Source organism: Sorex fumeus, unplaced genomic scaffold, assembly GCF_029834395.1.
Source record: "Sorex fumeus unplaced genomic scaffold, SorFum_2.1 ptg000073l, whole genome shotgun sequence".
Taxonomy (NCBI): Eukaryota; Metazoa; Chordata; class Mammalia; order Eulipotyphla; family Soricidae; genus Sorex; species Sorex fumeus.
The window spans coordinates 2,165,876-2,237,964 of record NW_026606130.1 but is presented as its reverse complement, the minus strand read 5'-3'; the positions used below and the strand labels follow the sequence as shown (position 1 = coordinate 2,237,964).

The 72,089-nt window shown below is 40.4% G+C and overlaps 1 protein-coding gene across 3 annotated transcripts; it reads right to left on the bottom strand.

Annotated features, from left to right (window-relative positions):
- Nucleotides 1–15,937: 15,937 nt before the first annotated feature.
- Nucleotides 15,938–42,599, bottom strand: RLIM (ring finger protein, LIM domain interacting). Of its 3 annotated transcripts, XM_056130001.1 has the most exons (6): nucleotides 42,447–42,599; nucleotides 40,529–40,592; nucleotides 36,583–36,650; nucleotides 25,338–25,527; nucleotides 23,999–24,082; nucleotides 15,938–22,723 (listed from the first exon to the last, which is right to left on the bottom strand). In XM_056130001.1, exons 4-6 carry the CDS (start codon nucleotides 25,501–25,503, stop codon nucleotides 21,114–21,116), a joined length of 1,860 nt encoding a protein of 619 aa, XP_055985976.1. In that variant the 5' UTR covers nucleotides 25,504–25,527; nucleotides 36,583–36,650; nucleotides 40,529–40,592; nucleotides 42,447–42,599; the 3' UTR covers nucleotides 15,938–21,113. The 3 variants fall into 3 exon arrangements, with proteins under 3 accessions (XP_055985976.1, XP_055985977.1, XP_055985978.1); XM_056130002.1 differs by lacking the exon at nucleotides 36,583–36,650; XM_056130003.1 differs by lacking the exons at nucleotides 36,583–36,650; nucleotides 40,529–40,592; nucleotides 42,447–42,599 and adding an exon at nucleotides 30,506–30,575.
- Nucleotides 42,600–72,089: the final 29,490 nt, after the last annotated feature.

Genomic DNA, 72,089 nt, shown 5'->3' with positions numbered 1-72,089 from the left:
ACACAAACTTGGCCAAGAGCATTGATTCATTCGAATGCCTAACAACCCGAATCGGACGTTTACATTTGAATAGATGTGACTCACTGCCTGCAGTTTCTATCTTCATTGTCTACGCACCAACATCTCATTATGATGGAAGAGAAATTGAGAAGTTCTACATGGAGCTAGAGAAGTTCTATAAAGAAGACCACACCTTCTACAAGATCATTGTGGGTGATTTTAATGCCAAGATAGAACCGAGAAGATCAGCTGAAGAACTTCACATCGGGACCCATGGCCTAGAATGGAACGAACAGGGTGAGAGACTGTCTGAGTTCATCATGTCGACCAAGACCATTCATGGTAACTCACAGTTCCAGAAGGCAGAATCTAAACGATGGACATGGGAGTCTCCCAGTAGACGATTCCACAACGAAATAGACCACATCATATTCAATCGACGGTTTTGCCTGACTGATGTCGCTGTTGTCCCAAAATTTCGAATGGGATCGGACCACCGTCTCCTTCGTGCAAAATTCTACTTCACAGAGCGGGGAGAAAGGTCTGCAAAGTTCAAAAAGAGAACTCCCAGAATGACCACCAACTGGGAACTCTTTGGTACTATTGCGGCAACATGGGAAGATGCCATTGTTGACAACATTGACGAGGAATACGATCGACTGGTTCAGCACCTCCATGAATGTGCGAGGAACGCCAAGAGAGAGATAGCCACAAAAAATCGCCTATCTTCGAAACTCTTGCGGTTTCAATTATACAATGATCAAATACCCATCCCTCCACCAGTGCCCATTTCCACCACCACGGATCTCAGTATTCCTCCCACCCCCCATCCCCCCATCCCACCCTGCCTCTGTGGCAGTGCTGTTCGTTTCTTAACCGACGAAATGGCGTGTCAGATTTTGGAAGGGAGAACATTGGGTGGAATTTGGTGTATGGGCAGGTGGACGTGGCTATCAAAGAGATCTGAGTAGAAGTCATGAATAATCTTCTCCATTGTCCTTCTGAAAGATGTAATAGATCCATCAGGACGTCAGAGGGCAGTCATCTTGGTCTTGTAGTTGGCGAAAGACAGGCGGGCATTACGAATGCTTTTCCTGGCTTCTGCTGCATCTACCAGCACTTCTGCTCTTCTCTCTTTAAGGTCTTCCTTTAACGCATCTCTGCACTGCTTTGCAAGCTTGGATATTCGCTTGTGGTTGCCTGAGGCATGCGCCAAACCACATTGGCGAATAAGCTCAAGAGTTTTCAAAGACAGGCTTTTTTTGTGGCTATCTCTCTCTTGGCGTTTCTTGCACAATCATGGAGGTGCTGAACCAGTCAATCTTATTCCTCATCAATGTTGTCAATGATGGCATCTTCCCATATTGCAGCAATAGTGCCAAGGAGCTCCCAGTTGGTGGTCGTATTGCTGAAAATAGGTAAAGAAACAAACACGATAACCTCTCAGTACCTGTGCTGCAAACCACAATGCTCCAAAAGGGGGGGGGGAGAGAAAGAGGGGAAGAGAGGAAAAGTGGAAAAAAGAGGAAAAGCCAAAACGAAGAAAGACAAAAATGACTGTACTTTCCATAAACGTACGCTGGCATTGGATGCATCCATCGAGGACCTGATGGTACAAGCACGAAAAATCAAGTACGACATCATTGGTCTGACCGAGACGAGAAGACATCAATCACATCATGCTGTTTTGAGGTGTCGGTGGTGTCGGTGTTCTTGTCAACACAAACTTGGCCATGAGCATTGATTCATTCGAATGCCTAACAACCCAAATCGGACGATTAAACCTGAATAGATGTGACTCACTGCCGGCATTTTCTATCTTTATTGTCTACGCACCAACATCAAATTATGATGAAGTAGAAATTGAGAAGTTCTACATGGAGCTGGAGAAATTCTATAAAGAAGACCATATCTTCTACAAGATGATTGTCTGTGATTTTAATGCCAAGATAGGACTGAGAAGATCAGCCGAGGAGCTCCACATCGGGACCCATGGCCTAGAATGGAAAGAACAGTGTGAGAAACTAAGTTCATCATGTCGACCAAGACCATCCATGGAAACTCACAATTCCAGAAGGCTGAATCTAAACATTGGACTTGGGAGTCTCCCGGTGGACGGTTCCACAATGAAATTGACCACATCATATTCAATCAATGGTTTTTGCCTGACCGATGTCACTGTTCTCCCAAAATTCCAAATGGGATCGGACCACCGTCTCCTTCATGCAAAATTCTACTTCACAGACCAGGGAGAAAGAATTGCAAAGTTTAAGAAGAGAATTCCTAGAACTACCACCAACTGGGAGCTCTTTCGCACTATTGCTGCAACATGGGAAGATGCCATCCTTGACAACATTGATGAGTAATATGATCGACTGGTTCAGCACCTCCATGATTGTGCGAGGAATGCCAAGAGAGAGATAGCCACAAAAAAAGCCTGTCTTCGAAAACTCTTGAGCTTATTCGCCAATGTACCTTGGCGCATGCCTTGGGCAACTGCAAGCGAACGTCCAAGCTTGCAAAGCAGTGCAGAGATGCGATAAAGGCAGGCCTCAAAGAGAGAAGAGCAGCAGTGCTGGTAGATGCAGCATAAGCCGGGAAAAACATTTGCAACGCCCGCCTGTCCTTCGCCAACTACAAGATCAAGATGACTGCCCTCCGACATCCTGATGGATCTATTACATTTTCCAGAAGGGCAATGGAGAAGATTATCCATGGCTTCTACTCGGATCTCTTTGACAGCACGTCCACCTACCCACATACCAAATTCCAAGGATGGATATGTCGTTCCCAACGTTCTCCCTTCCAAAATCTGACACGCCATTTCGTCGGTAAAGAAACGAACAGCACCTGGCCCAGACAAGGTTAAACCTGAACACCTGAAGAACCTGCCGTCAGTACTCATCAGTACACCGACTCGGCTCTTCACAGGCTACCTGTCTGAATGCAAGGTTCTGTCCCAATGGAAAACCAGCAGGACTGTACTACTGTACAAGAAGGGAGACATCCACGACATTGGCAACTATCGCCCAATTTGCCTGTTGTCTGTCGTCTACAAGCTGTTCACTTGAGTCATGCTGAATAGGATTGGCGGAACACTAGATGACAACCATGCGAGCAAGCCAATTTCCGCAAAGATTCAGCACAATCGACCATATCCATACAGTAACCAATTTCATTGAAGTTTCTCGGAAGTTCAAGATGCCGCTCTGTCGAACATTCATTGATTTAAACAAGGGCTTTGATTCTGTTGAGACGGAAGCGGTCATTGAAGCCCTAGCCAAACAAGGCGTTCAAACTCATTACATCAGGATCCTCCGTGAGCTGTATTGTGGATTCTCTACCATGATCTCACCATTCTACAGGGAGGTGATCATTGATGTCGAAAGGGGTTCAGCAGGGTGATACCATTTCACCGAAACTCTTCAGTGCCACCCTCGAGAACGTCTTGCAACGACTGGAACGGGAAGGAATGGGAGTGAAGATAGACGGTCGGCAACTACACCACCTCTGTTTCACTGATGACATTGTTCTAATAACACCAAACATCAGCCAAGCGGCACAAATGTTGGCCAACTTTGACCATGAGTGTGGAAAGGTCGGACTCCAGCTGAATCTCACGAAGACAATGTTTATGAGAAACAGTCTCTCTCCTGACGTTCCATATGCTTTCAATGGAACGACCATCTCTGAATGCAACAGTTATGTGTACCTAGGTCGAGAAGTCAACATGATGAATTACCTGGCACCTGAGTTGCACAGGAGGGAGAGAGCGACTTGGAATGCTTTCAAGAGCATCGAAGAAATAGCTAAGAGGACGAAGAACCTCTGGCTCCAGGCACATCTCTTTGATTCCACTGTTCTTCCTGCATTAATATATGCCTCAGAGACCTGGGCCCTACGCGAACAGGATGAGGACTCTATTTGGGTCTCCCAAAGAGGAACTGAAAGAGCTATGCTTGTAGTATCACGTTCCACTCAAATGAGAGAAAGAATCCAGAGTCCCAACCTCCATCAACATCAAGAATCAGGGACACTGTCTCGTTTGCCAAGGCGTCAAAAATCAGATGGGTTGGTCACGTAATGAGATTTAGAGACAACCGCTGGACGAAAGCCGTTACTGACTGGATTCCATGGGATGTCAAAAGACTGCGTGGCCGCCCACCTAACAAATGGTCAGACTTATTCATCAAGATCATGAATCATCGGTTTGAGGCTCTTTGTGTTCCTGGAACGAGCAGACCCCATTGGGCTACACTAGCACGCGACTTGGACGAATGGAGACGTTACTGGCACCCACTCAAGCAAATCAATGAGTAACAGGATGTTAAGTGATCAAGTGAAAAATTCCAGGAGTGTGTGGCCGCTATCATGGCCACACAAACTCTCATGATATTCATACTAATCAACAGAAAATAAATGATCCAGGATCTGCCTGTGGCAGGTTCGCTTGAACAGTGGTGGGAAAAGTTGAAATAATGATGGTGGGAAGGTTTAACGGTGGTGGAGTTGGTATTAATATATTGAATGTAATCAACTAATGTGAACAACTTTATGAAAATAAAATTTAATGGTATAAGATCTACTTTTCACATTTCTTTTTCTTCTCAATCTTTTACAACTGTATGAAAATTATTTTTAATAGTTTTACAAACCGAAAAAATCAAAAGAGGAAAAAATTAAAAATTATTTTAGCATGTATGGAATCATCACTGAACCACACACATTTTAAAAGAACCATTGTAAGATGCTTCTTTTGGCAATTATTTTACCAGCACGTTTTTTGGGAATGGTTTTCATGTTGATTTTTTTCTTTTCCTGTTTTTGTACCTGCATCTCTATTTGCCTATATCCAGCTCCAGTTGTAATCTTTAAATGTAGCAAGATACTGAACATAGCAACATCAAAAATGTTGCCATGACAACATATCTTCAGGCATTTTTGTTGTTTCTTAGGCAATTAGGTGTAACCATGGTAAAGCAGAGACCTAGTATATGAACTCCGCCCCCACCACTGTCTCACAATGTACAAGTTCTGTGTTGCAAAGGATTGTTTTTCTCTTTCATACAAACCTGCTAAAATTCCTTGGTTATCCAAGGAGCATTAGCCATATGCATTAATTTTCTTAAGGTTGGTACTCTAGACCACACACTCTTCTCTAAATGTCTCAGAATCAGATCCATAGATTTCATAGTCATTGGATGTTAACTCAACCACCTTTCCCATACAGGACAACACTGCTTTCTAGCATAATAATATATCAACAGATTATTTCTACAATTAGTGTTACAAAATCTACCTATATAATCTCTAAGTTTCCCAACAAAGTAGGCATAATTTCCTTTGTAGAAAAAAATTGAGGCTAAGAGATGTGTTGTCAACTTGTATGACCCTTATGAATGTAAATCTCTTCTCAAAGCTATGTTATTTTCTACTCTTTTAAGCTATTTATTTTTACCACACTTTTAGGTACCCATTCATCTCTTCTAAGAGCCATTTGATCCTGTCTTAAGGTTCTGCACCTTTATATTGCATCTGAAAATTCCTGGGTGTCAGCCGTAGAAAGCAAATCACTTCACAATGCTTTTTCAGCATGTCTGATGGGGGGGGGGGTAAACTCTAAATAATAGTGGTGAATCTTTTATTGAAACAATGAATCTAATCAAAGCAGATAGAGTGTTAACTAGAATTCATCTGCTTCACAGGGACGGGGAGGGGTGGGGGGTGAGGTTTTATTGGGGTTCTTCATGGTAAAAAATAAGTATTGGTAAAGGGAAATGTGTTTGATATTTGCATGACTGAGACATAAACCTGAAAGCTTTGTAACCTTTCCCACAGTGATTCAATAAATAAATAAAAAAAAAAAAGGAAAAAAAAAAAAAAGAAAATTCCTGGGTGTGTGTCCTCATACAGATGCAATTATAAAATTTTTTGGCTGTCAAGATGAAGAGATTTTTTGAAAGAGAAAAGGCAGAAGGAAGTTTGAAGTGGGGGAAGCTACTGGATATTAAATTAAAATCACTTTTCCCAGGTATCATGCATATAAAAACAGGGTACATAGCAAACATACTATTTGCAAGACATACTAAGTCAGGGGAAAGGTTAAAGTTAGCAGCTCTTTGTACATACACAGAACTTGGGCAGCTTCCCAAAACATTAGGTTGTAAGACATCTACAAATGAGTCAGGTCTCAGATGCACTCACTTGCATCTCTAAAATATTCCTGGATTTTCTGAAGTATGACTATAAAGTCACCATCAGACCCATTCCAAAAGTTAGTGGTTGCATGACAGAGAGATGAAATGTAAGACTTCAGTATAAGCCTATCTACTACTAAATTAATGATGCATGCCTCTGTACCAATCAGAAAAATAGTAAATTTCCACACTGTAACTGTCTTTCCTTTGGCCTATTTCTTCTGGTGCTAGTTCATCTTCAAATGAACTAGGAACCTGGACACTGAGATTTGGGCCTCTATCCCCATGGTTAGATTAGGTTTTCTAAGTATTTAGAAACAATCTGGAGTTTCCTATTTGGGTGCTACTAATTTTCTCTCAAAATGTATACCAACCTTGATACAGGGAGCTGAATAGGAAAACTCAATAATAAAATGCTGAAGGTAATCCATAATCAATAAAATGAGATAATTCATATGTGAGCATTAAGTTTACTAACTCAGGCTTTTTTTGGGTTTTGGGCCACATGCAGTGGTTCTCAAGGCTCTGTGATCAGGGGTCACACTTGGCAAGACTCAGAGGAACATATGGAGTGCCAGTGATTGAACCCAGGTCAGCTGTGTGCAAGGCAAGTCTCTTTTCCACTGTACTATCTCTCTGGCCCCCAAATTTACTAGATTTAGATGTTTCTTGATTTTAGTTTACCCCTCAGGAAAATCGTTGACAAGAAATCAATGGAATCGTATAAAAAATTTAATCAATCAACTCTTTAAAAACTAAAAAGAACTCAAGGAACCTGGGGACAGCTCAACAATAGAGAACCTGCTGGCAAGCATGAGGTCAGTGAGGTCGAGCTTAATTCCAGGCACCACTCCATATGCTAGCTTTACCAGAGTGTGTGACCTCCAGCACAACACAGTCATGTATGGGTGAGAATTGCATCTAAGCTGTGTAATTCCTGTACACTAAATGAATGAGAGCTCCACAATTTAAGGGTGCAACCCATGGTGAGCACAACTAAAAGTGTTCCAGAACCTCAATCAAGTGTATACCCCTGTAGTGAGCACCACAAACAAGTATATGCAACTCTGGCCCATCACAGAAACACTCCCAATCACAAGGGGAGTTAAGTGGGGAGAATTAAAATCTCAACTTTGGTTTTTATATGGTTAATCCCGCCATGGACTGGAGTGATAGCACAGTGGGTAGGGCATTTGCCAACCCGGATTCGATTCCTCCATCCCTCTCAGAGAGCCCGGCAGGCTACTGAGAGTATCCCACCTGCACAGCAGAGCCTGGCAAGCCCCTCGTGATGTATTCGATATGCCAAAACCAGTAACATGTCTCACAATGGAGACGTTACTGGTGCCTGCTCAAGCAAATCGATGAACAACGGGAGGACAGTGCTACAGTGCCCCCTACAGATAATAGCCAAGAAAAACAGAGTAATTGCTGATCCAGTCTTCAGATGATTGTTCCTTTTGTTGTGGCACTGGGTACCACTAAATATGAGGGTTTTCTTAGTGATAGCAAGCATAAAATAAAATTAGAGGAAAATAACACAAATACTTATATTGATTTTTATACCAAGTCCACAATCTGGGTTTTGTTGAAAAACGAACCCAGAAGCAAAAGCCTCAGAGCACTGCAAAGCCATTACCAGGATACATGCAGTCCCAGCCTCCCCATACTTCATCTTGGTGACAAAAGCGGCAGGCAAGGGGGAGTAGTCTTTTACAGTCCATGGAACATGCAACAGCCTTAGGATCAGATCTTTTTAATACCCTTTATTCTGCCATTTAGTTGGAATTTAAGTCAGAGAACTTTACTCTCATAACTGCCTACTTTTCATTCTCATATAAGAACTTTTCATCACAGTAAAATTCTTTCGTGAGCTTTCTAAAACTATCCTGAGCTGACTCATCTCTTACTGCCTTTCTCCCATCTACTTTGCTCCTTTTCTTCCCTCCAAATTAGCTGATTCATTTCCTGGGGCTGGAATGCTCTGCTTCCTATTCATTCAGACTTCAGTTTGTGTCACTTCCTCCGGAAGGCTTTCCCCAAAATCCTTGTTTCATTTTCGTCACACCACATCATTTGAATTTGCATTTACAAGTGCATCACCTGCTTCTCTAGAATGCAAACTCTAGGTGGCAAGGGCCTTTTGTCTTTTTTTTAATTAAAAAAATTAAAGTTTTTTTAAATGAAACACTGTGAGGTAGTTACAGACTTACAAACTTTCGTGCTTACGTTTCAGTCACACAATGATCGAGTGCCCATCCCTCCACCAGTGCCCGTTTTTCACCACCAATATTCCCAGTATCCCTCTCATCCCCCAACCCCACCCTTGCCCGCCTCTGTGGCAGGTGCATTCCCTTTCACTTTCTCTCTCCTTTAGAGTATTGTAGTCTGCAATGCAAGTATTGAATGACTACGATGTTCAGTCTATAGTCTACTTTTGGCATGCATCTCCCATCCCGAGCAGGCTCTCTAAACACCCTTTACTTGGTGCTTCCTTCTCTATCTGAGCTGCTAGGGCCTTTTGTATTGTTCACTATAATGTCCCCTGCATTTGGTCCTTGGGATATGATTCCTGTAAAAATGGTTTGAATAATGAACACCAGAAATGGAATCTGGAGCGTTCCACTCAAACTGATTCTATTTGGTATAAAACGCAAATTTCCAGTTATATCAGTTATATCAAGCAAGGAGTCAAGTGTGAAAGACTTATCCATAACCATCTCTCCACTCCCCCCTCCCTTTTAGAGCCATCCTGTTATTTCACATTAACCTTTCAGTGAGATCAAAGTGTATGTTCAGTGGACGTTGAGTGCTGTAAGTCACAATATGCTTCCTATCAGGCCCCACAGTTGTAGGTAGATTTCAGTCTTTCACAATGTCAAAGAATCAGGAATCAAGCTCATTTATGTTTCTAGGTTAAGTTTTATAAACTGGCATTTAAAAAGAGGAAATTTAAGGTGTTAACAAGATTTAGTTAATACATTTTCAGTTAGAAGGCATTTAAAATCAACTGTTAACAATCACTGTGTCACTGTCATCCCATTGTTCATCGATTTACTCAAGCGGGCACCAGTACCATCTCTATTCGTCCCAGCCCTGAGATTTTAGCAGCCTCTCCTTACTCGTCTTTCCCAACACTGCCGTATTGGAGGCTCTTTCAGGGTCATGGGAATGAGACCTGTTGTTAGTTTTTGGCATATTGAATACGCCACAGGTAGCTTGTCAGGCTCTGCCATGTGAGCTGGATACTCTCGGTAGCTTGCCAGGCTCTCCGAAAGGCGCATATATATATATATATATATATATATATATATATATATATATATGTATATATGTATATATATATATATTTCCCTCTATGATTTGTTGCCTACTGTCTGAACCCCATCAAATGTGGTGTGATAATTATGGAAAATGAAGTCTTATGATGTGTGGCGTGGTCGCCTAAGGTCAACCTAAAGTCAACCTGCAGCAAACTGTTCACAACAGTGTGTGAAAAGAATGGAATATCTTGGGGAGAAAGAACAAGTTGTTCTCTAGCTTTCCCCCCCCCCCCCCCACATTACTCTAATATCAGAGTTAAAAAAATAATTGTACAGTTAGTGCCCATCTCAGTACAAAGCTTTTAAGTAAAAAGCACATTTCTATTTAGCAAATTAGGCTGAATGGATTTCCTGTTTAAAATATAGATACTATTAGTTCCTAATCGTGAAGAAAAAATTAACTCAGATCTTGGAGACAGCATTATTAGAGGAAGCTTCTTTTCATTAAAACAATAAGACAGAACTTTCATTAGAGCAAAACAGCAAAATTTGGGTTTGTTGCCAAATTGGTATCTTTTTAGGAATAAGCCCATACCGATAATTAAAGGAGCCTCAGACACTGCTTCATTTTTTTCCCTTATCCTCAGAAAGGGCAGAGAAGACAAACAACTCTTTCTGAATCTTTGTCTTTAATCTAGAGGGTCTATACCCAAGACTCTAACAAAAGCTGGGAGATGTGCTCTAGATTGTTCCAAGTAGTTTCATGTGCTACAGATAAGATCACCCAAGCTAGAACTCATCTGTCCTCTGCTAAAATAAATTTTCAGATTCAAAGAGGCCATCATGTTATATTCACACAGAAACACAAAGAAAAGTCAAAAGATCAACTTTACCCCTAAAACCTACATTCTATAGGCTCTTCATAAGAGTATTTCACTCCATGTCACCAAACTTTTAGAAAAGAGTACCGGACTTGATGTTGAAAAATATTTGCCCTCACTGGGGCCAAATTCTGATTTGGTAGCCTATATCCTCATGTGGCCAGCATCCCTTTTCACCTATGAAGTTAATTTAAATAATTTACTAACTACAAAATTACTACAAATAACTAACTACAAAAGCAGATTGTAGATCTAGCTTAGCTATTGCTAGTGTAGTGATTTTAAATGATAAAACAACTGCCTGAAAATTATCTGTATTATATTTTAGTATAAAAGCTAAGGAGACTCCACATAAAACTTTGGGTCAAATAAATCAAAGAACTTACTTATTGGCTTCTACATAAACCTACAGTTGTGATGAGTTTCCCTAACTTAGTCATGGGGAACTCCATCTGCTAAAGTATTTGTTAATTTCTAATAAGTACTTTGTAAAGAGTATATCTTTTAATTTGAAAAATAAAGGTAATTTTATTATCTGGTTGGGCGTTTGCCTTTCCCGAGTTTGATTCCTCCACCCCTCTTGGAAAGCCCGGCAAGCTACCCAGAGTATCTTGCCCGCATGGCAAAAGCCTGGCAGGCTACTAGTGACGTATTTGATATGCCAAACACAGTAACAAGTCTCACAATGTTACTGGGTCTGCTCGAGCAAATCGATGAACAACGGGAGGACAGTATTACAAAGCTTATTAACTTCGATATTACAAGTGAAAGCATTGAAACAAAATAATGATACCTATTTAGTTCTAGGACTGTGAGATTATAATGTTCGTAACTACAGGTGAGCTTAAAAAGTACATGACCATTTGCATCTAAACACTACTCATTCTCTCCTAAACTGCTGCAAACCTCACAGTAGCCACCAGATAATTGTTGCAAATGAGCATCTGGAATGTGCCTTGTCCAAAATGACATGAGAATATAGTGTAAAATAAGAGACTTAAAGTGTATATATGTATTTAAAACCTTGATATAAATACTTCAATAACTTACATTTGCTGGATATGTAGCTCATGATTTGCACATACTTTGCCCAATGAGGCCTTGGCTTCAATATGTAGCACCATAATACACACACAATGTTAAAACTGCTTACCCAATGAAACATTATATTGACTGTATATGGTTAAATCTAATTAATTTCATCTTTACCTGTTTTTTGTAATGTGGCAAAAATTAAAAATTACATGATGGTGGTGTGAGATATCTCATTGTTGTTTTGATCTGCATCTCCTTGATTAGTGATGTAGAGCATTCTCATGTGCCTTTTAGCCATTTGGATTTCTTCTTTGGAAAAGTTTCTGTTCATTTCATCACCCCATTTTTTGATGGGGTTAGATGTTTTCTTCTTGTAGAGTTCAACCAGTGCTTTGTATATCCTTGATATCAACCCCTTATCAGATGGGTATTGGGTAAATATCCTTTCCCATTCTGTAGATTGTCTTTGTTATTCTGGTCACTGTATCTTTTGAGGTAGAGACTGGCCCACATGCAAAAGAACAAAAGCAACCTGTGTTGGTGTGGATGTGGCGAAAAAGGGACTCTCCTTCACTGCTGGTGGGAATGCTGACTGGTTCAGCCCTTTTGGAAAACAGTATGGGCTACTCTCAAAAAATTAGAAATTGAGCTCCCATTTGACCCAGCTATACCACTCCTGGGAATAAATATATCCCAGAGGCAAAAAAGTACAATTGAAATGACATATGCACTTCTATGTTCATTGCTGCACTATTCACAATAGCCAAAATCTGGAAAAAAAACCCCGAGTGCCTGAGAACAGATGACTGGTTAAAGAAACTTTGGTACATCTATACAATGGAGTACTATGTAGCGAAGTCATGAAACTTACATACAAGTGGTACTACATGGAAAGTACCATGCTAAGTGAAATGAGTCAGAAAGAAAGGGACAGACATAGAATGATTGCATTCATCTGGGGAATATAAAGTAAAAAAATAGGAGACTAACACCAAAAATAGTTGAGATAAGTTCCAGGAAGTTCACTCCATGGCTTGGAGGCCAGCTGCACATGCTAGGGGAAAAGGCAGCTCAGATAGAGAAGGGAACACCAAATAAAGGGTGTTGAAAGGATCCTCCGAGGATGGGAGATGCATGCTGAAAGTAGACTATAGCCCAAACATGATTGCCACTCAATGCCTCTTTTTCAAACCACAGAAACAAAAAGGAGAGAGATAACAAAAGGGAATGCCCTGCCAAAGGGCTGGGGTGGGATTGGGGGGAGGGTGGGAGGGATACTGGGAGCACTGGAGGTGGAGAATAGGCACTGGTGGAGTGATGGGTACTCAATCATTGTATAACTGAAACCCAAGCACAAAAAATTGTAAGTCTACAACTGTACCTCATGGTGTTTCACTAATAAAAATTAAAAATAGCTTAAAAAATAAAGTTAAATTACTATAAAAATTACATGATGTCCATTATAATCCTACTAAGACATTGTTATTCTAGAACATTTGTACATAAGAGCAAATGTGGATCTGCATTCCTATGTTCATTGCAGTACTATTCACAACAACCAGAATCTGGAAACAACCTGAGTGCCCAAGAATAGACGACTGAATAAAGAAACTATGGTATATCTACACAGTAGAAGCCACCAGGAAAAATGAAGTTATGAAACTTTCTTATAAATGGACGGACAAGAAGAGTATTGTGCTGAGTGAATAGAGTTAGCGGGACAGGGAGAGGACACTGAATGGTATTTTTATTGAATCACCATGACATACCGTAAAAAAGCTTTCATGATTGAGTTTCAGTCAAACAATGATCAAACACCCATCCTTCTACCAGTGTACACTTTCCACCACCAAAGTCCCCAGTATCCCTCCCACCACCACCACCCCACTTCCTGCCTCTATGGCAGACAATTTCCTTCTTATTCTACTTTGGGGCATTATGGTTTGCAATACAGATACTGAGAGGCCATCGTATTTGATCCTTTATCTACTTTAAGCACACATCTCCCATCCTGAGCGATCCCTCCAATCATCACTGACTTAGTGATCCCTTCTCTATCTCAGCGGCCTTCTCTCCCAGCTTATGAGGCAGGCTTCCAACCATGGAGCAATCTTCCTGGATCTAGTCTCTACTGTCCTTGGGTGTTAGTCGCATGTTATGTTATTTTATATTCCACAAATGAGTACAGTCATTCTAGACATAGAATAATTTCACTCATTTGGGGGATATAAAAATCATAGTATGAGACTAATATCCAAAGGCAATAGAAATGAGGACCAAGAGGGCTGGTCGATGGCTGAATGTTTGCCACAAGTCGTGGAGGTGCAGTTTGGATAGATAAGGGACCACTATGATAATGAAAGTTGGAAATGACCACTCTGGACAAAAACTGCTGAAAGGAGGTAAAGAGATATACATGATAACCTCTCAGTACTTGTATTGCAAACCATAATGTCCAAAATGAGATGAGAGAGAGAGCCCAAAATGAGAGTGAGAGAGAAGAAAAGTGCCTGCCTCAGAAGCACTGGGGCTAGAGGGAAACTGGACATTGATGGTTGGAAATGTACACTGGTGAAGGAGTGTTGGAACATTGTATTACTGAAATCCAGACAAGAACAACTTTGTAACTGTATCTCATGTGATTAAATAAAAATAAAGTAGGTACATCAAAGTCACCACATTCAAGAAATTCAGCAATATTTCAAAGGATCCAAGTCCCTATACTACTAAAACCAAAGAGCAAACCTTAGACAAACACAGGACTGGAATATACTAAGAGCACATTATAGTTATCTCTTAGTTGAGGAAACAAATTCAGAAGTCCCTTCACCCATTACTCTTCTCTGCTTCTCTAACATTTGAATGGCAATGCGTAATTATATGTATATATTTTAAGGCTTTAGTCATACTTTTAACTATTTGCATGTCTCTCACTGAAGGAAGTGCCAGGAGCTGGAATTATTTTCCTCGTTTTAAATGTTGAATGAGCTATGCTAACACTTTCAAACTACTCATCTTGGTAATCATTCTAAACACAATTGTACCTATTATTTGAAATGCCTTGCTTGCAACTGCCTTTAGAACACACAGTGCATTCTTCTAAAAGCATAATCTCCATCAAGAAAGCTAATTTTTCAGTCATGATTTATCACAAGAGTAGAAAATAATGTGAACAAACTGAACAGGACTGATCTTTAGTGGCTCATAAAATTGTTTTTGAAAGCAATTTCAAACAAGTTCCAAACAACTCTGAGCAGGAGCTGTAACATTTTTGGAATACAACTTTAAAGATCATTTACTGGGATGCCAATTAGCTGGTTAGCATGCTAAGGAAAAATTTTCTTTTTTGCCATTTCTTAATTCTAATCAAGTCATTACTGAGGCCAAGAGTACATTTAATATGGGTCCGAGACGACTATTAACTAGGATTCTGAAATGTCTTCTCCTTCCAAACTCAAAAATAAGGTACATTTAGCAATGCCTAACGTACCAGTTTCTTTAACCAGTCATCAGTTAATTTGCAAGATAACTTAATCTCCAAAACTTGTTTTCCTTGACAAACCAATCAAAAATGTTATTAGTTTAGGAAATAACACTCCATAAATAATCTAACCTAGGATTTACAATCTAGTATATACACACGTATATAAAACCGCTAGTCAAGAATAAGTATTAAAAAACAAATTAGAGACCATAGAGAACAATTAAGAGCACAGTGGAAGCCCTAAAATCAGTTCTGAAAGGACTCTTGCTTTTCATGGCTTTGTAGCTTAGCTACATCACCTACAGAGTAATAACCATTATCCAGAACCATTGTAAAATGTTTATTGTGCTGAATATAATGTCTATGATCAGAAAAACAAAGCTATTTCTAATATAGCCATCAGTAACCAATTTGCAAGGCCTCAGACTTAAATCCTGACTGAATGCAGTGATCTCAAAGAAACTCAAGGATTCATTTTCTATTTCTTTAGAACCTCTTTTTTTAAACTAAAATAGTTTATATCCACTTACTATATCCTTTAAAAATATTTCCTTTGACAAAATGCCTGTACAGTAACTGTTATATTCACTATCAGCTAAATACTAAAAAATATCATCCAGGTACCAGAATGTGGTGATCTGCTTAGAGAAAAGAACATCTTAGTGGCTTAGGCAATGCATACGGTGTTACAGGAAGGGAAAAGAAGCATGATTACACATATACACCTAGACAAGATTTCATATTTAGAGAGAAAGTAAGGCAGTGGCCAGTGCAATGGTGAGAATAGAGCAAAGAGACACCTACACACTTAACATGCCATTTTCATAAACTTGCTCAGGATTCTTGTACTGGGATATATTTTCAAATTTTACCAAAGATTAAACCATTTAACTACACAAGTTATCTCCCATAAATCAGTACCCACCCACACTCACAGCAGTGAAGGGAATCAAAATCAGGGCTGTACTACAATCCCAATTGATTTAAAAAATTACTTGACACCAGTTTGAAGCAACAGAACCTTTATCAGGTCCCCCCTTAAAGAAAATCCCGAGTAGAGATGATCAAGCACAAATGATCACTTCATGCATTTTATTGACAGTCTATATTTTATATCTGCAGTATGACATCTTACATAAGGAAAAAAAGCTTCTTCCTAAAAGATAACTATTAATAATCAAACCAGCTTTAATATGACTGACCCTTCAAGGTCTCATTTTGCATTAAACAAGTTAATTTTAGCAGGTGTAAAGTACTGTACAAAAAAAGGAAACTGGGTACATTCTCAAAATTTAATACAGGGCTTCCAAACCAGGAGTCTGCTGAATAGGTACTGGAGAAGAGTGTTATGTTCAGGATTAAATAGGAAATTAGAAACAGATAAAAGCAAACCACCAAATTAACTTCATATTGTGCTCCTTTCTGCTTTTTTGAAAATCTCTCCCAGAGGTCAGGAAGCCCTGGTATAACAATCACTTTAGTCTTTACAGAAAATACATTTATGTGCTTCATGGTCAAAGACAAAGATAGTCTTTGTTACTGATCCCCCTCCAAATCCCTTAGGTTCTTACAGATTTCAGAAAGCTTTCCAAGCCTGCTGCCTGTTTCTCTTTATATGAATCCAAGTAAACATCTATACCAAAGCAGCTCTTTCCTGGGAGAAGATAAAACAGGCACAGATACATGACCAGGAAAATTGCGTACCTACTCAATTTGATACCTGATCACATGGCCCTACATCATTAAAAGCAGCACCAGGGACAAATGGAACTATCAAAAGATAAAATCCAAACGTTGGATAGTTAAAACATGTAAAATTCAATCAGTTAAAAGAATGTTAGCAAAGGGGCACACAAAAGAGCTAAGGCTGGGCATCTATTCAACTGTACTATAGAATTGGAATCATTTGCAAGATGAGGAAGTAGTAGAGGAACCTCAAAATAACTAGGCACTGTAGTATGATGGGGATCACTTCCACTGCATACCTTTAAGATAATTAACACTTCATCCAAGTTACTATAAAGCAGCATGTGGATCTTTAATAAGCCAATTCTAGTTAAAACTAAATATTTAATAAGCCAATTCTAGTTAAAACTAAATGCAATTTTATTTATATACTTGAGGGTGTGCCTGCTTCCTTCAAATTTGAATTAAAACACTTATCTAGATAGAAAATATAAAAATGATACAAACTGTTATCCTTTGAGAGGGCTAGAACCTCTGTGGTACCTCTAGTCTATGATGTAATTTAGATATAAAATGAAATTACATCAAGTACACTGCCCATTCATTAGGAATAGACATTGTAGAAGTGTTCCAGTTAAGAACTCTGAATTTCAGAATGCGATTTTTAAAGGGCAGATACTGAGCTCAAAGCTGTTTTAGTTGCTTATTAAAAGCCAAATTAAGAAAACAATAAAACCCAAGTTCCTCAAACCTTGCACTTCAACTTTCCAAATAAAAACACATTACAGTTACATTTTCAAGTGTTCTCCAATGTGCACAATTCAACTCAATGGATTCAAAGTTACTGAATATTAAACAAAAAGTTATACTTAAGGAAAAAAAGCCTAACACTTTAACATGTGCCTTATCAATTTCTTGTATTACTAATATACAGAATACTTTGAAAAGTAGCAATTAGAATTGTCTTTTAAGAACAAAAGTGCCCAGCAAATGTGGCTTCTATGTACTTAGCATTGGTGATATTAATATCGGTAATATGACAAGGAAGCCAGTAAGTTAAACTTAGAAAAAACAAATAAGGCAGATTACATTTTTTCATTCACAGGAAAGAATAAAGGAGAACAATGAGGGAGAGGGATAAAAATATCCTCCATCTTATAAGTTATCAAGAATCACCACAAGGTGCCACTGTATTCTAGGCAAGCTGTAAAAATGGCCTTTTAAGAGACATTCCATAATTACATTCCATCACATGGATATTTTGGGAACTAAATAAAAGTTGTGGGTGATGCTTGACCCATTTTGTCATGGACACTTGGGAAGCAAGCATTTAAACCAAATCATTTTACATGTTAACCCTTCATAATATGACACTGATACTAGAAAAGGATAGTTGGCACAGAAAGGACATGTTTTCCCAGGAAAAAAATTACTTAATACTTATAGTTAACCAGATTCCTAATCTTAAAATTTGAATCAATTCCAACAGCCATACATACACATATGCATGTATATGTAGTCCTGGTGTTTCTTTTTGTTAATTATTACTTTACACTCAGGCACTAATGGAAACTTTTCTCATTCCCACCTCCAATAATACCACCAAGGTATAATGTGTTCCTTTTAGAACCAATATTCCAAATAACATGGCTCACATTTTTACAGCTCAAATCCACCAACTTTAAACCTAAACTGTACAATTTTGGTTTCAGTAGTAATAAATTTCAATCCTGTCAGCCACCTGTAGTTAAGGAACACCTCAAAAGTTGCAGACTAGTAAGTGAATTTTAATATCTAAAATATTGAAGAAACTTAAAGATTTTATATTTTCCCCTATGCCTTGAATAATTTAACAAGGTAGATGAGTAATGAACAATGTAAACTCCCAAAATTGTTTTTTCTTGTTCCTATTACTGCAAGTTCAAACTAGGTCTTAAAAACAGAACCTGAAAAAAGTGCAAAATACATAATGAAATGTAAAGGCTTTTGCAAGAAAATGCTTCCTCAAAATAGGTGTTTGGATGTTGGTGGGGAAAAAAAGGTTTTTATTCTCCACTGTACATCTAACACCTACAAATGACCTTGTCTTCAGTGTTCACAATACTAATAAACATATATTAGTTATGAACCTTGCAAACAAAAAAATTCAAGTAGCAAATTCCACAAAAAAATCTGTATCTATTCTACACAATTCAATTAAGTCATGAGTGCTTCGGAAAATGTTTTCCACATGTGCATGTCCATTATGTGCACTATTAAAGGTTAACAACTTAAAAATTCAATTCCAGTGTGTATGAATAGCTTTAATATCTGTATTCATAACCAGCATTCTGCATGAGTTGCCTCTTCAATACTTCACAAATGAGTAATACATGTTGGGAGGATTAGGGAGGTACCTGTTGTCAAGAACTGTCTATATGCTTTGAATGTGCTACAGTTGTTTTAAGCTATTTTAAATAAAAACCCCTTTAATAATGGGACATTTTATACCAACAGAAAAATGGGTATATTTATAGCCAATGTAACTACCCTGCAGATCTGAAGACCCCTAGATTATAACCTTAGGAAAGAAGACGGAGGCTCACAAATATAAAGGTATCCTGACTTTTACATGGACATTTTTTAAAAAGATAAAATGTATTACATAAGCGCCATAAACAGTGAAATCTGCTTATATTAAAAAAAAATAAGTGAAGCTTTGTTTGGACATTATTTCCTTGCAAGAGCAGTACATATCATTAGTAAATAACTACCATATTTACAAATCAATTTCCTTGATACTTAGGTAGGATTGAAAGTCAGAGGAAACCACAAAATGATGAGCTTTGAAATAATCTTAGCAAGTCGAGATGATAAGATAGCCAGATAATTCCCGAAGTAGATTTATTTGTAGATTATCTGACTACGCCTGGGTGGTAGCTCACTTTCTTAAAGGCCAAAGATGTATTCAATTCCTCTTTGGGACCATTAGGTTTTACCAGAAAAACAAACAGTCCTCCACAGTCAGACTAATCCTAGCCCCAACCAAGAAAGAGAAATTCGGCAATAGTACTGGGGTTCTCCACAAACCTATTCTTACTACTAAGGAAACAATAAAAAGTGCATGTCCCATAAATCATGAGTCAGCAACCTCATCTACTACTATGGGTAGCACAATTAAAATTTGAATTTCAAATAACCCAACACAACTCACTTTTAACAAAGGATAAAAATCCCTTAGTTCTTCATCTGGTCTTTAAATGTGAGATGTCAGGTCTGTGTTATACAGAGTATAAAAATATTAACAAGTGTGCACTGGTACCTTAAAGGATAAAGCTTGAAAATAATGCAAATTCAAGAAGAATTTCCTATTAGTACACACATTTGTACCAACTTCAATTCTTATGTTAAAAGTGGTTATAGTCTCTTTCTTTCATCTTTTTTAAATTTTTTAAGGAGCAGGCTTGCAAAAAGAAAATCAATATATCCTGCACCTGGTAGTACTGGTTTGTTTTTCTTAAACAAAAGTTTTTATCTACTTCATCTCCTTAAGTAGAATACTGTGTTCAAGGACATCATTGAATGAAACCTGTTCACATCTGTTATGATTACTGTCTTCATAAAAAGTTAAAATTCTTTCATTTCCTGCCTAATTCCAAGTTAAAATACACAATTTTCATTGGTCTTCAACCTAATTCTGCACTCTGTTCCTTCCTTTGCATGTTACAGTAGCTATTCACAAACATTAACTACTACAGATATGTTCTGCTCTTGAACAGAGTTCTACACTTTGTACTTTGTTTGGTTTTTTTTAACTAAGTTGGCTCATAAGAAGCATTTTTTTCTTTTCTAAGCATGGTACTTTACAATTTTTAATGCATTAATACAAGAGTGCATTGGAAAAGTACTGAGCCTCTACAAAATAGCTTTACATTTTTAAACAAATGATTTTTTTCACTTACACAAGCATAGGCTTTTTTAATATTTCCACAAGATAAATATCTCAAACTATAAGGTCACTCTACAGTGTGCCACAGTGATGGGCTTAGGAGACAGTTATACACTTAGAAGATCCTAACCTTAGTGTTATTTATACTGACATGTCCAATATCACCTCATCTGAAGGTGAACAAATGATATTCAGAATGTAGCTGAATTTGTGCCAACTAATAACTGGGAATGGTACAACTTTAAGCAATCACTTATGAAACAAGTACTGTAACAATTTAAACTGGGAATTTCCTTTACCTCTCTCCGATGGCATGGGAAACTTTAAAGATCAACATGAAACAGGTAAGAGCCATTGCTAAAGCACATCTTTTAAGGTAACAAAGGAGAAAATGACAAGCATATATAATAAATCATCAGCAATATCAATTACTGGTATTGAAATCAGATTTTATGTCCTATAACATTTTGTATTTCCTTTTATTCTGGAACAGATATTGGAGAAAGGACAATGATTCATTCAAAAAGCAGTGACTTAATTCAGGTTGCTACTTTATATTTAAGCACCACTCAAAAAGTGGGGTAAGTGATTCCTGTTTGCCCATCACTACATCACTACATAGCTGAGTTCAGATTTTAGTTACACAATGCTTTCTCTGTTACCAGAAGTTAAGACTGCTCTGCGACAAATAGGACAAGTAGAATTCTCAGATAACCAGCGATCAATACAGTGAACATGGTACTCATGGGAACAAGGTAATTTACGAAGTTTGTTGCCTTCTGTGTATTCTGTAATGCAAACACTGCAGGTTTTTAATGCATCATTTTCGCCAAAACTTCTCATTGCCAAGTTGTCAATCTGTTCTTTGGTGAGTCCTCTAGGTTGATCATCATCATCCTCATTTAAGAGGAAAAACTGAGCCAGGCTAAGGAAAGGCAAAGAGCCACTTTCATCAAATGTTACTGTAGGGGGGGCCCTGTGTCGACCCTCTCGCCTGGCACCTGATGAACCTGATGAGCTTCCTTCATTACTGCCTTCGAATACCTCTGAGCTAGTCTCTGAACTTTCACCACTGGAACTTGAACTAGGACTGGAACTTGAACTCGAACTGGAGCTGGAGCTGGAGCTGGAGCTGGATCCAGAACTGCTATTACCACCAGAACCCCCTCTTCCACTCCGTGGCTCTGCCCTTTCCATATTCCGACTTGAGACTGGGCCACTAGGCTCTGAATCACTATCACTGTACATAAAGTAGCTTAGCTCTCCAAAACCTGTCATTATCTGCCTTAACATAGTCTGAATTGCAACAGACGTAGTCTCACTCAAACCGGTATTTAAGATTCTACGAATGGGAATTCTAATGGTACTGACATAGGTTCTCACTCCTGCCCTTTCAGAACGTGAAAATGTGCGCCTAAAACCTCCCCGTTCACTTTCGTATGTAACAGTGTTGTTTGGTGTCTGAGACCTTGACCGGGTTCTGCTAGCTATGCTATCTCTTTGCCGATATTCCCCAGGTCGAACTCTTCTTACTTGAAGATCAAGGACTATGGTTGGAGGTCTCTGTCCTGGCCCTATAGATTCACCAGTGCTGGTCGTGTCTGAAGATGCTGCTCCTTGAGAAGCGTTTCTTGTTCCAGGTGCTGCAAAAAGACCTCTACTTAGCAACTCAGGCCCACTTATTTGCTGTCTTAATGTCACGTGGTGCCGGGTTCTAGAACTTCCCTCAGTCTCATTTACCAAAGGATGCTCAAAAGTCTGAGAAGTGATATTATGATGAGATCGTCGTGGAATTTCACTCACTGAATGCAGAGGTGATCTACTTCTTTCAGCTCTGGCTCTTGTTCGCCGATGGTCTGGGCTCCTGCTCCTTGCCCTTCTCTGGCCTCTGGTAGGTAGAACTTCTCCCATTACTGCTTCAGATGAATTTCGTTCTGATCTGGATGGCCTTGCAGATGTTGAATCAGATCGTGGACTTTCTATCTGCCTTTGGCTATTGTCCAAATTCTCTCCACTAGAACGTCTTGCAGATGGCTCATTTTCATTCTCTGGGTTTTGGCCCCCATTATTACGATTAACATTGATCTCTAAACTGAATCTAAAATCACCACTATTTGGATTAGTTCGGCTCACTGCTCTCCAAGATTGGTTTCCTCTCTGTCCACTTCTTGTTGTATTTCCAGTTTGTCGGACGGAGTTAAGCCAGTCTATTATAGAATCACCATTAGACACATCATCCGAAGAGTCTCCTGTTTAAAAAAAGAGTTGGGAGGGAAATGAAGGAACTACTAAAAATAGGACAATCATGTAAGACTGCACTGAAAAAATAAAAGATTCTAAACACATTTCACAGTTACAGATTTTTGAAAACTTTATTGCAAGGATTTGCAAATAAAGGCAAAGAAGTTTAATTCCATATTGAACAAATAAGTTAATCCTAGAGAAACTAGGATATTTTATTTTCTGGAAAAAACAGAATCTAAAGGAAGTCTACTTATCCATACATTGTCATATTTAGAGCCACTGTTAGAGGGTAACACTTTTCACTCTGTGAACACTAATGTAACACAAATTACATTTGATAAATTAAGTTACTTAATTAAGTTTCTAGGTTTTTGTTGACTTTTAATTACTCTATAACATTACTTCTGAGCTCTTAAGTGCCTCTGATAATAAGTGATCCTTCTGTAAAATAGAAGAATGCTTATAGGCATTGAGGACAAAATAAACAAGGTTACTAAGACTTTAAAAATTAAATACTTCTTGTTATTGACATGAAATTGAAGAGCAGGCCTAATGTACAGCCTAAACTGACCTAGCACAGTACATGTAATGGTACATTCAAGAACCAACTGCTCTTAAACAGCTTCTTCAGTTAGTCAAATTTCCTACCTATTGGGAAAGAAACACCAGACCTGAGGAACCACTAGGATTTCTCAACAGTGACACTGATTACATTTTGAGTCAGCTATTTGTTGCAGGCTCTACACTATGTAGTTGAGAATGCTAGACAACATTCTTGGCATCTACTTACTTACAAATGCTGGCAGCAACTCTCTAGTCATGACCACCCAAAATGTCTCCAGATAATGCCCTTCCTCAGGAAGCAAAATTTACCCCACTGAAAATCACTAATAGGAAGTACAGCATTTTATTCTGCTGGTGAGGAAGATACATGTTTATAAGTAAGACATAAGTACACAAAATAAAAGGAGGAAGTTTCAATGAAGATAAAAAATTAAGGAAAAAAATCACCAAACTGACCTTAAACAGGTCATTTCTCTGTGTCCCAATTAGCAGAATCCAAAGGTAAAGAAGGGAGAAAAAACCCATGGCAACATTCTCACTAACTATCAAAAAATGCCACTTTTCTCCCTTGATGAGCAATTACTTAATCCCAAATTAATTTGTGTCTGGATCATCTTGCCTGACATTTTTTGTTATGAAGTTCTCTATCCATTCCAACCTCAGGCTACCATCCGCTCCTACCACCACCCCTCCCTGCCCTGCCCAGCAAACTATACCTCTATTCTCATCTGAGTTTTGTGGTGGAGGACCCTCTTTTATTTGTTGCAGTCTTCTCAGTAATTCTTCCTCTGTACTTTCACCTGAAGATAGTTTAAAAAAAATTGCGAAATTACAAATAATATCTAAGTAGAAACTGAGGAATAAATAAGAATCAAGGTAAAACTGACTTAGGAAACATGACATTAACAAATTTATATATTTCCAGCTTGCCAAACAGTGTTGCATACAGTATTTCATTAAAAAATTTCCTTTGTGGGAGGTAGGGACTGTCTGCATTTTAAAGCAAGTAAAGAGACAGATTGATGTGCCAGAAGTCATGGTTAATAAATGGCTGACACTGGGGGCAGGTAGGGTGTTTCCTCTGAACCAGGTTTGATCCCTGGCATCCCAAATCACTGCTAGGAATTATTCCTGAATGTAAAGCCAGGAATAAACCCCGAGCACCCCCCAATGTGTCCAAAACAACAAATAAAAACCAAATGGCTGATACAGAACACCAACTTAACTTGGGCATTCTGATTCAAGTCAAATGCTCTTGACTCAAAATGTATTCTCTCATAAGAATTATAGTAACACCTTACCTTTAAAACTGTAAGCAATTATCAAAGGTGTGCAGAAATACTAAAAATGAGATAATGAATTTTAACTAAGGTCAAATTTAAGTAGAACTTAACCAAGCAAAGAGAACCACCAAGCAAAGTTCTGAACAATACACATTTTACCCAAAGCTGACTTAGAAAAAATACTATTTAAGTAATAGCAGCGTACTAATACATATAAATTATTATTTATATGTCACTGCCACTCTCCTGTTGTTCACAGATTTTCTTGAGCGGGCCCAGTAACGTCTCCATTGTGAGACTTGTTGTTACTGTATTTATATGTATTAATACTAATATATATAAATCTAAATTTAAAAAACAAAACTAAGTAACAAGTATAGCAGTATATTACTGTCACTTTCCTACCCCATTGTTCATCGATTTGCTTGAACGGACACAAGTAACATCTCCATTGTGACACTTGTTACTGTGTTTGGCATATGGAATACATCACGGGTAGCTTGCCAGGCTTTACCATGTGGGTGAGATACTCTAGGTAGCTTGCTGGGCTCTCTGAGAGGGGCGGAGGAATCGAACTCCGGTCGGCCATGTTGGCTGCGTGCAAGGCAAACGCCCTACCTGCTGTGCTATCGCTCCAGCCCATAGCAGTATATAAACAATTTTATTTCTCTAGTACTAAAATGTTTCAAAAATGACTAAAAAGCGAATTTTAAAAACATTAACATATAAAAAGCCCAGCGATTTGTAAATCCTTAAAATACACGTTGCATACCTGGGGTGCCTAGCAAATTGTTATCCCTCATAAGTCTGTAATCTTCTTCACTCAGGTTATTTACAAACTGATAGAAAGCCTCTTCTCGATCCAATCGGTCCATTTGACTTCTGCGTTGTGCTGCAGACTGATCACTTCCTTTATCGTTAGAATCTGAACTTTCCATCTTGATTAACAAGTGGAAAATTATCTAAAAAGAGAAAGATAAACCTTGAAAACAGTTATAAGTACATATTGTATGAAAGTTTTGTCTATGTGAAAATATAGAAATTGGGTCAAAACATGAGTTCAAAAACCTCAAATGAACGATAATGTAAAAACTCCTGACAGCACTTATTTTTGCTTTTTGGGTCACACCTGGTGATGTGCAGGGGTTACTCCTGGCTCTGCACTCAGGAATTACCCCTACCGGTGCTCAAGGGACCATATAGGATGTTGGGAATCGAACCTGGGTCAGCCATGTGCAAGGCAAACGCCCTACCCACTGTGCTATCACTCCAGCCCAATGAAAGAACTTTCATATTAGAAAAAAACTAGGTCAGAGGTCATTAAAGAGACAATGAAATTTAAAGGTCATGAGCAGTTACTTAACCCCAAATTTATGTCATTTATTTGGGATCATCTTGACTAAAATTTACTATTATGAAGTCCTCTAGTCATTCCATCCTTAACCTACTATTCCCCCTAATAACACCCCCTTCTTACCCTGTATAGCAAACCGGCCATAACTCATATACCAAATTCTGCGCTGCTATTTATTTCTACTAGTGACCTAAGAATGGTTTTCATATTTTAAAATTGTTTTAACAGTATTTTTAATTTGTTTTTGGTCCACACCCAGAGATGCTCGGGATTACTCTTGACTCTGCTCTTTGGAAATATTCCTGGCAATGCTTGGGGGACCATAAAGTGGGATGCTGGGCATCAAATCTGGCTTGGCTGAATGCAAGGCAATTGCCCTGCCTGCTGTACTATCACTTCGGCCTCAAAGAGAATATTTTGCGATACATGTAAGTAAGTAAAGGCCCTCCTGTTGATCATCGATTTGCTCGAGCGGGCCCAGTAACGTCTCCATTGGAGACTTTGTTGTTACTGTGTCTGGCATATCGAATACTCTCGGTAGCTTGCCGGGCTCTCCGAGAGGGGCGGAGGAATCGAACTCGGGTCGGCCATGTTGGCTGCGTGCAAGGCAGACGCCCTACCCGCTGTGCTATCGCTCCAGCCCTAGGAAATACAAATTTCAGAGTTGAAAAATTTTGCTAGAAAAGTCATACATATTCATTTACATGTTTACTATGGCAACCATCATGCTCTAATGGCAAAGCTGAATAGCTGTGAGAGTCCATATGTGGCACTCTAATTACTTTGAGCCGTAGTCTGCATAGTAAGCATAGTTGCAGGGATGCAATTATACCTTGACAGCATTTCAGGTGTCATGCATTAAATTACAGCATTGTGACATAAATTGAGGGGGGGAGGAGCCAAGTGGTGAGTAGGATCCCCAATACATAATTCTCAACAAAGTTCAGTGTGAGGGCTTAGAGTATAGGGTGCTGCTCAGGCCCTAGTAGTGCTCATGGCCTCTAGAACCATACTTTGGAGTGTTCAGGGGCTTTGAGCTAGCTGCACCTGAAAGGATCAATAGGCAACATGGGGCTACAGATCTAACTGGGGTCAGCTGCACTCAAAGTATGTACTTAAGCTTATGTACTCTCAGGTTCCACTACAACATATTTTTAAAAGTCAAAATATTTTTAAAAGTAACAGTACACACATTTTCTGAGATGAAGCGGATGCTACCTTTAAAGGTATACAGCATGAAATACTTTATTATCAAATGGCAAAACTGCACTTACTAAGCAGTGCGCTAAAATGACTAATGTGTGAGAGAAAGAAGTGCCTGCCATAGAAGCAGGCACAGGGTGGGGGTCAGGAGGGAAACTGGAATGTTGGTAGTGGGAAATGTACACTGGTGAAGGGACTGGTGTTGAAACATTGTATGACTGAAACCCAACCATGAACAACTTTGTAACCATGTATCTCACTGTGATTTAATTTTTAAAAAATTTAAAAACAGTTTGTCACTCATGGTGTTCACATTTCAATGGGAAACCTAAAAGCTTACAAATTTTATCAATTTATAAAAAGTCTAATGTTCTTTTATGTTAGATGCTCATAAACAACTGAATTGGTGACCACCGTGGTTTTAAACCCAAGTTTTTCACTAAACCCAATCCAGGATTTTCCACTAAATCATAAAATTGTGATACAATTTCATGATTATATAAGATCTATAATCAAGTCTCGTGCACAAACAGCAACGAAGGTGCTTTAGAAAGTCTGCAGGTAGGGCATTTGCTTTGCACGCGGCCGCTGAGGCCAACCTGGGTGACCCGGGTTTGATTCCTCCACCCCTCTCGGAGAGCCCGGCAAGCTACTGAGAATATCCCGCCCTCACGGCAAAGCCTCGAAAGCTAACCATGATGTATTTGATATGCCAAATACAGTGACAAGTCTCACAATGAAGATGTTACTGGGCCAGCTCAAGCAAATTGATGAACAACGGGAGGACAGTGACAGTGACAGAAAGTCTACTGTCTTTGTAAATATCCAAACTCTGGCATTCTTTTCTATTGTGGTTTCATTAAAATTTTTATTACAGAATATCAAATTTAATTTTGTTATCATTTACTTTCTCTGGTGGCAGTCATAAAGAACTATGAAATCACAAGTTTTTTAAAGGATAGAAAAACCTAGTTATACTTTGTTCAGTTTTATGATCTAATTATCAATTAATGGCATTAAGGATTACTTTCTATGAAGGAAAAATGTTCTCTGTTAAATTTCTTTTTTGGTTTTTGGCCCACACCTCGTAGTGCTCAGGGTTTACTCCTGGCTCTACCCTCAGAGATTACTCCTGATTGGGCTTAGGGACCATATTGGGTGTCAGGGATTAATCCTGGGTCAGCCTCATGCAAGGCAAACTCCCTGTATACTCTTCTCTCTCTTCAGCCTCCATCCTTTGTGTATTTACTTGTCCTGTACTTAATTATGCTTTGATTTTATATCACCTGAATGATCTTTACTCTATATGACATTTCTCCTGTAGCAAGCAACAAAGTTATTTTTCTCTCTTCTTTAAAAGCTTTGAGGTACCATAGTGTATAGTAGCTTTGAATTCACTACTTTATAGATGCAGAGTACTAGAAAGCTACTTTTCCGCATTGCACAAATGCTTTAAGAAATATGTACACAAGGGGCCAGAGCAATAGTACACAGTGGGTAGGGCATTTGCTTTGCATGTGGCTGACCCAGGTTTGATCCCTGGCATCCCCTATGGTCCCCCTAAAACACCACCAGGAGTAAATTCTGAGTGGAGAGCCAGGAACATAAATCTTCTGAGCATTTCTGGGTGTGACCCAAAAAGCAAAAAAAAAAAAAAAAAAGAAAAGAAAAATTTGAATACTGTCTTGGTTCAAAAATTCATGGATCAGACAAACAATATTTTAGCAACTATTTTTAAGACAGTTTATTATCAAGGACATAATTTCAGACTCTCCAAATTTTTTGGCCATTTTTTACCCTACATACCTGAGATTCAGAAGATAACTAGTATTGAAGATTGTAGGGGAAAAAACTAGGGGATTGCTTAAAATGGCTAGGTTGTAGGTCAGAGTGATAGGATAGCGGGGAGGATGTTGCCTTGCATATGGCCAACCAGGGTTCGATCCCCGGCATCCCACAGGGTCCCCCCGAGCACCGCCAGGAGTCATTCCTGAGTGCAGGGCCAGGAATAACCCTGAGCATCACCAGGTATGACCCAAAAAGCCAGAAAAATGGCTAGGTTGGGGGCTGGATAAAACATCAGGTAAAGCTGAACCCTGATGCCAATCCCTGACTCACCATATGACTCCTGAGAACAGCCATGTGTGGCCTCCAAATCAAAATAATTGAATGGCTAGATTGGCAGCGAGAATAGCCTGTTAAATGACACTAAGTGTCATTTAAAAAGATGAAATCATGCTCTTTGGGACAAAAAGAGGGTCAATCCTAAGGTGATTAATTTAAGTGAAATAAGGATAAATGAAAGAAAGTGAAGTGGCACTAAACAAAATTTCATATGCGATAACTATGTTGGTTAAGGAGGGAGAAGAGGGGAGGGCCAAAAGAATACTGAAGAGAGAGGTCATTTTGGTGATGGGATAGCATTGACACTTTGGAGTCCAAAGTGGTGAGGACTACATACATATAGGTGTGAAGCTAAATCCCTTGAAATTCCATGTTTTTAAATCAACGGAAATCAATAAAAGAAAAATACTTAAATTTCAGAAAACCAAAAACTGAACATAAAAGATGAAGGAAATTGCCAAGATGATCATGTGGTCAATGTTTCCTTATCTGTCGGTCCTACGATAAAGCTTCTACATGTAAATCTGGGAATCTGCATAGTCCTTTCCCCAGGCTGTTTCCAGTTGACTTCCTTTTATTAATTCATTGAAACATTCAATATGCCCATTAATTTTATAGTAGGAAGCTTCGTGGATACCATTTAAACTAAGCAATAAAGCTTATGGCACTCGGTAATGGAACTCAGACCTTGTGTGTCACCTGAGAGTAGTACTCTTTCCCGAAAAGTATAAGTGAGGAATACCAAATAACACCACCTGAAGAATATGATACAAAATAACTACCCTTGCTCTTCAGAAATGTTAAGATATAAACAGGTGGAATGAATAGAAAATATCAAAATGGTTAATTTGAAGTATCTTAAAAAAATTCAAGTGTCGGGGCTGGAGCAATAGCACAGCGGGTAGGGCCTTTGCCTTGCACGCGGCCAACCCGGGTTTGATTCCCAGCATCCCTTATGGTCCCCTGAGCACCGGTAGGGGTGATTCCTGACTGCAGAGCCAGGAGTAACCCCTGTGCATCACTGGGTGTAATCCATAAAGCAAAAAAAATTAAAAATATTCAAATGTCTTCTTGCTTGCTTTATAAAAATTAAAAAATAATAAAATTTTTTTAAAAAAACATGCAAAAAAAATAAATAAAATCATTTGAAGGGCTGGAGTGATAGTACAGCAGATAAAGGTGTTTGCTTTACATGCAGCTGAAACAGGTTTGATTCCCAGCATCCCATATGGTCTCCTGAACTCTTACAGAAGTAATACCTGGGTGTTGGAGTGACAGTTCAGTGGGGAGAGTATTTGCCTTGCACGTGGTTGATCCAGGTTCAATTCCCACTATCCCGTATGGTTTCCTAAGGGCAGAGCCAGGAACAGACCCCTGAGTATCTCCAGGTGTGACTCAAAAAGCACAAAAAAAGCTCAGAAGTAATACCTGAGTACCCTGGGGGTGTTGTCAAAGAAAAAATTTTAAGTCCTGCCATATCATTAAGATCAGATGGTTCTTAAGCATCCTCTACTTGGCTAATTTATCATTTGTGGTATTTTCTGTGAAATAAACTAATGATTATAATGATATAGCTGAAACTTTTGGTTAGTCAACCTCCATAGTTTACACAAACTGTTCTGCCATCAATGTTGATAAATAAGTTCAATTACTTTGGATTTATCTGTCTTTAAATCTATTAACTTAATCACTGTGCAAATGGCAATAAAAAGGGGCACTTTTTTCCTCACTGAAATTATACTGTGTACTTTGGTTAATCCCAATCAAGTTTTTCACTAAAATAACTGCAAGTTTTCTCTAGTTTTTAAAAAAGCCTATGTAAAGATTATGTGAGTTTATCATCTTAAAAAACCAGCTTAGTTTCACTGATCTTTTGTACTTTACTTTTGGTTTCTTACATTTATTTCTACTCTAAGTTTTATTATTTCCTTCCTTCTACTAGGTTTTATCTGTCATACTTCTACTTAAAATTTTTTTAAATTTAGGTAACAGTGTTACAGTAGCGCCTAAGTTCATGTACAAATTTATTGCACACCACCACCAACGTACCATAACCCTCCTCCTCTGTCCCTGTCACTTCTGTTCTGACCTTCTTTCTCCCCTCATCCCATTATTTGTTGATTTAGTTATGATTTGGTGCATACTACTAATTCCTTTAGGCACCACTCATGTATTCCAGACTGTACTTCTAATTGTTTTTTTTTTAAATTTTCAGTTGTAAAACTGAATTTTTGATCTGTGATTTTTCTTGTTCCTTTATGATAGACCTGCATCACCATTCACTTCCCTTTTAGTATTACTTTTACTGCAACTGGTTTTATTTTTCCTGCTTTAATTTCCTCACTGACAAGATTATAAACTTAAAATCTCATCAAAAGTACTGAGACTAATCAAACTATGTTTCCAAGTAGCTTATTGACTAAGCAAGAAAAGCTATTGGTATTAAATTAAACTGCGTTTGCAGAAGTTTTAAAAAGTCAAAAGAACAAGCCTCTCTGTGAACAAATACGATGAGCATACCAAAGAGAGGAAGAGGGAGGATACAGTATTTTAATATCTCATAATCTCATACTATGACTTATTAATTTTGGTAAGGCTGAAGAGTAAAAAAAATAGGTGAAATTAACTATATTGCTTACCCAACATAACCAAAATATCTTTTAAACAAGTTATCGATATAAAAAATTAAGTCTTTAAAATCCAATGTGTACCATACACTTGTACGACATCCCAAGTTGGATCCTAAGCTGTTTTGGGGACACACCTGTCAGTGCTCAGGGCTTACTCCTGGCTCTGTGCTCAGGGAACTAACTCGGGTGCTGGGGATCGAACTTGGGTTGGTTATGTGCAAGGCAAGTATCCTACCCATGATCTTCTCTCCAGCCTCTGAATGCTACATTTTTGAATATACAAGTGAAATGTAGTCATACCAGAACAATGTTATGTTTAATAGAAAGCAATTTATATGACTTGTTTTATATAAATACTAAAAGCTAAATTTTAAAATTCAGTTTCACATAAGAATTAGCAATGTGGGGCTGGAGCGATAGCACAGTGGGCAGGGTGTTAGCCTTGCAAATGGCCGACCTGCGTTCTATTCCCAGCATCCCATATGGTCCCCCAAGCATCACCAGGAGTAATTCTTGAGTGCATGATCCAGGAGTAACCGCAGTGCATTACTGGGTGTGACCCAAAAAACAAAAAAAGAATTAGCAACGTTACTTACTACAAGTATGCAGTAGTCACATATACTTAGTTGCTACCATAATGCACAGGACAGATTTAAAATATCTGCTTATAATACACTAATATACAGTTCATGTTCTATAATGCCACTATACATTATTCTGATGTTTTCTAAAAACAGTGCTGCGCTGTACTGTCCTCCCATTGCTCATCGACTTGCTCAAACGGGCTCAGTAACGGCTCCATTGTGAGACCTGTTGTTACTGTGTTTGGCATATTGAATACATCACGGGTAGGTTGCCAGGCTTTGCCATGAGGGTGAGATACTTCTGGTAGCTTGCCGGGCTCTCCGAGAGGGAGGAATCGAACCCAACTCAGCTGGGCTGGCCGCATGCAAGGCAAACGCCCTACTCGCTGTGCTATCGCTCCAGCCCTAAAAATAGTAATGTTGAATAATTTGCATATAGACGTGGGCTAAATAGTTCTTTCCTGTGCAAATAGATCCACAAGATCTACTCTTTAACAAAATTGATTTTTTTAATTTAATTTTTTAATTGAATCACTGTGAAATACAGTTACAAAGCTTTCATAATTGACATTGCTCTACGGTTTGGAAACCTGCCTCATCTGCTGGGGGAGAAGGTAGTTGGGATAGAGAAGAGATTGCTAAGTCAATGATGGTTATAGGGATAGCTCAGGATGAGAGATGTGTGCTAACAGTAGATAACAATGATGGCCCCTCAGTATCTATATTGCAAATCACACTGCGCAAAAGTAGAGGGAGAGTAAGAAGGAAAGTGCCTGACATAGAGGGTGGGGTACAAGATAACTCTTGACCTTTCTGAATATGCCATTTCTTACATTGGGAACTAGAGGCAAAACAATTTTACTTTTCATTCAAATCCTCCCAACACCATGATTTTAGAGACAGCTGAATCCTAAACAACTGCTTGATGAGCTCAGAATTCAGTTTATTCCATGCAAGAAGGATTTTGGGGGGGTTAATTTTATTTTTTAATGAGACAATCTCACATAGTAGTATGTAAACAAACACAAAATACTTCCTCAATAGCAAGTTGCTCTCCTTTCCCCCATTCTCCAACATTAACATCAATGAAAATTAAGGAAAATAATTTTCTCAATAGGGGGCCCTGCATGTTACTCACCCTAGTTTGATCCCTTGCACCAAACAGGGTTCCTCCAGCACAGCTAGTCAGGAATAATCCCTGAGCAAAACCAGTGTGGGCCATCTCTCACCTCAAACAATCCTTCAATATACATTTTAAAAATTGCAACCAACTCACAATATTATTGTGAACTTAGAGGTTTCCATTAAAGATGCAGTTTTTAGTTTGTTATTGTAGATCGGGACAGGGAGAGAAAAATCAGATATGCATCCGTTGTGTGTGGGAGAGGCACACTGGCCACATCCAGCAGTTCTCACAGCTAATTCCTAGCTCATGCTCAGGGATCACTCCTGGCAGGGCTCTGGGATCATATGGGGTGTCAGAAATCAAAACCTAGATAGCCACTTGCAAGGCAAGTGCCCTACCTGCAGTACTATCTCACTGGCCCCTGATTCTCTAACTTTTGCCCGAAACCTCTACTCCTACCTATCTGGTAGTTAACTATCTGGTAGTTAAAAGATTTCAGCATTGGAGAAATATCTCTACCCCTTTTTAAGGGTGAGTAAGAATATTCAAGAGTTACAGGCCTAATACCTATAAAGGTGCCTTGGACTAGATTTTTGAAAGGAAAGGAAATTCTGAATATAACCAATGCCCTCAAGTATCTTGTAAAATAATCTTACCCATACCCACTGAACCTGGTCTCATTTTAAACAGTCACCTTAGTAATACAAAATTAAAAAGCATGATCTAAACCACGATTTTACTGCCCTGGTAAACATAATGCATTATTGTGAAAACAATAATTAATTTTGAAGAGCTAACCAATTTAAGAGAAAATCCCTATTTAGGGGCATGTGGCAGAGCTAGGGATGGAACCAAGGGCATCACACATGTGGGGCAACTGCTCCACTACTAGGCAATAATCCCCAATAGTTCTAAAATCATAAAAGTCTCTCCCTAGTTACAAGCAATACCTATGCTCCCATGTTAACACAGTTTTTTCACCTACATTTCATTTACTCTTCACTAGATGTCTATGAAGTAGGAATCACTTTACAGAAAACTAAATGGAAGCAGAGATAGGAAGTGATTTACCAAACCATGTTTAGTAACTGGAAAGCACCATGAAATCCAGGTTTCCTAATTCTACATCAATTTTTCACTTAGATATCTTCTTCCCAATAGTCCCAATACTATAGTTTTTGGTTTTTTATTTTTTTATTTTTTGCTTTTTGGGTCACACCCAGCCGATGCTCAGGGGTTACTCCTGGCTCTGCACTCAGGAATCACTCCTGGCGGTGCTTGAGGGACCATATGGGATGCTGGGAATCGAACCCGGGTCGGCTGCGTGCAAGGCAAACGCCCTACCCGCTGTGCTATTGCTCCAGCCCCATGAGACTATAGTTTTAAAAAATATATCACAGCGGGTAGGGCGTCTGCCTTGCATGCAGCCAACATGGCCGACCCGAGTTCGATTCCTCCGCCCCTCTCGGAGAGCCCGGCAAGCTACCGAGAGTATTCGATATGCCAGACACAGTAACAACAAAAGTCTCCAATGGAGACGTTACTGGGCCCGCTCGAGCAAATCGATGATCAACGGGAGGGCCTTTACTTACTTTACTTACTTACTATTTCTCCTTCAGTAGCATAAAACATAATTAAAGTATTCAACCTCACTATGCCATATTTGTCTCTCCTGATAAGAAAACTTTTATAAGCTGCATTAACTCACAAGAAGTTTTTAACAAAATCAACTTTTAAAGTCATTGTTTTGAATATAACTGCCTCTTGGATAAATTGTATTTTATTGGGCCAGAGGGATAGTACAGCAGGGAAGGGGCTTGCCTTACACCTGGCCAATGCAGGTTCAATCCCCCAGTACCACATTATAGTTCCATGGACTCTGCCAGGAGTGAATCCCTGAGTGCAGAGCTAGGAACAACACCGGGTGTGGCACCTCAAATTTTAAAAAGTGTATTTTATTAATTATGCTTCTTTCACAGTATTGAGCTATAATATAACTAACACCAATCCCTAGAAACAACAGCCAAATCGGAAATTCAGGCCAGAGTCTCAAAAAACTACTCATTTGGTCAATGTATAAATTACTATGTCAGATGAAGTATTAGGGAAAAATAGCAATAGCAACAAAAAAACCTGAGGTGTATTCAGAAATAAAGAAATTTAAAACATTTGATTCACCTTAGAAATTTTTTGCACTGTTTGTGATTGATTCCCACTCTTCTTATAGTCACTATCACATATTAACATAAATTCTCTGTTTCTTACTACTGCTAAAAGACTATTTCATTTAATTCTAGGTACAGCAATCCTCAAAACAGTAAGGCCAAAAATTCACTTAAAACATCAAAACTGTTTGATATTGATGGCACCAGGAGACCTGGTGCTAAGTATAAACTCTAAGCCCACAACATATGCAACAAGCATACTGCCTTATAGAACTCTATTAAGGGGGCTCGAAGCACCAAAATATAGTTAAAAAGTGGATTTCACAAAACTGAATTCTTAAATTCAAATGCTCTTGTCAATTTTAAAATAGAGAATAGTGTGGAAGAAATGTTTTGTTTTATTTAGTTATTTGCTTCAGTTGTTATTTTTGCTGCTTTTTGTTTTTACAAGCTGTGCTGGGTCCAGCTCTTTGTGCAGAGAACCATATAGTAACAGGGATAGAACCTGGGTCTCCTGCATGTAAAGCATGCACTCAGCCTGTATATCTATCTCTCTGGTTCACAAAATAAATCTTTTTAAAAACAAAAAGGGATGAGGCCAGAGATAGAACAGCGGGCAGGGCACTTGCTTTGCAAGCAGCACTTAGGTTTGATCCCTGGCACCCCATATGATTCCCTGAGCCTCGCATGGGTGATCCCTTAGTGCAGAGGCAGGAAAAAGCCCTGAGCACTGCGGAGTGTAGCCCCCAATGCCAAAACAGAAACAAAAAACAAAAAAGGGAGGGAGGGAACCTAATATCAACAACTATAAAGTATCTTGAGCATTTTTACCCCTTCCAAATACGTTCATAGAAGTTCCAAATGCAGTAGTGATCTACAGTAGAACATGTTCTTTTTATCTAAAAAAAAAAAAAAAAGAATATAAAAATCTTATGCTGATGGGTAAGCATCATTTTGTTTATAACAGAGCTTCATCAGAAACACCATATATGAGAACAAAATGTGATACTTGTCAGAGAAAATATTACTTAAGTAATTTAATTACCAAATTGGAAAACTTTTAATGCAGTTTTTTAAACTGTTGAACTTGAGGCTAAGACAAATGCACTAATACATATGTAGATACCAAAAATGTTGGGAATTCTTATAGAATATTTAATTAAAATTTTATAGATATATTTTAAACAAACGAGATTATGAACAACCAGCATGTTTTAAATTCTGAGTAGCAATTCAGCTAAATTCAGAGGAACTCAGCTCTGAAAAGTAATAAAATAGGAGATGCTGAATTCTGGTTTAGTTAAAACATTAACTAGACAGACAATTTGGTGAATTAATTTCATCTTTTATGCATCTTATCTCCATCAATGTTAGAATTCTGGATTAAACCTTCCAGTTCTGTGATTATGAATAAAACACAACGAAGATTATTTTGCAGTATTATATCAGAAAAATAAAACTGAAGAACACATGTAGGATGCAAACTTAAAAACTCTGCTTTCCTTGTCACTTCACTCAGACTTTTGTGCTCATTATTATCTTTTAAAAACGTATTCTTTAAAAGTTAGGGCAAACTGATCTATTGTCGCCTTTATTTTCTATACAATACTTCGCCACACAATTTGCTAATTACTAATGCTAGCCTATCAGAGGATGCTACCAAGACCTCCACAACTGTTGATTCTACCACAGATTATAAAATATCTGCATGGTAACATTCACTTAACCTTATTTATATATTATCTATCTTTGCCACTTAAATAGCAGGAAAAACAAAACACAAAGAGACTCAGAAATGTTTCTTTGTGTCTAATTCTTTTGGTAAGAAGTCTACTGACTTACAAAAAATTCTGACTACTGTAACCCACTAAAACAATTAAAAGATCATTAAAAACATCTGATTCAAAGGATGGAAATCATGACAAATGCTGCCAATTCATAGGACCAAATTAGTAAAAATGGAAACTATTATAATGTCCATTTTAATTCAAATACTTTAGACTGCAAATGCAATCTTCCATCACCCATTTCACATTTCTATTACTAAGCTATGCCACTATATTAGAATTTTAGAATTTGGTCTTATGCACATGAACTCAATTATGACATGCTTCTTTCATTATTCCTAAATCACAAATTGACTCAAAACCCCAAAATGTTTCATGCATTCAATTTTTAAAAAGCATTAAAGTCACTGATTACTGGCAACCTGATGTTTATCAGTAAGTAAAGTACCGCTTTAAAGATACGAGTCTTCCATCGAGGGATGGACACTTGATCATTGTATAACTGAAACCCAAGCACAAAATTTGTAAGCCTATAACTATACCTCATGGTGTTTCACTAATAAAAAAAGAAAAAAAAACCTAACTTTACAGGAGTCAGGGAGATTGTACTAAGGGTTAGAGAACATGCCAGGCATGTATGTGTAAGGTCCTGAGTTAGATCCTGAGCACCTCACTGCACTCCACACACAAGCACCACAGAATGGGGCCCTAGTGGCCCCCAGCACAACGCAGGTCACAGTACTGCCTGGGCCCCTGAACACAGAGCCAGGAAAAAAAACCCTGAGCACTTATGGGTGTGACCCTAAAACATAACAAATTTAAAACCACTTGACCAGGGCCAAAGATGGCTCAAAAGGCATGTGCTCTGTATTTTAGAAGCCTGGATTCAAACCCAGGAACTACAGTCACTCCAAACACTGCCAGGGATCCCTAAGCACAGGAGCAACCCCAAGCACTAAATTGGGAGATAATCCCTGAACAATACCCAAACAGTACACCCAAATCACCCGGCCAAATAAACTATCACATTATTAAATGACTACTGTATTACTTGAGGGAAAACAATTTGTATTAAAACCCAAACATGCTGACAACCAGTGTTCCTACAAAGAAACAAAGACAAAGGTGACTGACTACATATATCTGGCTTGTCCTGAAGAGCAGTGTTTTAAATCTGTTCTGAAATAATCATTGTTTCTCTCAATCTTTTAATAAATTATATAGCCTGAATAAGTATACAGCAATCCTATATACAACTGACAGTAATTTTGGTCAACAGGAAAATAAAAACTATAGTCGAGTTAACTTATTTCTTCCTACAACCAAGTGAACAGCATGAGTAAAAAATATCCCTTTCTACTCCACAAATGTTACATCCTTGGGGAAGGGAGGCAAGTACACTAGTGATGGGCGTGGTGTTGGAATTATGTACCTGAAAGATCCTGATCAACAGTATTAAATCACAGAATCACAAGTTCCCAATCAAGCAAATTTTTTAAAAACAAGAACGGGGTCAGTGAGACGTTACAGTGGGTAAGGTGCTTGCTTGACACGCTGCCAACCCAGTTTCGGTCCCAGGCATCCCATACAGCCCCCCCTAACAACTCCAGGAGTGGTTTGGGGGTGTAGAGTCAGGAGTATCCCCTGAGCATCATGGCATGTGGTCCAAAAAACAATCAACCATTAAAAATAAAAACAGTGAACACAGTTTCCCAGAAAGTATGCTCATCACCATGTAAATTTTATAGCACCCAGCCTCCAGCTGTGAAATTAATGCAAGTGTTCCATGAACCTCTATGTGTGTGTACACTGTATATATTCAGGGGTATTTGTCTTAGTATAGTCAGGTGAAACTGTGACTGACTTTATCTGCAGGTGCATTTGAGATGAAGCACTAAAACATAAGGCAACTTAAAACAAAAATATCAACAATATATTTCAGGGAAAAGTCAAGTTCACAAACATATTCCCAAACTGTCCAAAATTGCCAAGTTTTGTATATCTAGGAATATATCAATTGATCAGGGAAAAAAGAAAAGAACTGCTTTAATTCCACATAGGAAACATCCATGTTCAAGATTGAGACAAAATGTTTTCCCTCCTATTATTATTTTAGAAAAAATACTTTATGAGTTGTCAACAATTTGAGATTATATCAACTAGATACTTGTTACATCAATGGGCCACAGGTTTTGAAAAATCTTTGTTATACAGAAATGTCAGAGCTAGACTTTAAAAAGAAAAACTTTCTCCCCATAGGAAGTGTCCCAAAATACTAGAACCTCATTAGTATGGGTTTGAAAGAGGACTCACTGTTTTCTTCTACTACCTTTCATTTATTTTCTTTACATTTCCAATCTAGAGAGCAATTAAAGTCTCCAGACGTTGAATTTCTGTGACTTCATTGTGACTTTGGCATCAGACAGACCTGGGTAAAAATGGGACTCTACCCCTTAATTGAGGATGAATGAACCCAAGTTACTTCTATTCTACAGTTAATATCCTCATTACCATAACTATCATCAAAGGAGTTAATAGCAACAACAGATTATGTATTTATTAAAACTTTTGATCTTATAGAAAAATGAAAACAATATAGAAAATAATATAAGATTATATTCCTGTATAGTATACTAGTATTTCACTTAGCTCTTCAATGAATATTTAAAATCTATACTAACCCTATTCTAACAATGATTTAAGGCTTCAAATGTCTATTTTGTTTTTCATCCTGTCCCACAGGGTACCAGTAAACTTCACACCTTATTATAAGAGGAAAATTTACAGATAAAGAAAGCACTAGTTCTTCTGAGTTACTTATAAACATTACCCTTTGAATTCCTAGTAAAAAATGTCACTCTTAGAATGCCCAACACCAACTAACATATTAAATAAGCCCATCCAAATTATAGGGCCTGCAAAACAGAAAAGTATTTTTAAACATGCATTCTACACATAAATCATCAGGAGACGCAACAAAAGTAAATTACCTGACTGTTATGACATAGTATTGTAATACAATAAACTGGATTTTAGTTTTCTTCACTTTCTGCTCTAGAAAAAAAAAAGAATCCATTATTCTTCCTCTTTTATGAGACATTTTCTTTGAAATAGACTCATAAAAAAAACAATCCTATGTATTTTACTTACACACATATACGACATAATCCCATCTATTTCTGTATTAGGATTAGAATATTATTTGGGGGGAATGAAGAGGTCAGAGGGAACCAAGAATTTTATACATTAAGCTTAAGATTTCACTTCAAGGTTGACAGCCATTTTATCTTTTAATATAAGCTTGCTTAAAATAGGCCCTCCCTTATCAGACCAGTAATTATATTCAGATTCTGACAGTTACTTTTAAGAACTTATTTGGCACATCATATTAGCCTAAGGCAAAAACTAAGTAGAGATCATTATCATTATGACATCTCAGGCAAAAGAATGTTTTAAGCACTTCCCAGCAAAAAAAAAGGTGTCCTAAAATTGTACTTTAAGCAGTTATATTTGGTTTCCTGGATAGTTAATTTTACAATCTAAAAAAGATTTGGTGGAGGGGGGCTATAATTTTGCCACCTGCCTGTCATCCAGGGCTGACATAAAATACGATAGGGGTCATATAAAGAGTTGTGTAATTACAAAGCGTCAAATGATTAGTAGTACGTTTATTTTTCCTCTGTCAGTCATCTAAAGTCACAGCAATTGACTGCAATCCAGAAAATGCAGGCTCCTTATTTCAGCCAAAAATTATTGTAGGGCCTTGCAAATGGTGGATATCCAATTCAAATGCCCTCCAAACAAAATTCTTAACGCCCCAAATGAAAGAGATCACGTAAATAACAAGCTTGCTAGAATCTCAGACTGCTGACTAACCTGTGGAATAAGTGTGGTGAAACTGTCTAGTGAAGGAACGTGGCTGTCTCCTCCATCTTGAAATTAATCAGCATAAGGGAAAAAGGGACGGAGTGTTCAGGAAGCAGAAGCCCAACCGGTTAATACTAGTTACTAAAGCTACGGCGTACGTGGCAGGTACCGCCCGCTGAAGCAGAGACCCTAAGGCTTTTTTCTTTTTTTTTTTTTTTGACTGGGGGAGGGGTTGCGTCGTAGGCGGAATGAACGCAAATGTAACTTGAAAATCTTTTGGCCCAATTCCCACCGTTTCCCAGGAAAACACGAACAAATATCCAACGTTTTCTCCCTCTGTCTCGGGGAGGAAGGAATCCTTGCCGTGGTGTCTGGCAAAGGATACACCCGGGTATTCGAGCTGAGGGGTAAACCACATTTGCCTTAGATCTATAGGGAAGATGTCACCGTGGCCCCAGGGGGCGCCTAACTGATAGTGCCCTGTGGAAGAGCTCAAAATGGTGTATTACAAACCCTGGGAAATCTGAAAGCTCAAGAGTTCCCAGCATTCGACTCGAGCAGCCCAACTCTCCACCCCACCCCCGGCCCCGACGCAACCCTTTCCCAAACCCTAGCCCCCCAAATAAAAGAGGGCGAGGTGGGGAGAAAAGCCTCCGAAGAATGCCAAAAAACACCTGAGACCAATAAAGGGGGAAAAATACCTCACGCCCGAGGCCAACACTCAAAATACGTCTCACCCGAATCCTAGAGGCTGTTGGAAGGCCCCGGGTTGGGGCCGGCGCCGCCAAGCAGAGGAAGCACTACCCGCCTCCTTCCCCTTCCTCAAAGAGACTGTCCACTACGCCGCACGCCCGACTAAAATGGCACCGGTGGCTACAGCCCCGAGCCCCGGCAGCAAGCTGCGCCCGGAGTCCCGAAGAGGCGCCGAGCCTCGGCCACGACGCGCCACACAGGCCATTTTGAGAGATCGCCGCGGCCAAGGTTCCGCCGTCTTCCTCCCTCTCCATCCATTTCTCACAAGATTCCCAGGGCTTCACTTACTCGGATTTTCTGACGGGAGGCTTGTCGGCGGCCTCCGCAGACACTTCCGAGCGCCTCCGCCGCCGCGGCCCTCGAGCCCGCCTGCGATGTTTCACTAGGGAGACCCGCCTCTGACCCAGCGCCCGCTCGCAGACGTTGCTCAGGCAGCCATTATCTTCCCCATTGTTACCAAGCAGCGACAGGAAATGACTGCCCACAACAGGAAGTGATGATGCCGTGTCCGGGCCGCAGTCACACTCCCAGGCCGCCAGCCAATCCGCGGCACTTTCTCGCAAAGGCTCGGCGGGAAGGGGAGGAGGCTCACCGGTGACGCGACGAGGCAGCTGAGGTCTGGAAAAGGAAAGCCTCGATGACGCCCACCATGTGACAGGCCCCACCCTCCGTCGCCATTTTGAATTGGGGCGAGAAATTCGCCTTCTGAGAATCGTGGGACCCTGTAGCTCTTCCCGATTTGAAAAGTGAGGGACTTTAAGATCTGACGGCTTGATAGGTTTTTCAGACAGCGAAGGCTGCGGTGTTGGTCCAGCCCGACGTGTATTCACGCAATTAGTCCAAATCGATTTACATAACATCCTTTTACTAAACATATTTTGACCGCCAACTATATGGCAGTCTCTGTTGTATTGGGGATAGAAGGGAAATTAAAACAGGCGGAGAGAGGCACATGGAGGGAGGGAGACTCCCGTTTGCAATGAATTTCGGGAAGGAATATAACCAAGATAGGATCTGAAGAAGGGTTCCTGTAGCCAGCCCCACGATTCACACTGGGGACACCAGCCCAAACCTTGAGGCTGAACCACCTCCCCGACCCCTCAAACTCCCGCCCTCAGCTTAACCCCACCCCTGACCTTGGAGATGATTCCCAGGAACTAAGCCCCGATAAACCTCTGAATGAAGTCAGCCCAAACACAGTAGGCTAGACCCCCTTAGGAGAGATGATTCAGCAGGAACAAAAGGCTGAATGAAGACAGATAAAAGCTAAAAGCTCAAAGTCCTTTCCCTTTCTTTGCAGCAGACTCTGCTAAGAAAACCCTTAAGCCAGGGCAACTTGAGGGGGGGAGTGGAAGGGCCTATAAAGTCAGCTCTGCAAAAGCCAGGGCTTTTAACTCCATGTGAGGAGTTGTCCACACCTTTTTCACTAGGTTGTGTAACTTCCCATTATTTTACTGAGACTCCTCTCTCTGGATAATCCACCATTCTCTCTTGAACGATTTCCCATTCTCCTCCCTTTTAAATAATTTCTTTTTGCTTCACCATTTGTTTTATGAAATCCCTTTCTGTGACAATAGGCATATTGAAGTAGGAAACCTGGGCTGGGGGTCAGAAGTGACTTTCATTTTCCTGTAAGGCACTGGAACCCACAAGGTAACTTGAGAACCACATTCCAGCTGGAGAACCATGACTCCAAGCAAATGCATGTCATAGGGACCTGTTCCCAGGTTGTGGGTCCTATACGCAGACTGATGGTTGTGTAAAATGGGGAATCACAGGGCCAGGCGGTGCAGGAGCTCATACAGACTTGTACATGTCCTGAGCTCCTTGAGCATTTCATTTGTAACATTGTAATGGGTCACGTAGGAGTGCAGGAGCTATCTCCTGTGACTACCCCCTCCTCTGGTTTCTCACGAGCCTACCAGCAGAAAGACCCAAAATCCCAATTCTTTTTGGTTGTTGACTTTTGGGGGTGCACACCCAGAGATGCTGAGGTTTATTTCTGTTTCTCCACTCAAGAATTGCTCCTGGCAGTGCTTAGTGGACCATATGGGATGCTGGAGGAATGCATTGCAAGAGCCCTTACTGTCTCTTTGCACCCTCCCGTCCCCCCTCCAAATCTCAATTTTTATAGGTATTTATATTATACTTTGGGGAGGGGCAAAGTGTGTGTGAGTGAGAGACAGAGAGAGAGAGAGAGAGAGAGAGAGAGAGAGAGAGAGAGAGAGAGAGAGCACACACGTGCCTGTGTACACATACTGCAGGCTTAGACTATACCTAGGATTAGTTGTTGATATCTGGTAAAGAGGAAAACCAGGGAAGGGAGAGTGACCGTCCAGGAGGGGCAAAACTTTTAATTTTATGGAGTTGTCATTTTCTCTGAGACAGTAACTTGAAAAACTTGAAAAACAATGGTCAGTGAAAAGGGGTGGGAAAATCAGATAACAGCAGTTGCAAAAGGGTAGTTAAAGAAGACCTTTAGTAGATAGATAGTAAGGCCTGAAGGAACTTAAGGAATGAGCCACCCAGTATCAAACTCTCATTTTCAATTAAGGAAAAAAATTATCCAAGTTTTTAAGGTGTTTTAAAGTTTCTTTTACTCATTTTCCTGGTTTTTTTTTTCATTTACATGTAACAAACATTCCAGTACCTACCATTCTTAATATTCCAACAAACCAAAGTGCACCTATCTCTACAATTTTATGGGGGCTTTCATAAGATTTTGCCTTCATAATGCAAGTCTCTTCTCAATTTACTCATAATGAGGAAAGGTTTCCCTGACTTATCTTTTAAGTTAGCTAAAATAACAGTGGCCAGAGTGCTAGCACAGAGGATAGGGCATTTGCCTTGCACATGTCTGACTCTTGTTCAATCCTCGGCACCCCATATGGTTCCCTGACCCTGCCCAAAGTAAGCCTTGAGCACTGCAGGATGTGACCTCCAAACCAAAAAATAACAATAAACAAAAACAAAACCCAACTTTGCCAGTATATTACCTGCTTACTTTTCTTTAAAATGCTTTATCTGAGAATATATACACACACATATATGTATATATGTATAAATATATATACACACATATATTTTTCCTCACCATGACCCTTGAAAAATAGCAGCAAACCACTTTATTTTGTTCACTTTGGGGGTTTTTAGTTGTTATTTTCTTGTTTTGGTGTGCCACACCCAGCAGTGCTAGGGCTTGCTCTTGGCAGTGCTGGGGATCAAACTTGGGTCAGCCAGGTGCAAGACAAATGCCTTACCTGATGTGCTATATCTCTTTGACCCCTGCTTCACTGTTGTATCTCCAGTTAGCTCAAAGTAGACTATAAAATGTTTTTGAAAGAATATGCTCTTCTGCAAGATTGTCATTCCATCAGCCCAGAATGTATTTCATTTCAGGCAATTAAAGCAATATTCCTCATGCTATGTCCCAAAATACTTATCCTTGCCACTTGTGAAGGTATGTATAAATAATTTTAGTGCTATATCTCTACTCAGTTTTTGTCAGGTATTTTTTTGTTTTGGGGCACACCTGGTGGCACACAGGGCTTACTTCTAACCTTCTGACTCTAAACTTAGGGTACTACGTAGTTGTGGGATTGAACCTGGGTCAGCCACATTCAAGGTAAGTTCCTCATCCTCTATATCATCTCTTCTGTCCTTACTCAGTTTTTCTCATATGTTACATAATCATGTACTAAAATTTACACTGGTAATCTGTAAATAGATTAATGACTGTTATTAAACCTGATATTTGATTATGACAATATCATTAGCCACTTATTTTGTAGTTGTGGAAACATGGATACAATAATGTTAAGGTTTATGCTTTTGGAGTACAAAATTACTGTATCTTCACCACCATCATAGGACCAAAGACCACTGTCTTTATGTCGCTTTCACATTAGACACTTCTTGATATTTTCTTTAGGTGAATGTGGTTTAGAGTTAAATATAAAATCATAAAAACGATTTTACTTCTTGAGCACCACCAGGAGAAATCCCTGTGTGCAGAGCAAGATATAAACCTTGACCATCGCTGGATGTAGCTTAAAGCAAAATTTTATTTTCTTTTTCTTTTTTTGGGTCACACCTAGCGATGCACAGGGGTTCCTCCTGGCTCTGCACTCAGGAATTACTCCTCACAGTGCTTGGGGGACCATATGGGATGCTGGGACTCAAACCCAGGTTGATCACGTACAAAACAAATGCCCTACCCACTGTGCTATCGCTTCAGTCCCAAAGCAAAATTTTAAAAATTAAATTAAATTCAATATGAAGACTAAGGGGTAATAGTGGTTTATGATTTTTTTCATTCATTCATCATCCTGTTATTCGTCGATTGCCTCGAGCAGGCCCCAGTAACGTCTCTTTCATCCTAGCCCTGAGATTATATTCAAGGCTCTTTAGGAGAATGAGACCCATCATTGTTACTGGTATTTGGCATATTTGGTACACCACAGGGAGTTTGCCAGACTCTGCCCTGTGGGCAGGCTACATTCGATAGCCTGCAAGTTTGTCCAAAGTAGTGGTTTATGATAAAAAGTCAAATGACAAATTGTCCAAAATTCCTCATATATAATTAAAAAATTGACTGATATTACTAATTTATTTTAAATATTATGAATTGATATTTAAAAGATAAATAGCACAATAGTCTGTGCAAACCTTAAATCATGTTATGTTTGAATTGATAATTCAATGTCACTGTCCTCCCATTGTTCATCAATTTGCTGGAGCAGGCCCAGTAACATTGTGAGACTTGTTACTGTGTTTGGCATATTGAATACATCACGGGTAGCTTGCCAGGCTTTGCCGTGTGGGTGAGATACTCTCGGTAGCTTGCCGGGCTCTCTGAGAGGGGTGGAGGAATCGAACTCAGGTCAGCCATATTGGCTGCGGGCAAGGCAAACGCCCTACCCATTGTGCTATCGCTCCAGCCCTGATAATTCAATAAAGAAGAAAATATTTGAAAAATAAACAGAATAGTATGTTCAACCTAAATGATAATCAGGAATAAAATAAAAAGTGTAATTTCTCTATTTTGCCTCTCAGACCATCAAAGATGAAAAGTTTGATGATTTATGGATTGTAAAGGATCCTATGAAATAGGCACACTTGATATTATAGATACAAATTTATACAACAATTTTAAGCAATTTTACAATACATATCAAAGTATTAATATCCACATACAGCAGTTTAAGAAAAAGAAATGACCACTTTGTGATGATGTTAATCATACTGAGTTTTAAAGTACTGAAATATTGATACAACATTTTAAAAAAACATTTTAATACTGCTTAGTTAAAAACAGTATATATACATAATGAACTCCATAGTCTATAAAAATAAGCAACTAAATCTGGAAATACATTTATGTTACATTTTAAGAATAAAAATTTATAAAATGGCACATATCATATGCATACTTTTTGTACCATATTTTGTTTTTGGACCATACCCAAAATATTCCTGGCCTCTGGCAAAGCTCTGAGGACCATACATGATTCCAGGGATCAACGCAGGCTGAGTGGCATACAATGCAAACACCTTTAGTCCTGCATTATCTCTCCAGCCTCTACAGTTCTATTTTTATATTAATGCATAAATATGCACAGAAAGTTTGGATGAATATATATGCAAATAAAATGTGAATAAATTGTTACTCATTTTACTTTTATTTTATCTTGTTTGTAGTGTCAGGGATTGAACCTAGGCTCATGCATGCAAGGAAAGCACTTTACCACTGAGCCACATTCCTTGTACCAATCACAGCTATTTACTTTTTTTGCATTATATATTTTACAGTGTGTTTGCAATTTATTTAAATTTTGAATTTAAACTTAATGTTAAATTAATATCAAATAATTTAGTATTTGAATATTTTAAAATATTTAAAGGAAGGAACTTGTCATTTCAAAAGAAAAATATCTTTGAGTTCCTAGAAGAGAGTATGGTTTATATCCACTTATTCCTTTCATGCTACAATCAAGTATACATTCTGTTTCTTTTTCTTTTCCATATACTTTTTATGCTAAATTATAACAAAGGAGATGCTTACTTTTAATCTCTAGTAAACAGCGGCTTTTCAGAGCAACTTATTCCTTTGATGACTGATTTTCAATCACCTTAGTACTCAAGAAACAAACACTGACTTAACTCTCATATTTCCATTCAGCCTAATTTTGTTTATCTTCTATTCGCTTTTTCATATGTGTTAAATTCAGGTGATTTTTTTGTGCCATACTCATAGATTCTCAGGAGTTACTCTGACTCTGCACTCCTGAGGGTGTCGGGTGTACCATATGGGATCCTGGGGATAAAACTCAGGTTGGCAGCATGCAAGGGAAGTGACCTACCCCTTTTAACATTGCTCCAATCCCCAAATTCAAATGATTTTTACCTCTTCTTGGTGAACTTGTTAAAGGTAAAATATAAAGATTTTTCCAGTATTCCTTATGTTCATTTTTTCCACAAAATATATTGATAATCTGCTATAGGATGGTCACTGGGAATTTATTTCACAGAGAAGATGAATCTGCTCTCATGGTAAAATAGGCATTGAAAAAATTGTCTTAATTGTAGTTAGTGAGCATAAAAATGGAGTCACATAGGTACAAAAGGGAAGGTATATAAAACGAATATTTAACTTAGAAAAGTTGCTATTTTTAGCTGAGATCTAGCCTGTAGGAAAGAATGATAGTTTGGAATGCAAGGAAGTTTAGAGGAGTCCTTGGAGAGGGAGTAAACTTATATAAATTCCCTCGAGTAGAAAAAAGAACCTGGGAGCCAAAGCAATAGTACAGTGAGTAGGGACCATGAAGGGATGGGGGTTGGGGGTGGGGACTCAAATCCAGGTTGGCCACATGCACGGCAAACTCCTTACCCACTGTAATATTGCTTCTGCCCCTGACTGTGGAAATATTTTAAATTAGTTGCAGCCACATTTGTTTATTTTTGCTTTTGTTTTCCTTGCCGTTGGAGTTCAGTCTCTAAATACAACTCTGTTTAGGTCTGTCACTGTCACCGTCACTCCTGTTGTTCATCAGTTTGCTCGAGTGGGCCCAGTAAGGTCTCCATTGTGACACTTGTTACTGTGTTTGGCATATCGAATACGTCACGGGTAGCTTGCGGGCAGATACTCTCAGTAGCTTGCAGGGCTCTTCAAGAGGAGCTGAGGAATCAAACCTGGGTCAGCCAGGTCGGCTGTGTGCAAGGCAAACACCCTACCGCTGTGCTATCGCTCCAGCCCTTGTTTAGGTCAAGGAGAGAAAATCTTTTAAATCTTTATATACATTCTGAGTTAAGCTTATGGCATTAAATTATGGTCTAGAGTCATGTTTCTCATGTGGCTATCATTTTTCTCAACACCATTTGCTGAAGATGATTTCCTTTTTAAGACTACATATTATTTATAGTAGATATACTTCTTGTAAGGGTCTTTTAAGGGTTCATTTTTGCATTATCCCTAAGGAAATCAGCTGATTTTATTTCTGAAAAACGGCACCCACAAACTATTAATTTAGTCTAAATTCTGACTCTAATGTTTTAAGAAAGTTACTTTTTGTTTATTTTTTGGGCCACACCAGCATTGCTCAGGGGTACCTCTTGCCTCTGTACTCAGGAATTACTTCTAGCAGTGATTGGGGGACCACATGGAATCCTGAGGTGGGCTTAGGGGATCATATGGCATGCTGGCCGTTTTGGATCCAATCTGGGTGGGCCACATGCAAGACAGGCACCCTACCTGCTGTACTATCTCTCACACCACGAAGGGATCATTTTAAAAAGACCTTAGTAGAGGCAGAGAAAACTTGTGATAAGAATCAGTATCCATTCTAATGAAACCTTCAATAAACAGGGATAGCAGCAACACATTTCAAGATAGCAATGGCCATTTACGACAAATCCACAGTTAATATTATATTTAATGACAAAAACATGAAAGCCTTACTCCTGCGATCAATCAAAAGGAAGGATGTCCACTATCTTCACTTTCACTCAATATAGTCTTGGAAGTCCTCACCGGAGCACTCAGGCGAGAAAAAGAAACAAAAGGAATATAAACTGGAAAAGAAGCTAACCTATACGTAGAAGACATTTATACTATACATAGAGATCCCTAAAGACTCCACTAAAAATCTTAGAAACAATACACCAACATGATAATATAGAAGGTAACAAAATTAATGAAAAAAATATGTTGCATTTCCATATGCATATAATGAACTAGAAGAAAAGGAAATAAAAAAAGCCAACCCCATTTAAATCAGTGTCCCAAACCAGAAAAATAATACAGCAAATAAGGCACTTGGCTTGCATGTGGCCAACCCAGATTCAATCTCCTGCACCACTTATGGTTCCCTGAGCATCACCAAGAGTGAGTCCTGAGTGCAGAATCACGAGTAAGCCCTGAACACCACTGGGTGTGACCCAACTCTTCCAAGCCCAAGAAAGAAGTTGTGTATGGATATAGATATAGTGTATATATGTGATTATATATATTCTCAACATATATATATGTTGAAAGAGACAAGTTAATAGTAATTATATATATATAATGGAATACTATGTGACCAAAAAAAAGATGAAATCATATAGTTCACTTAAACCTTATGTTATGTGAAATAAGTCAGAAGGAGAATAATAAATACTAGATGATCTCAGATCTGTGGAATAATGACAGCAAAATCAAGGGAATAGACACAATCAAACATTGACAAAAACCCTGACCCTGGGTTACAAAATCAAATACCAAATAGAGGGGTGAGGGATGGAACTAGGTTGAGGGATGTCATAAGGACAATGGTGGGCTGTTTTGGGCATTTTGGTGGTAGGGATTGCAGTAACTCAGTACATTAATACCATGTACTTTAACATTACCGTAACCATCTTGCCTAAGTGAAACTAAAATGAAAGCAAATCGAATATTAAAATAATAAAACTTTTGACTATCACTGAACAAAATTAATTTAAACATAAAATCAATACCTGCCTCTTAGTGCTTCCATTTTCCCTCAGTTCACTACCTTTATTTTTATTTTTTTTCTTCTTATATTTATTTATTGAATCACTGTGGGGAAAGTTACAAAGCTTTCAGGTTTAAATCTCGGTCATACAATGATCAAACAACTTTCCCTTCACTAGTACTCATTTTTCACCACCAAGAACCCCAATATACCCCCCTTCCACCCCTCCCAATGCCTGTGAGGCAGATGATTTCTACTTAACTCTTCTCTACATTGATTACATTCATTATTTCGACAAAATATGCACCATTATTGTTTAGAATCCCCCCCCCCAAAATCAGAACTGCTGAAAAGGCATTGTGAAATACTTTTTTTTCTATAGCTGTTATGAGAATCATGTAATGTCATATAATGATTTTGGATTTCTACAAAGAGCCAGATAATTACGAGATTGATTTCTGTGAGTCTGGTGTTATGGCTGTGCCGGAGAGTCACTCTTTGGGGGGCAACTTGTGACCTTGGTAGGGCGTGAAGGATGAGCTGGTATCATCCCCCTTCCCATGAGACTGCAGTTTCCCCGTCACCACTGGCTCATACCTGGCTTTCCAATAACTTCTTAGGTGGCGGCCACCTTGCTGCCAGGGGGGTAAAAGGCAGAAGGGAGCAACACCCTTCCCCTCCCGGGGAGGCATGGCACCATAGTTTAACTCTTGGTCCATTCACTTTTCTGCCTCAAGCTACTGGGCTCTGGATTAAGTTCTTTTGCCTCTGGAGCCATGGCCGTGCCGGAGAGCCTCTTGTGGGGGGCAACTTGTGACCTCGGTAGGGCGTGAAGGATGAGCCGGTACTGTCCCCCTTCCCATGAGACTGCAGTTGCTCCATCACCAATGGCTCATCCCAGGCTTTCCAATAAGCTCTGAGGCAGCAGCCACCTTGTTGCCGGCCGGGGGTTGGGGCGGGGGGAAGGCGGAAGGGAGAAACACCCTTTCCCTCCCAGGGTGGCATGGTGCCGTAGTTTAACGCATGCTCCATTCACTTTTCTACTGCAAGTTGCTGGGCTCTGGATTAAGTTCTTTTGCCTCAGGGGCCATGGCCATGCCAGAGAGCCGCTCATGGGGGACAACTCCTGACGTTGGTAGGACATGAAGGATGAGCCGGTACCGCCCCACTTCCCATGTGACTGCAGTTGCCCCATCACCACCGGCTCGTACCTGGCTTTCCAAGAAGCTCTGAGGCAGCGGCCACCTTGTATGTGGTCCAGATGGATTTCTGCCAAAAGCCACTGGTTTTTGAGATTTGTTTCTGAGTCTCTGGGATTATGGCCATTAATCAGCTTGATCAGGAGCCAGAGAGGCCGTTTTTAGGCAGCGACTCAGGGTTGGGATGGGGAGGAAAGGGCCAGTTCCACGCCCATCTGGTGAGGCCCTGCATGTCTTGTCACTGCAGGCCCAAACCTGACTGTCCTGTGGCCTCTGGAGGATGGCAGTCACCGGGCCGCCAAGGGGAACAGGCCAAGGAACAAAACCTATTCCCACCTGGAGTGGTCCAGTGCCCGTAACCTACTGCAGGAACAGGACGTATTTCTGCCAAAAGCCTTTGGGTTCTGAGATTCGTTTTTGAGTCTCTGGGATCATGGCCATTAAGCCATTTGATCAGGAACCACAGAGAGGCCATGCCTCCAATTATATAGCTGAGCCAGAGGTGTTTTGTGGGTGTGTCTCCCACATACCTAACTTTTGGCCATTTACTTTCTTGGTAAACTTTGCCCCAAGTTTTTGGTGTCTGGCCAAAGGCACAGCAGCAATTTTGAAGTATCTGAAAGTCTGAAGGCGCCATCAGGTTGTGGATGCATTCGCCTCACAGGTACAAATTGACCTGCTGGCGGCACCATACCCTCTAGTTCACTACCTTTAGATTTCATGATAATATTTGAGGCATAAATGGATTCTAAATGTTTTCTTCAGTATGTTTTTTGAAAAAGGATAAGTTGGGAAAAGACAAATAAATGGTAATCATTTATTTATTTGTGCACTCAGTTCAGTCATTCATTCAGCAAATATTTCTTGTGTGCCTTGGCACTGTACCAGACCCTAGGGCTATAGAAATAGCATAGTCTCTAAAGGAAGTTCACAATTCAGAGAAGAAAGGCATCCTGGGTGTATGTATTCTCAGCTACAATAATTTTGTAAAGATATGTGGATGCTAATGTATTGGTTTTATTGTAGGAGCCTGGGCAATATTTTTTAGGAAGTTACCCCCAAAACTATATTTATAGAATGACAGAAGTCTTAAAAGTAAATGAAAATTTCAGGAGTGAAACAAAGCATAAAAGTAGTCTTTTTATTCATAACTATCTATGGAAAATGTTTTAACAAAAAGTCTAGAAGTTGATAATTGTATATTTGCCTTATGCTAATAAGAAAGTTGTTGATTCCTCCTGGAAAAAAATTACTTTCAGTTCTAGCAGGAAAATTCCATGTTTATATTATCAATGCTACTGAAAACCTAGTTGAGGGACTGATGGGATAGTACAGCAGGTAGGGTTCTTGACTTGCACAAGGCCAACCCATGTTCAATCCCATTTCATTCCCTAAGCCTGCCAGTAACTCAGAAGTGACCCTGGGCACATAGCCAGGAGTAAACCCTGAGCCGATGGGTGTGGACCAAAGAACCAAAAAGAAAACAATAAATAAAGGAAAAGAAATGAATACATAGTTGCTTTAGTACTCAATTTAATCTCTGAAAAAGATATTGTAGTCCCCCCCCAAAAAACCCTGTAAGTTAATTCACTGAGGTTGTTCTCTTCCAGTAAAATATATTCTAGAATTGAAAGTATCAGAAATATTCCAACATAATAAAGATAAAATATGTATTGATGTTGATTATTTATACTAACAGTAGGAGAGCTCAGCATATTTATTGCCATGATTTATTTCAAACTATTATAGCAGCAGTCTTTCTTTACATTATATCTTTTCTGAGAATGTAAAAATGAATAATGAATAATGAATCAATATCAATTATTTTACATATATAAACACGAAGGTTTTAGATGTTCTTGTTTAGAATTCTCAGGGCAGTATTCCAATTCGTGCCAAAACAAAGTAATTTTCCCATGACAAATGAAGTGTAACGTAGCAGGGAGAAAACAGGAAGCTTGAGTTAGAGAAGATATATTCATCTCATCTTCAATGAATAATCTATTTTATTTTATTTATTTTATTTTTTTTAATTTTTTAAATTTATTTATTGAATCACTGTGGGAAAGGTTACAAAGCTTTCAGGTTTAGGTCTCAGTCATGCAAATATCAAACACATTTCCCTTTACCAATACTTATTTTTTACCATGAAGAACCCCAATAAAACCCCACCCCCCACCCCCCACCCCCAGTCCCTGTGAGGCAGATGAATTCTAGTTAACACTCTATCTGCTTTGATTAGAGAATAATCTATTTTAAAGGGTCTGACCCAATGGTAGAATATATGATTGCATGTCTCAGGCTCTGGATTTGGTTCCCAGGTAATAGAAATTAAAATTGAAATTAGTTTCAAAAAATGGATTCTTGGTCATTTAATTATTTGACTAGGTTGACTAGGTGTTGACTGCCATCAAACGACTTTTTTTTCTTTTTGTTGGAGTACTACTACTTATTCAACCACTGATTAGCTGATTGAATTGGGCATGAACTCCACCTTACTTTTTTTTCATAGTTTTATTTATTTATTTATCACCTTATATTTATTTATTGAATCACTGTGGGAAAAGTTACTAAGATTTCAGGTTTAAGTCTCGGTCATACAATGATCAAACACCTTTCCCTTCACCAGTACTTACATTTCACCACCAAGAACTCCAATATATCCCCCCTCTCACCTCACCCAATGCCTGTGAGGCAGATGATTTCTGCTTAACTCTTCTCTACATTGATTACATTCATCATTTCGACAAAATATGCACCATTATTATTTAGAATTTCCCCCCCAACAATGAGAATTTCTGAAAAGGCATTGTGAAATACTTTGTTTTCTATAGCTGGTTATGAGAAACATATAATGTTGTGCGGCCTCTATTGTGGCCACACAATTTTGGATTTCTGCAAAGAGCCAGATAATTTAGAGATTGGCTTCTGTGCGTCTGATATTATGGCTGTGCTGGAGAGCTACTCGTGGGGGGTAACTCAGGACCTTGGTAGGGCGTGAAGGACGAGCTGGTACCATCCCACTTCCCATGAGACTGAAGTTGCCCCGTCACTGCCAGCTCATACCTGGCTTTCCTATAAGCTCTGAGGGGTGGCCACCTTGCTGCCAGGGGGAAGAAAAGGTGGAAGGGAGCAACACCCTTTTCCTCCTGGGGAGGCATGGCGCCGTAGTTTAACGCATGGTCTATTCACTTTTCTGCTGCAAGCTGCCGGGCTCTGGATTAAGTCCTTTTGCCTCTGGAGCCATGGCCATGCCAGAGAGCCTCTCATGGGGGGCAACTTGTGACCTCGGTAGGGCATGAAGGATGAGCCGGTACCGTCCCCTTTCCCATGAGACAGCAGTTGCCCCATCACCGCCGGCTCATACCTGGCTTTCCAATAAGCTCTGAGGTGGCGGCCACCTTGCTGCCGGGGCGGGGGTGGGGGGAGAAAGGCAGAAGGGAGCAACACCCTTTCCCTCCCAGGGAGGCATGGTGCCATAGTTTAATGCATGCTCCATTCACTTTTCTGCCGCAAGCTGTCGGGCTCTGGATTAAGTCCTTTTGCCTCTGCAGCCAAGGCCATGTATGTGGTCCAGATGCATTACTGCCCAAAGCTGCTGGGTTTCGAGATTTGGTTCTGAGTCTCTGGGATCATGGCCGTTAATCAGTTTGATCAGGAGCCAGAGAGGCCGTTTGTAGGCGGCAACTCAAGGTCTCACTGGGATGGGGAGGAAAGGGCCCCATCTGGTGAGGCCCCACGTGTCTCGTCACTGCAGGCCCAAACCCGACTGTCCTGTGGCCTCTGGAGAATGAGGGTCACCAGGCCGCCAAGGGGAACAGGCCAAGGCACGAAACCTATTCCCACCTGGAGTGGCCCAACCCCAGTAACCTACTGCAGGAACAGGACGCATTTCTGCCAAAAGCTTTTGGGTTCCAAGATTCGTTTCTGAGCCTCTGAGCCAGGGATCATGGCTGTTAAGCAGTTCGATCAGGAACCAGAGAGGCCATGCCTCCAATTATATAGCTGAGCCGGAGGTGGTTTGTGCGTGTGTCTCCCACATACCCAACATTTGGCCTTTTACTTTCTTGGTAAACTTTGCCCCAAGTTTTTGGGGTCTGGCCAAAGGCACAGCAGCAATTTTGTGGTTTCTGATAGCCTGACGGTATCATCAGGCTGCTGATGCACTCACCTCACAGGTACAGATTGATCTGCTGGCAGCACCATACCCTCTTTCAAACAACTTTTTGAGGGATGGGGTTAGATGACATCCAGCGGTGTTAAGGGCTTACTCCTAGCTCTGAGATCAGGAATTACTGCTGGTGGGCTCAGGGTGAGGGAGATAGGACCTAGGTGAGTGATGTACAAACCTATCAGCTGTGCTATTGCTCCAACCCGTCAAACAACTTTACATTATTTTTTCTTGGAGAAAGATTACTCTGTCCCTGCTTGTTTTGTTTTAGGATCACACCCGGTTGTGCTCAGGGCTTACTTTGAGTCTGTGCTCAGGGATCACTCTTGGCGGTACCAGGGATTACTCTGGCTCTGTGCTTAGGGATCACTCTTGGCGGTGCTCAGGAGACTATATGTGGTGCTGGAGATTGAACCTGGGTCAGCGGTTTGTAAGGCAAGTGCCCTATCCACTGTACTATCACACTGTTCCTGCTTCTTACCTCTCAGTTGTCATAAAATCCTCAAGCCCATCTGGTCCCACACCTAAATAAACTACTATCTCGTAAGAGGTCAGATATTAATTCACTTCTATCTCCACCTGCATTGTTGACACACCCTCCACACTTTCCATAGAGGCTGCTGGTATTTCCATACTCTGTACTAATTCAGTTCCCCACTTTCTAATTCTTTTCACAGAATAGTACATCTTCAGCACTTAAAACAGAAAATAGCAGCTCTGGAAGAATTCACCTCCTCCCAAATTTAACAAGGAGGTGGGTCAGATAGTACAGTAGCTTAGGCTCTTACCTTGCAAATAGCCAAGCAGGGTTTGATTCCTGGCACTAAATATGTTTAGTTCCTTATCCCTATCAGGAGTGTTTCTTGAGCATAGAGCCAGGAGTAAACCTTCAGGACAACTAGGTGTGGCTCCCAAACCAAAACAAACAAACCCAAACCCAAACTGCCCATGAGGGTAGAGAATACAGTCCAAGTGCAGAGAATTTTTTGCATAGTATTTTCATTTCAATTTCATATTGAGAAGTAGGAGGGACACTGAATTAAAATAGATTCCTAGGCCTCACTCTAATATTCAGGAGTTTTTTTTTGTGAGAGGTGACTCCCAAACACTACACAGGGGATCATGTGTTAGAAGCTGGACCGGGGGCCTCCACATGTAAAGCATGCACTCCAACATTTTGAATTGCTTCCCTGACTGATTCAGCAGTTTTAGGGTAGACCTCAAGAATCTTCATTTTAAATAAACTCCAAAGAAGATTCAGAAGATTCTGAAGATGGGCTTTGTTAAAACAAAAATAGTTACCATTTACTATGTGCCAAGAACATCCTGCACACTATTTTACTTAACTCATAAAAATTCTTGAAAAATCTTATGAACATTTCTAACCCTGGTTTAATTCCTGGAACCCTATATGGTTCCCACAGTACTCCCAGGACTGATCCCTAAAGCACAGGGCCAGAAATAAGTCTGAGCACCACCGGGTATATCCCCCAAGCAAACAAAAAAGTATAAAAATGATGGTTAAATAGAAATTTATGTATTACCAAAGTAGTAAATGATGGAAATAAGTTTGGACTCTAAGTATGTTATGTTTTGAACAATTCAGATCGCCTATCTCCTAAGCCAGAACTCAAATTATTAAAATATTCTGAACATCTTCCTTCTTTCCTTTCTTCCTTTTCTTTTCCTTTCTCTCTCTTTCTTTCTTTCTTTCTTTCTTTCTTTCTTTCTTTCTTTCTTTCTTCTTTCCTCCCTCCCTCCCTCCCTCCCTCCCTTCCTTCCTTCCTTCCTTCCTTCTTTCCTTCCTTCTTTCCTTCCTTCCCTTATTCCCTCCTGTCTTTCTGTCTTTCTTCCCTTTTTTTGTAGTGAGAAAAAGCCTAGGCCTCACACATGCATTCTACTGTTGTGTTTCATCACTACCCCCTACCAATATTTTGTTGAAAATGAAAGATTTGCATTGGTGAAAGAGAAAAACTAACTCTGATGAAAATTTCATTCCTAAGAAATTCTATATATATTAAAATATCATCTCACATCAAGGAGACTGGCACCTATCAAAAAAAAAAAAAACAAGAACAACCAGTGCTGGCATCGGTGAAAGAAGAAAGGGACTCTCACTGCTGGTGGGAATGTCTACTAGTCAAGCCTTTCTGGACTAAATCTTCAGCCAATATCATACTCAACAGTGAAAAACTGGAAAGCCTTCCCTTCTGAGATAGGCACAAGGTAAGGTTGTCTTCTGGTACTATTATTCAAAGAAAATATAGCCTTGGAAGTCCTCACTGCAATAATTAGGGAAGAAAAAGAAATCAAAGGGATCCAAATTTGAAAAAAGGTCAAACTATCACCATTTCAAACCACATGATAATATACAGAAGATGTTGAAGACTCCACTAAAAACTTAGAAACACCCTGCACCAGATTATTCACTATTGTCTTAGGTTCCCCTTAAATCACTCCCAGAGTTAATAAAGGATGAGAAAGACCTATGCATAAAAATTATAATTAACTTAATAAAGAAATTAAAGAGAACAGCAGAAAAATGGAAGAATATTTTATATTTTTGGGTATGGTGCTGCAGGTCAGTCTGTACCTGTGAGGCAAGTGCATCAACAGCCTGATGGTGCCCTCAGACTTCCAGATACCCCAAATTTGCTGCTGTGCCTTTGGCCAGACACCAACAACTTGGGGCAAAGTTTACCAAGAAAGTAAACGGCCAAAAGTTAGGTATGTGGGAGACACACCCAAAAACCTCCATCTCAGCTATATAATTGGAGACTAGGCCTCTCTGGTTCCTGATTGAACCGCTTAATAGCCATGATACCAGACACCAAGAGCCTCTGGGAACCCAGTGGCTTTTGGCAGAAATGCATCCGGACCCCACATTATGTTACCTGCGCCAGGCCACCCCGGGGGTGAAAGAGTGCTGTCTCTCCGCCTGCTCCCCCTTGGCGGCTCGGTGACTGCCATCCCCCAGAGGCCTTTGGACAGTCAGGTTTGGGTCCGCAGCAACAAGATGCGGGGCCTCAGGGATGGGGGTGGAGCCGGCCCTTTCCTCCCATGATTCTAGAGATGAGAGCAATTGTCATAGCACTGGATATGAAGGCACAACCCAGACTACAGATGAAACTGTAAATGAAACCAAAAAGGCTGTGAGGATAATATACCTAGTTGGCGTTTTATTCTTGTATATGCCTTTCTGAATTCTGTGCACTACCAAAGAGCACACACTTTCCAGTCAGTTATTGCTATCATTTCTAATAACGAAGATGTCTGATTAAAGGTATGCTTTATGTTCAAGTAGCAAGTTATAATTCTCTATGAATTTTTCAGAAAAAAATTTTTGGAAAAGGGATGTGGTTAGACTAGTTATAGGCGTGTTGCTCTAATTATGTGCATGAGAAGCCATTATTAACAATGATGTAAAACAAAGAATCTGAATCAATTTTTTAAAAATTTTATTTATTTGCTTTTTGGGTCACATCCGGCAATGCTCAGGGGTTACTCCTGTCTCTGCACTCAGGAATCACTCCTGATGGTGCTCGGGGGACCATATGGGATGCTGGGAATTGAATCTGGGTCAGCTACGTGCAAGGCAAACGCCCTACCTGCTGTGCTATAGCTCCAGCCCCCGAATCAATTTTTAAAAAAAGAAAAATTCTGGATCAAATTAGAATGCACAACTTCTCTAATTTGAATTATATATGTCCTTGACTTGGTCATCTTTCTTAATTTTAACCATCTCTAGGTGAGTTCTACAACTCCTTGAGAGTTTAAAATATCATTTGTTTCCAAGGTCAAAGGATTTAAATATTCATAGTTTCATTACTTGCAATGAATAAACTTTTCTCCTTTTAAAAATGTGATGTATGCATAAACACACTATGTGACATTTAACCTTTAAAAAAGGAAATTCTAGCTCTTCTTCTTCGTCCCCCAAGCTATGCTGGTCTTCTTCCAAACCTCGGTCAGTTTATCTGCTGGTATTTGCACCCGGGACTTGGATTTCTCCCTGCAAGCCCCCAGGCGTCCTCTTGGATGTTGGGAGAAAACCAGCCCTGAGCCTCTGCCTCTTTCCCTTCGTCCCCCAATCTGTGCTGGTCTTCTCCCAAACTCAGGTCAGTTTGTCTGCTGGTATTTGAACCCGGTACTTGGATTTCTCCCTGCAAGCCCCCAAGGCGTCCTCTTGGACGTTGGGAGAAAAGCAGCCCTGAGCCTCTGCTTCCTCCTCTTTGTCCCCCAAGCTGTGCTGGTCTTCTCCGCCATCCAGTCTTTATTCCCCCCCCCACCATGTACCCATGGGGCGTGGCCTTTTAAAGAAGTGGGCGTGGCTTCTGTGGAAGTGGGCGTGGCAGAATTTTCAGTGGGCGGGCGCTCACGTGGCCGCAGGTAGTTTAGCCATACCAAGGAACCTACTCCCAATACCTACACACCAACATGAAGAAACAACACAAATCCCTACCACATGGTGAGGACGATGAAAAGAATCCAGAAGCTTCTATAGGTGCTGCTCACCTAAGGGACCTCTCTGACAAAGAATTCAGATATGAAGTCATGAAGCTGTTCAATGAAATCAATGAAATAGTCAGACAGATATCCAGTAATATGACAGAAACTATCAATAAATTACAGGAAGACAAGAGAGTAGAAATGTCACAAATAAAAGATTCCGTAGATGAAATAAAGATCTCAGTCTGTGCCCTCAACAGTAGAATGACAACAGCTAAAGACAGAATCAGTGAGCTGGAAGATCAGCTGCACAAGCCAACAGGCAACAACAAACAGTGGCAAAGGACCTCAAAATAGCTCTAGAGAGAATCAGAGTCCTAGGAGATGATTCCAAGAGGAACAACATTAGAATCATTGGAGTACCAGAAGCTCAGGGAAACAATCCCAATGAAAAAAACACGGTTAAACAAATCATTGCTGAAAAATTCCCAGAGCTCGACAATGCAGTCATTCAGGTTCAAGGAGCCTGAAGGGTGCCAGCTAAAAGAGACCCTAACAAAAACACTCCAAGACATAACATAGTTAGAATGATCGATGCTGCCAATAGAGATACAATACTGCAAGCAGCAAGGTCAAAGAAGGAAATCACATAAAAAGGAGCACCCTTTAGATTCACAGCAGATCTATCTGAGGAAACCCTCCAAGCCCGAAGGCAATGGCTGAAGGCAATGGCGGAATATAGTGAAAAAACTCACTGAAATGAATGCTTCACCAAGAATACTCTATCCAGCTAAACTCTCACTCAAAATAGAAGGAACGGTACACTATTTTCTAGGTAAACAGCAGCTCAGGAACTTCATAGACTCAAAACTAAACCTAAAAGAAGGGCTAAAGGGGCCACGATAAGACAAGACAAACCCTACAAGCACAACAGACCCTTAGAGAAAGATGACACAAAACCCCATAACAATAATTTCTCTCAACATCAACGGTCTAAATTCACCAACTAAGAGACACAGAGTGGCAAAATGGATTCAGAAACAGAAGCCAACATTCTGCTGCCTACAAGAAACTCATCTCAACAGTCAGAGCAAACACAGACTCAAAGTGAAAGGATGGAAAACAGTCCTGCAAACAAACAGCTCCTTCAAAAAAGCTGGGGTGGCCATACTAGAATCGGACAACATTAACTTTAGGTTGAAAAAGATTAGAAGGGACAGCGAAGGCTATTTTCTCTTCATCAAGGAATACGTACAACAGGAAGAAATCACACTCTTAAATATATATGCACCTAACGAGGAACAGCTAAATATTTAAAACAACTGCTAACAGATCTTAAGGAGGACATTGCTAGCAACACAATAGTAGCTGGAGACTTCAACATCGCCTTATCACCTCTGGATAGATCAACAAGAACCAAACTCAGCAAGGAAACATTGGCTTTGAGAGAAGAAATAGAAGAGAAAGGGCGTATAGACCTATACAGGCTTTACATCCCAAAAAGAAAGAATACACATTCTTCTCCAGTGAGCACGGAACTTTCCAAAATAGGCCATGTGCTAGGCCACAAAACATACCTCAATAGAATCAGGAAGATAGAAATAGTATCAACAATCTTTTCAGACCATGATGCACTGAGAATAGAAGTGAATCACACACAGATATGGATAGCACAGCGGGTAGGGCGTTTGCCTTGCACGCAGCCAACATGGCCGACCCGAGTTCGATTCCTCTGCCCCTCTCGGAGAGCCCAGCAAGCTACTGAGAGTATTTGATATGCCAGACACAGTAACAACAAAGTCTCCAATGGAGACGTTACTGGGCCCGCTCGAGCAAATCAAACACCTGGAAATTAAACAACTCAATGCTGAACGAGTGGATCAGGAAGGAAGTCAAGGACGAAATCAAAGGAAACCTGAAGACAAATGAGAATGAAGACACGAGCTACAGAACCTATGGGATGCAGCTAAAGCCGTATTAAGGGGAAAATTTTTAGCTCTGCAAGCATATCTCAGGAAGAAAGAAAGGATGCACATAAACAACTTGACTTCATAGCTCAAGATCTCAGAAAACGATCAACAGAAGGAGCCCAAATCAGGCAGAAGGAAAGAGATCATAAAACTTAGAGCAGAAATCAACGACATGGAAACCAAAGAAACAATCCAAAAGACCAATGAAACCAAGAGCTGGTTCTTGGAGAAAATAAATAAGATAGATAAACCACTGGCAACATTCACAAAGAAACAGAGAGAAAGAACCCTAATAAATCGAATCAGAAATAAGAATGTGGATATCACAACAGATACCAAAAAATTCAAAAGATCATCAGAGGTTACTTTGAAAGTCTGCATGCCACGAAACAAGAGAACCTAGAAGAAATGGATAAATTCCTGGATTCCTATCATCTCCCAAACTGAATCAAGAAGATATAGAGTACTTGAATAGACCTATTAAATTCAAGGAAATTGAAACTGTAATCAAAAGTCTTCCCCAAAACAAAAGCCCAGGTCCAGATGGATTCACTAGCGAATTTATCCAAACATTTAAGGAGGATCTATTGCCAGTTCTTCTGAAGCTTTTCCAGGAAATTGAAAAAACAGAAACTCTCCCAAACAGTTTCTATGAAGCCCATATCTCTCTAATACCAAAAGGAAACAAAGACACCACAAGAAAAGAAAACTACAGGCCGATATCCATGATGAACAAGGATGCGAAGATTCTCAACAAAATACTAGCAAAGTAGCCAACATGGCCAACCCGAGTTCGATTCCTCTGCCCCTCTCGGAGAGCCCGGCAAGCTACCGAGAGTATCTCGCCCACACGGCAGAGCCTGGCAAGCTCCCCGTGATGATTCGATATGCCAAACACAGTAACAACAAAGTCTCCAATAGAATTCAACAACTCATCAAAAAGATCATACACCATGACCAAGTGGGATTCATCCCGGGGATGCAAGGATGGTTTAACATTCAGAAATCAATCAACATAATCCATCATATCAACAAAAGAAAAGATAAAAATTATATGATCATATCAATAGATGCAGAGAAAGCATTTGACAAGATCCAGCACCCATTTATGATGAAAACCCTCACCAAAATGGGGAGAGAGAGGACTTTCCTCAATATAGTTAAAGCCATCTTCCACAACCCTACAGCAAGCATCATCCTCAACGGGGAAAAATTGAAAGCCATCCCCCTAAGTTCAGGGATGAGACAAGGATGTCCATTCTCTCCACTACTGTTCAGTATAGTACTGGAAGTACTTGCAATAGGGATTAGGCAAGAAAAAGATATTGAGGGCATCCAGGAAGGAAAGAAAGAAATCAAGCTTTCACTATTTGCAGTTGATATCATACTATACTTAGAGAACCCTAAAACCTCTATCAAGAAACTTCTAGAAACAATAAACTTGTATAGTAAAGTTGCAGTTTCTATCTTCGTTGTCTATGCACCAACATCTCATTATGATGAAAGAGAAATCGAGAAGTTCTACATGGAGCTGGAAAAGTTCTATAAAGAAGACCACACCTTCTACAAGATCACTGTGGGTGATTTTAATGCCAAGATAGGACCGAGAAGATCAGCTGAAGAACTTCACATTGGGACCCATGGCCTAGAATGGAACGAACAGGGTGAGAGACTGTCTGAGTTCATCATGTCGACCAAGACCATCCATGGTAACTCACAGTTCCAGAAGGCAGAATCTAAACGTTGGACGTGGGAGTCTCCTGGTGGACGATTCCACAACGAAATAGACCACATCATATTCAATCGACGGTTTTGTCTGACTGATGTCGCTGTTGTCCCAAAATTTCGAACGGGATTGGACCACCATCTCCTTCGTGCAAAATTCTACTTCACAGAGCAGGGAGAAAGGGCTGCAAAGTTCAAAAAGAGAACTCCCAGAACGACCACCAACTGGGAGCTCTTTGACACTATTGTGGCAACATGGGAAGATGCCATTGTTGACAACATTGACGAGGAATACGATCGACAGGTTCAGCACCTCCATGAATGTGCGAGGAACGCCAAGAGAGAGATAGCCACAAAAAAAAAGCCTGTCTTCGAAAACTCTGGAGCTAACTCGCCAGCGTGGTTTGGCGCATGCCTCAGGCAACCGCAAGCTATCGTCCGAGCTCGCAAAGCAGTGCAGAGATGCGATCAAGGAAGACTTCAAATAGAGAAGAGCAGAAGTACTGGTAGATGCGGCAGAAGCCGGGAAAAGTATTCGTAACGCCCGCCTGTCCTTCGCCAACTACAAGACCAAGATGACTGCCCTCCGATGTCCTGATGGATCCATCACATCCTCCAGAACGGCAATGGAGAAGATTATCCATGACTTCTACTCAGATCTCTTCGATAGCCATGTCCACTTGCCGACATACCAAATTCCACAGAATGGATATGTCGTTGCCAACGTTCTCCCTTCCGAAATCCGACACGCCATTTTTTTGGTAAAGAAACAAACAGCACCAGGCCCAGACAAGGTCAGACCTGAACACCTGAAGAACCTGTCATCAGTACTCATCAATACACTGGCTCGGCTCTTCACTCGCTACCTGTCTGAATGCAAGGTTCCGTCCCAATGGAAAACCAGCAGGACTGTACTACTGTTCAAGAAGGGAGACATCCATGACATTGGCAACTATCGCCCGATCTGCCTATTGTCTGTCATCTACAAGTTGTTCACTCGAGTCATCCTAAATAGGATTGGCAGAACACTAGATGAAGGACAACCATGCGAGCAAGCTGGGTTCCGCAAAGGATTCAGCACCATCGACCATATCCACACAATAACCAAACTCATTGAGGTTTCTCGGGAGTTCAAGATGCCGCTCTGTTTAACGTTCATTGATTTAAAGAAGGCCTTTGATTCTGTTGAGACGGAAGTGGTCATTGAAGCCCTAGCCAATCAGGGCATTCAAGCCCAATACATCAAGATCCTCCATGAGCTGTATTGCGGATTCACTACCAGGATCTCACCATTCTACGAAGAAGTGATCATTGATGTCAAGAGAGGGGTTCGGCAGGGTGATACCATTTCACCAAAACTCTTCACTGCCACCCTCGAGAACATCATGCGACGACTGGAATGAGAGTGAAGATAGATGGTCGGCAACTACACCACCTCCGCTTTGCTGATGACATTGTTTTAATAACACCAAACATCAGCCAAGTGGCACAAATGCTGGCCGACTTTGACCGTGAGTGTGGAAAGGTAGGACTACAGCTGAATCTTATGAAGACAATGTTTATGAGAAACAGCCTCGTTCCTGATGCCCCATTCGCTCTCAACGGAACGACCATCTCCGAATGCAACAGCTATGTGTACCTAAGTCAAGAAGTCAACATGACAAATGACCTGGCACCGGAGCTGCGCAGGAGGAAGAGAGCAGCTTGGAACGCCTTCAAGAACGTCGAAGAAATAGCTAAGAGGACGAAGAACCTCCGGCTCCGGGCACATCTCTTTGATTCCACTGTTCTTCCTGCATTATCATATGCCTCAGAGACCTGGGCCCAACGCAAACAGGATGAGAACGCTATTCAGGTCTCCCAAAGAAGAATTGAAAGAGCTATGCTTGGAATATCACGTTTCACTCAAATGAGAGAAAAAATCCGGAGTTCCAACATCCGTCGACGATCAAGAATCAGGGACGCTGTCTCATTTGCCAAAGTGTCAAAAATCAGATGGGCTGGTCATGTAATGAGATTTAAAGACGACCGCTGGACTAGAGCTGTTACTGACTGGATTCCATGAGATGTCAAAAGACCGCGTGGACGCCCACCTATCAGATGGTCAGACTTCTTCGTCAAGATCATGAACGATCGGTTTGAGGCTCTTCATGTTCCCAGAGTGAACAGATGCCATTGGGCTACACTAGCACGCGACAGGGACAAATGGAGACGTTACTGGCGCCCGCTCGAGCAAATCGATGACTAACGGGAAGTTAAGTGATTAAGTGATTAAGTAAAGTTGCAGGCTATAAAATCAATACCCAAAAGTCCATGGCTTTCCTATATGCAAATAGTGAGAGAGAAGAAAGTGACATGAAGTAAATAATCCCGTTCGCAATTGTGCCCCAGAAAATCAAGTACCTAGGAATCAGCTTAACTAAGGAAGTAAAGGACCTGTACAAAGAAATCTTCAAAAAGCCACTTCAGGAAATAAAAGAGGACACGAGAAAATGGAAAGATCTTCCCTGCTCATGGTTCGGGAGAATTAACATTGTCAAAATGGCAATACTTCCAAAAGCACTGTATAAATTCAATGCGATCCCTATTAGGATTCCCATGACATTCTTCAAAGAAATGGAAAAAACACTCCTAAAATTTATATGGAACAATAAGCCTCCACGAATAGCTAAAGCAATTCTTGGGAAAAAGAAAATGGGAGGAATCAACCTCCCTAACTTCAAATTCTACTACAAAGCCGTAATAATTAAAACAGCATGATACTTGAACACAGGCAGAGCTCTAGAGCAATGGAACAGGTTTGAATATACTGATATCTCCCCCCAAACATCTGATCATCTAATCTTCGATAAGATGGCAAGAAAAGTGAAGTGTAGCAATGAAAGCCTCTTTAACAAATTGTGCTGGCAAAACTGGATGGCTACATGGAAAAAAGTGAGCTCAGATCTCTGCCTAACGCCATGTACAAAAGTAAGATTAAAATGGATTCAAGTCTGCCAGAGGGGAAAGGGTGTTGGTCCCTTCCGCCCTCCTCCCTCTGGAAAGAAAGGTGGCAGCCACATGGGAGCCTTGTGGACAGCAGGTATGAGCCGGGGGTGTGGGGGCGACTAAAACCTCATGGGAAGGGGGGCGTTCCGGTCCGTCCTTCACGCCCTACCGAGGCCACCAGTTGCCCCCCACGAGCGGCTCTCCAGCACGGCCACAGCCCCAGAAGCACAAGGACTTAATGCAGAACCCAGCAGCTTGGAGCAGAAAAGTGAACGGGCTATGTGTTAACCCAGGCCATCAAGTCTGCCAGAGGGGAAAGGGTGTTGGTCCCTTCCGCCCTCCTCCCTCTGGAAAGAAAGGTGGCGGCCACATGGGAGCCTTGTGGACAGCAGGTATGAGCCGGGGGTGTGGGGGCGACTAAAACCTCATGGGAAGGGGGGCGTTCTGGTCCGTCCTTCACGCCCTACCGAGGCCACCAGTTGCCCCCCACGAGCGGCTCTCCAGCACGGCCACAGCCCCAGAAACACAAGGATTTAATGCAGAACCCAACAGCTTGGAGCAGAAAAGTGAACGGACTATGCGTTAATCCAGGCCATCAAATCTGCTGGAGGGGAAAGGGTGTTGCCCCATTCACCCTCTCCTCTCTGGAAAGAAAGATGGCGGCCACATGGGAGCCTTGTGGACAGCAGGCATGAGCCGGGGGAGCGGGGGCGACTAAAACCTCATGGGAAGGGGGGCGTTCCGGTCCGTCCTTCACGCCCTACCGAGGTCACCAGTTGCCCCCCACGAGCGGCTCTCCAGCACGGCCACAGCCCCAGAAGCACAAGGACTTAATGCAGAACCCAGCAGCTTGGAGCAGAAAAGTGAACGGACTATGCGTTGATCCAGGCCATCAAGTCTGCTGGAGGGGAAAGGGTGTTGCCCCATTCGCCCTCTCCTCTCTGGAAAGAAAGATGGCGGCCACATGGGAGCCTTGTGGACAGCAGGCATGAGCTGGGGGAGCGGGGGCGACTAAAACCTCATGGGAAGGGGGGCGTTCCGGTCCGTCCTTCACGCCCTACCGAGGTCACCAATTGCCCCCCACGAGCGGCTCTCCAGCACGGCCACAGCCCCAGAAGCACAAGGACTTAATGCAGAACCCAGCAGCTTGGAGCAGAAAAGTGAAAGGACTATGCGTTAATCCAGGCCATCATGTCTGCCCGGAGGGGAAAGGGTGTTGGTCCCTTCCGCCCTCCTCCCTCTGGAAAGAAAGGTGGCGGCCACATGGGAGCCTTTTGGACAGCAGGTATGAGCCGGGGGTGTGGGGGCGACTAAAACCTCATGGGAAGGGGGGCGCTCCGGTCCGTCCTTCACGCCCTACCGAGGCCACCAGTTGCCCCCCACGAGCGGCTCTCCAGCACAGCCACAGCCCCAGAAACACAAGGATTTAATGCAGAACCCAACAGCTTGGAGCAGAAAAGTGAACGGACTATGCGTTAATTCAGGCCATCAAATCTGCTGGAGGGGAAAGGGTGTTGCCCCATTCGCCCTCTCCTCTCTGGAAAGAAAGATGGCGGCCACATGGGAGCCTTGTGGACATCAGGTATGAGCCGGGGGTGTGGGGGTGACTAAAACCACATGGGAAGGGGGGCGTTCCGGTCCGTCCTTCACGCCCTACCGAGGTCACCAGTTGCCCCCCACGAGCGGCTCTCCAGCACGGCCACGACTCCAGAGCACAGAAACCAATTTCTTAACTATCTGACTTTCAGTAGAAATACTTCCAGGGTCAATAAGTAAAATAGCAGAAATCCAAAACCAACATTTAATTCTTGAACCCAGCTGTAGAAAGCAAATCACGTCACAATGCTTTTTCAGCTTGTCTGATTTGGGGGGGGGGAGGGTAAACTCTAAATAATAGTGGTGAATCTTTTGTTGAAACAATGAATCTAATCAAAGCAGATAGAGTGTTAACTAGAATTCATCTGCCCCACAGGGACTGGGAGGGGTGGGGGGTGGGGTTTTATTGGGGTTCTGCATGGTAAAAAAAAAAAGTATTGGTAAAGGGAAATGTGTTTGATATTTGCATGACTGAGACCTAAACCTGAAAGCTTTGTAACCTTTCCCACGGTGATTCAATAAATAAAAAAAAATAATAATAATAAAAAAATAAAAAAAATAAAAATAAAAAAAAATGGATTAAAGACCTCAACATCAGACCAAAATCCATAAGGTTCATTGAAGACAAAGTTGGCAAAACCCTTCATGATATTGAAGCTAATGGTATCTTCAAAGATGTGACGCCATTGGTCAAGCAAGTGAAAACAGAGATAGACAAATGGGACTATCGTAAACTAAGAAGCTTCTGCACCTCAAATGAAACAGTGACCAAAATACAAAGACAGTCTACAGAATGGGAAAGGATATTTGCCGAATACACATCTGAGAAGGGGTTCATATCAAGGATATACAAGGTACTGGTTGAACTCCACAAGAAGAAAACATCCAACCCCATCAAAAATGGGGTGATGAAATGAACAGAAATTTTCTCAAAGAAGAAATCCTAATAGCTAAAGGGCACATGAGAAAATCCTCTACATCATTAATCATCAGGGGGATGCAGATCAAAAGCACAATGAGATATCATTTCACACCACAGAGACTGGCCTACATCCAAAGGAACAAAAGCAACCAGTGCTGGCGTGAATGTGGCGAGAAAGGGACCCTCCTTCACTGCTGGTGGGAATGCCGACTGGTTCTGTCCTTTTGAAAAATTGTATGGACAATTCTCAAAAAATTAGAAACTGAGCTCCCATTTGACTCAGAAATACCACTCCTGGAAATATATCCCAGAGAGGCCAAAAAGTATAGTCAAAGTGACACCTGCACTTTTTTTGTTCATTGCAGCACTCTTTACAAGATCCAGAATATGAAAAAAACCTGAAATTTACATACATGTTGTACTACATGAAAAGTATCATGCTAAGTGAAATGAGTCAGAAAGAGAGGGATAGACTTAGAAAGACTGCATTTATCTGGGGAACATAAAGTAACAAAATAGGAGACTAACACCCAAGAGTGGCCGAGATTAGTACCAGGAGGTTTGCTCCATAGATTGGAACCCAGCCACACATGCTAAGGGAAAAGGGAGCTCATACAGAGAAGGAAGCACCAAATAAAGGGTGTTGGGAGGATCCTCCCAGGATGGTAGAAGCATGCTTAAAGTACACTATAGACCAAACATGATTGCCACTCAATGCCTCTTTTGCAAACCACAACACCCAAAAGGAGAGAGAGAACAAAAGGGAATGCCCTGCCACAGAGGTAGGGTGGGATGGGGGTGATGGGGGGAGGGTGTGAGGGATACTGGGACCCGTGGTGGTGGAAAATGGGCACTGGTGGAGGGATGGGTATTTGATCATTGTATAATTGAAACCCAAGCACAAAAATTTGTAAGTCTACAACTGTACCTCATCATGTTTCACTAATAAAATATTAAAAAATGAAACAAAAAAACCCCGAAATTCTGAATCAGAGAGAAATTTCAAAGGACTGGAGTGCTTGATTTATATGCATGAGGCCACTGTTTGATCTCTGGTACTGCATGGACCTTCTGCACTGTTTGGAAGGACTCAAGAGTCAGAGTTGGAAGTAGCCACTGAGCGCCACCTTCAGGTGTGACCACAATCTAAAAAACAAAAAGAAAGGAAACTGACACATGTTGCAACAAGGATAAAATTTGAGGACATTATTCAAAGTAAACTAATCCAGCAGCAAAAAAGACTAATAATGTATGATTACACGTATATGAAATATATTACTCGAACTAATAAAAAAAGAAAGTAGAAAAATGCTTTCTAGTGACTGAGAGGAGGGAGTAATAGGAAGTTATTTTTTGATGAATATACAGTTTGAGCTTTGCAAGATGGTCATGTATTTCTTGTATTTCTTTTTTGAGAATATTTCTGTTTATTTCTTCTTCCCATTTTTTCATGGGGTTGGATGTTTTTTCTTGTAAAGTTCTACCAGTGCCTTATATATCGTTGATATTAACCCTTACCACATAGGTATTGAATAAATAATTTTCCCATTCTGTAAGCTGTCTTTGTGTCTTGGTGACTGTTTCTTTTGAAGTTCAGAAGTTTCTTAGTTTAATGTAGTACCATTAGTTTATCTCTGCTTCCACTTTCTTGGTCAGTGGTATCCTTCATATTTAAGGATGTGTTTAGCTTCAATGCCATGGAGAGTTCTGCCTATGTTTTCCTCCATGAACCTTATGGATTCAGGTCTGATATTGAAGTCTTTAATTAATTTTGATCTGACTTTTGTGCATGGCCTTAGAAAGATGTCTAATTTAATTTTTTTGCAAGTAGCTGCCCATTTTACCCAGCACCACTTGTTGAATAGGCTTTCTTTGCTCCACTTCATATTATTTGCTCCTTATCAATGATAAAATGATCATATATTTGAGGGTCTGTACC

Coding starts and splice junctions, on each gene's coding strand:
- RLIM (XM_056130001.1), bottom strand. CDS start 25,503: ATGGAAAGTTCAGATTCTAACGATAAAGGAAGTGATCAGTCTGCAGCA. Junction 24,083..25,337: donor CAATTTGCTAGGCACCCCAG/GTATGCAACGTG, acceptor AACTATCTTCAG/GTGAAAGTACAGAGGAAGAA. Junction 22,724..23,998: donor AAACTCAGATGAGAATAGAG/GTATAGTTTGCT, acceptor TTTTTTAAACAG/GAGACTCTTCGGATGATGTG.